Raw genomic sequence first — 59,273 nt, forward strand, 5'->3', positions numbered from 1 at the left:
GCTCCTGCCGTCTGGGCTCGGACACACACCCCAACCCCTACATCTAGCCCCTCACCCTTAGCCCCCCCCCCCACTGCTAAACTCCCATCACCCCCACTGGCATGACTTCACTGTCAAAATATGTACCAAAATAAACCTTTTCTCCTGTAAGCTCCTGCTGCCGGGGTATCTCATCTCAACAGATAGAGTAACTAACTAGGATTAAAGAATAGGAGATTACAGGGACTATCATCTCGCACCCAGAGTGGGAAGTAGACAGTGATATATAAAGTTTTCTTAGAAACATCTCTAACCCCCGCTGCCTATCGAGACCATGGGTGGATCTGTGAACTTTCAAATGAGAAGGACTTGAACCCGCGGCCTTCTAAGCATTTCAATGCACAAAGCTGTGTGCTTCCTGCCAGGCATGCTGGGCAGGTAAATCAATAGCTCGCTACCGGGAACCTGGATTTTAAAGGTAATGATGGCAGTTAGAAACACCGGCTTTGAAGATGGACCCCTGTGGGGGAAGCGAGCCGCTTGGGCACTTTAATCTACAGAGAATGGGTACGGAAAGGCGGTTCCCACCACGCAGCTTTCAGGCCTAGAACAACGTCTTCACCATCTTGTGCGTGATGTGGCTCTCGGGACTCTGGATGTCATCGTACGACTTGAGCGGACTCTCCTTCTCTTGGAAGTGGATGGGCATCCTCTTGCCCTCTACACTCAGGAGCTTCAAAGCCACGGGGCCCAAGTTCACATACTCCTGGGGGAGAGACACAAGCCGAGAGGTCACTGGCAGGGAAGCCGGATGAATGAGACTTTGCTTTCCCTGGGTGGCCCTGCTGATTGTGTGAATATGAAAGCCCCTGCGAAAGTTTAAAAGTCTAACTTGTAAGTTTATACTCCCCGTGAGTCACAGTAGACAGACCTCCCGGGGAGTGGGAGGGAAGGCTCCTGCTCTCAAAGGGAGCTGGGTTGGGTCTGATACTGGCTAGTGAAAATGTTTCCCCTCTGGGCTGCTTTGTTAAAAGGTGAAGGAGTACTAGCAGACTTTTGTATGATTCAAAAATGGAGCAGGGTGGAGATTCTGCAAGTGTTGGTTGGACTAGATAATGTAGCACCGAGGAACTTGCCCGGGAATTTGGATCTTTCCACAGGTGCTTTGGCTAGTGTCCAGGTCAACCTTAGCCCCATGTGCCAAAATTCTCGAGATGGCAGTCACCAAGAAGAACTGGAAAGTTCCTCTCTATGAAATCCTCTAGCCAGATCCAAACAGCTCATGCCCTACGTGGGAAGCTTCCTAAGCCGTGATTTACATGTTGTGTTCCTTCACCACACACATCAACAGATCTTTCTAGAATGTTCCCTGTGCCCATGGAGTGCTGGGGTGCCATGATAAACCCGTGACCGGTGAGGGACAGGATAGTGTAGCTCCTCCTACATGGTAATTGTTGATTTTTTTCTATAATCCTATAAACGCTTGCACCTTTGAGCCTTTATGTCCCGGTTCTCTGGAAATTCCCAAGTGTAAGGGATCTGGGGTGTTGCAGGGCGTTTAGTGTTTGTGTGAGTTTGGGGGCGAGGAGGCAGTGTTTTCAAAACGTCAGTTGTTGAATGTAGTTTTCAAACCACAACAAAACAGAGGGACGTTCACCCTGGGCACTGCAGCTCCTCCATCACAGCTCACAGGAATACATTTCATCAAACGGGGGGTGTGGGGGGTGGGGAGGGTGGGCACGCAGCCTGTAGCCTGTTGTCCACACTGCCAGGCATCAGCCTGATGCAGCAGGAGTCAGGGTTACAGGCTGTAAGTGGTGGTGTTTGGGACTCAGACCGAGAGCCAAACTGGAGTTGTTTTTCCTCATATTTGACTCTTAAACCTACCAGAATCAGAAATACAGAAAAACTTTAAGAAATTCTGGAAATTCCCATCACTCAGGAAGCAAAGGCAGACAGATAGCTATGAGTTCGAGACCAGCCTGGCAGGAATCTCTTAAATATGAGACTACCCTGGGCTACATAGGGAAATTCTATCTTAAGTAAACAAATATTCTTTGGATGGCAGTATTTGCGTCCTAGGTCTCCTTCTGCCAGCATGGCGGTCATTGCCGTTCTCGTCAGAACTGTGCGACTCTCGCGATGCTCACCTTGAAGTCCTGCTCGTCCTCGTGCAGTAAGTAGTGGAGGACAGAGTCTTTGATCTCGGGGGAGGAGCTGCCCTCTCTCTCTGTGTTCGTGACCTGGACGACCGGGATGCTAGCCTCGTGGCTCCCCAGCAAGAGGCTCAGCACTTCTCCACTCTCTGTTTTAGCAGGCGATTTCAAATTCTCCTCTGAGATTAAAGCGAGGGAACAAGTAGGGAACGTTTGAGCAGATTACAAATACGATGCCGTCGTTGGTCACATTTTTTTTTTTGTTGTTGTTTTTTGAGACAGGGTTTCTCTGTCCACATTTTTTTTTAAAGAACTTAGAAATATAAAACTTAGGGAGAGCCGGGCGGTGGTGGCGCACGCCTTTAATCCCAGCACTTGGGAGGCAGAGGCAGGCGGATCTCTGTGAGTTCGAGACCAGCCTGGTCTACAAGAGCTAGTTCCAGGAGAGGCTCCAAAACCACAGAGAAACCCTGTCTCGAAAAACCAAAAAAAAAAAAAAAAACTTAGGGAGAGAGAAATGACTTAGCTTAATCAAAACCACGAGAGCCAAGCATTCATGAGGCCCTAAATTCAATCCCTAGGGCTGCTACCACCAAACCCAAAATGGTTTTAGAGAAATCAGTATGGAATGTATGGAATAAATAAATAAATAAATAATACTAAAATGAAAGTAATATAAATTATATAAAAATAAGAGGGGGCCCCATTTTAGGAAATGATTCTATAGCCTGATAGCTAAGACATTAACCACATAGCCTTTTGGGAACTAATGGGTATACTGACACCCCAGCCCTCCACGTGGAGTGCAGAGGCTCTCCGTGTGGAGTGCAGAGGTTCTCCGTGTGGGGTGCAGAGCTCCCGCGTGTGGGGTGCAAAGCTCTTTCCTATGGGGTGCCTGCCTATAAAAGATGCTCAGGCTGCTGTATTGAGGCGAGGAAAAGCTCATCACAAGGAAATTGTACCGTTGTCTGTCTCTCGCAACATCAAAGATGCATCTTCAGGTGGCACTTGCTGCCCAGCGGCTTGAGTGAGATACAGTTTCCTAAAAGAACCAATAGCAGACTGTTGGCCAATGGCTGCCGTGATACCATCATCAGCATCTATTTCTCTCTAGAGTGCAGAGACGAAGCGGAAGCGGGACCTGCTCCTAAGGCTTGCCGGACCGATAAACCACTACAGTATCCTAAGGTGGTGATTTCTAGTGAGAAGCGAAATGGGTGGTGTGAGAATTCGGGGGCTCAGAAGAGGCACCCCTTGAGTTGGCCTTGGAGACAAGGGAGTTTTCCTGAGGAGAAATCCGCATGAGGTCTTGTAGAACCAGAAGTCCACCGTGGGAATGATACCAGTTGGGTACCAATGGATTTTCAGTAAGAAGGCCAGTGAGAAATGCTGAGGGCGTATAAGAAGTGCTGGGCGTGTCTAAGGGCCTGGGTTCAGTACGAGGAGGTTCAGTACGAGGAAGGGGGTGTTAAACAGAGCAGTTTAGGCTGGTCTAGAATTATGTAGCCTATGCTGGCCTTGGATTTATGGTAATCCTCTTGTGTTAGCCTCCTGGGTGCTGGGATTTACAGGTAACACTGGCTAAACTATCTTAAAAACCCCCACCAACTTTTTACAGGTATAAAGCCTATAAAATCCTTTCTAGAAATGTTCATGGCTTTGCCCTGGGTGTTCTGAGAACACCAAATGCCAGCTGCTGTGGCCCCAGGGCGAGCATCTCACCTGGGCGAGCATCTCACCTGGGTATTTTGAGATCCACAAGTCTACAGTTAAACAGCTGGTTGATAAGCACCAGATTTTCCTCTTCTAGTTGATGAATACAGCGTTCCAGTTTTTCGACTTCCTTCCTGTGAATCGAAATCTGTTTGCGGAAGAGGGGATGGGATGTTGGTACTTACTGGCTTCATCCAGCAACACAGATTTGACTCTGGAAAGGACACGGGCCTGAGGGAAGAGCTCGCATTCATGATTTATAACTGGGTTCTCCTGGTCCTTCTGTGGTTAAGGGGAAGAGTGGGGCAGTTCTCTAGGCCATAAGCAGGCCTGGTGGGTTGTTACTACAGAGCAGAACCTGCCCCTTTACTCCCTCCAGAAGCATGGCTGAACTTAAATATGAGCTAGAGGCAGAGCTAGGAAGACAAGATTCATTTAGCAATATGATGCATTGGTTAGCGAGTGGGACTTTCTCTAACAGCGATTATAAATAAGACAATGAAAACACACTGGAATAAGTGATATGTGGTGGTATTTTTTTTTAAATGCCTAAAAGTCCTTTCTACCGACCTCTCTATTAGGATTATGTTCTCTTTGGTGCCAGTTCTGAGAAATGTGTATATATGAAATATTTGCCAATTCATCTGTTGTACTAAAACCCTTACATGTGCCAGCAAACATATTACAAATGATCAAGATACGAAATTAATTCCGCAATGGGATCTCTTAGCCTTGTGGGCAAGGTGCTGACCAAAGATGAGGTGCAAGAAACCTAGATGGAAGCGGGGAAGCCAGCTCCTCTGGAATGGGAAAGACACAGATGTCGGAATAATGAGAAACTGACAGGAAGGATAACATCTGACCCACATCGTGAGGATGGAGTGGGGCTTAATGTAGATGCAAGTCGTGTCTCCTGGGGAGCAGGAACCAAGTCTACCAGGGCACAATTAAGGGAGGAGTCGGGGACCAAATGAGCAAGTAAGAAAGAGACAAACACTGCCCAAGAATCTGGTTTTCAAATATGAACAGAATTTGCCAGTTTGGTTGATGGAGTTCCCATCAGTCTTTGGGACCTTCTGCCTAGGAAGGCTGGCAGCCATGCGCATGCTGCATGCTCCGGCTTTAGAAGAGGCGTTCCTTTGTTTCCTACGCTGTGATGTAAAGATTTGGCTCGACCTCAGAGGAACCGATGAAATCACCAGTGACACTCCAATCATTCGGTGAAAGATGGGCTGATCTCCTGTAAGCCTCTTCTGGGCTTGGTGGCCAAAAGGTGTCTGCCATATGGACGGGCAGGCATGTAGGTTTAGGTATGTGGAAGGCCCTGCCAGAGCTTGAATGTCATCGAAGAAGGGGCGGAGGCTGAGGATCCTGCCTGGACTGCTTAGGAGACACTGTGACTCTAAGAAGAAGAACGGCCAGCTTATGTATCGCAGCCTGTATCTGAAGGCGGAGAGGAATATGTTCAAAACCAAGGACACTCCCATGAAACACATCTGCAGGCCGAAGGCAGGTCGGACCCACAAGAAGCTCCTGTGGGCCCAAGAGCAGGTGTGAGATCGAGGCAATGCTTCTGGGCCAAGAAAAAGACATGAAGCCCTGTCTCTGGTCCACATAGTGCCCCAACTTTGCCTTGCTAAGTCATCGCACAGATCAGTCATTAGCATAAGCAACCCTTTATCAATACAAAGAAAAAGCAACCCTTTATCAATACAAAGAAAAATATCAGAAAAAAAGGCCCATCTGAGGGAAGAACTCCTACAAGTTACTTGTCTGGGCTCAGAAGTCACTTCTCTGCCACCCCAGCAGTGAGTTATGTTATACAGGCACCAACATCTGCAGATATTCATGGAAGCAATCAGGGCATGAGAGTTAGAACTAAATATAAAATCAAGAGTGGTTGACTGGTGGGAATAACAGAGAAACCGAGTGGAAACAAACAAAAAGCGCAGAAGCTGAAACTCGCTCCTTCAGGCCAGGAGAAGCTGGCTTCTGCTTTGTCACTGAGAGTCAGTGAGAGGTGGGAATCCTGAAGCATCCGTATTTATGAAATATGTGGGTTCTGATCTGGGCAAGCTTCTGAGATGTCCTTGCGAGTTTTATGTCAACTTGACGCAAGCTAGAGTCATCAAAAAGGAGAGAGCCTAAACTGCGAAAATGCCTTCCTAAGATCAGACTGCAAGCCCGTAGAGTATTTTCTTCATTAGTGATTGATGTGGGTGGAGCCACCCCTGGGCTGGGGGTCCTGGGTTCTATAAAAAAAAAAAAAAAAAAAAAAAACAAGAAGAGCAAGCTATGAGGAGCAAGCCAGTAAGCAGCACTCCTCCATGGCCTCTGCATCAGCTCCTGCCTCCAGACATTCCTGTCCTGACGTCCTTTGATAATGAACAGCAATGTGGAAGTGTAAGCCAAACCAACCCGTCCCTCACAGACTTGCTTTGGTCGTGGGGTTTCATCACAGCCACCATAACACTAAGTGGGGCAGAAATTGGTACTGGGATCTTAGGGTACCGCTGTGACAGCCCTGACCATGTTGTTTGGGGAAGGACCGTGGAAGGACTTGGGGACTCTGAGCTGGAAAGTCGTTGAGTGTTCAGAGCTTGGTGAGCCCTTCTGTGGGAGCCTGGAAGATAAGAACGCTGAGCGCAATGCAGGCGATGTACGCCTGGCTTGTGAAGTTCCAGAGGGAAATGTACGAGCCATTTAAAGACTCTCCTGCATCTGTTGCGTATGCTGAGACTCTGGGCTCTGGTCAGCTGGAGTTGAAGAATCAGCTGTGATTAGCAAGAGACCAGAACCATAAAGTTAAAACCCTTTGCTTTACTGGGACAGTTGATGCTGGTCAGCTGGAGTTATGAATTTAGTGGTGATTAAGAAGAGACCAGGATCACTGAGAAAAAATCTTCTGGGAAGCCAACACAATATAGGACACAAAGGTGACCAAGACTCAACCCTTCCCCGAAAGACAGCTTCTAACCCAGTCGACACGCCGCCGCTGCTCTTTATCATGGCTCAGACTGCTGGTGGCTTAGAGTTGGGAAGGAAGAGAAACGGTACTTACTGTCTCAAACATTTAGGTTCATAGAAAGCCAGTGGTCGGTGTTTAGGGTCTTAGATGTTCAGAGCTGATTAACTTGATTACAAGTTCAAATGCCTTAAGTAAAGGTTTGTTTTTAAAGGATGAGAAGGACATTGTACACGGAGGAAAATATAGAACATCGGGAAGATGCCTGGCGTGGGCTGAACATGCATGGGAGGCAGCACACAGTTCTCCAGCGCTTTTCAAAGTTGGTACCAAGATAGCTCTGCAGGGGTTTAGGAGAGTTTATGACATCACTTCCCTCTTCAGAGTATGCAGTGATGTTCACATCTATTGCTAACTCCCTGGGCTTTTGAAATACTAGGGAAATGAATAATCATATTAATTCTCAGATTTCTGGGATAAGAAACATGAAAGGGTAGAAGAGGAGGAAAACCGCGTTTCCCCAAATACCTAAGAAGTGTAGAGATCAGGACAGACAGTTCAAACTATTTAAACCAGGGATCTAGGGACCTGATTCAAATGTCTACACTTGACCTTTTCTTCCGCAAGGTCTGTGTGAACCCTATGCTGCTTTGAGATCGCGAGCCTCTGACTCCCTTTGTCTTGTTTCTCTGTGTTAGGGTGGTTAAGTCATTTGGGAATTTCAATTGTCTCCATTTTCCTAATAAATACACGGAATGAAAACGCAGAACAGAAACACTGTACCAAGATGCCCTGCACCCTTCTGATGCATCTGTGCTCTGGCTTTTTTACAGAGAGAGAATGAAGTGGAAAATTCTCAGAGGTCCCATCCCTAGCAATGCTTTTCAAGTCCTTATTAGCCTTTCTCCAAAGAAATAAATCAACTTAATTGTTCTGTTTCTGGCAACTCTTGAATGCAGTGATGAACTTATAAGAAATAGTTTTCATTAATTTTTGAGTAAACTTAATCATGTCAAAATTAATATTGATCATAATGGAGAAATTAAACCTATTGGATTTCCTTGAAATGCTTTGCCCTTTATTTCTAAGCTCTGTGATTCAATTAAACTTGGCGTTTTCCCTTTTATTTCTGGTGAATTATAAGAAGAAACATGGAATGAACCCAAACATAGTGTGAGGGTTCAGCAGAAAGAGTCCAGCCATCAATACAGCCTTTTTTTTTTTTTTACCAGCCAGATAAGGAATTTTTTTAAAAAGTCATTTCCCTTAAATCTAAGATCTGTGATATCGTATGAAATCAAGAGTTGAATAGTTTTTATAATATCATGCTGTTGTACTTAACAATAGTATAATAAACATTCCCAAACACTCTATAATCATTAACCCACTTGAGTTGTAAATTATTGATTGCTTGCTTTATTTTTTTACTTACTTTTTTATTTTTGAGATAAGGTCTCATATAGAGATCTGGCCTTGAACTTGCTATACAAGCAAGAATGATCTTTAACTTCTAGATCCTCCTACTTCCATCTCAAAGTCTTGTTTAAAGTGGGAAATTCATTGTAATTATGTGGGAGTAATAGTATAACCTCATATTGACATGATTTTACAGAGGTGACTTGGCCCTGACATGCACAAGCCTCTGCTCCTAGCTCCTCCAGAGGCTGAGGTAGGGAGATGCAAATTGAAGCAATGTGTGGACTACAGAACAAGTTCAAGGGTAGCCTGGGCAATGTTGAGAAACCTTGTCTCAAATACAAAAAGGGCTGGGGCGCAGTTCGGTGGGAGTGTTGCCTAGCATGCACAAGGCTGTGGGTTCAGTCTCCAACACTGCAAAAAAAGGGGGGGGGGTTAAGGTGGAGCTAAGTGGTCAGATCCTTGCCCAGTGCACACAGGTCCTCAGTTCGGTCCCTAGTACCCTCTCACACACAGCGCATCTTGTCAACAATATCACAGAAACGGTGTGCGATTTGTCTCCTAGTGCTCTAGAACCATTAACTACTCAGACGGGAAACCCAGGAAGAGAGAAGAGGCAAAACCTTAAAAGTCACGTTTCTGTTAGTGTTTCTGGACAGTGAGGAACAAGGAGAAACCGGAATGAGGAATTTAACATCCCACAGTAGGAATGTCAACTTGAGTGCCTTTCCCAGCTCCATGACCGTCTTTACAGGCAACTAAAGATGGAGGCTCAGAGGTCGGGACCCACACGGGGCCCACACGAGGTAATGAGAAAAATGTGTGTCAGAGAATCACAGTGGCTGACTGCCAGCATGGGTTCAGTTCCCAGCACCCACATGAAGGCTCCTAACTACTTATAACTTCAATCCTATGGAATCTGCTGCCCTCTTCTGGCCTATCTATAAGCGTCAGGCACACATGTCGCCCACATTAAAAAAAAAATAAAAATAGATTTTTTTAAGTAATGAGTTTTGTTTCATATGTAACCTGTAAGCACAGGATGGATACCTGACTATGTCTAAATATAAAGAGTTTTTAGGAGCGGGAGAGTGCTTGAACTAGAGACACCTAGAGAATTCGGAGTTCAGAAACACTCGGGCCTGTTAATAAGGTGTCCAATGACTCTGTGGCCACGAGGAAGAGTCCCGGATGGTTAATAGTTACTTTTGTTGTTGCTTTGAGACCTGACTGTAAGAAGAAAAAGGGTTGATTTGGGTCATTGTTTGAAGAGACAAGTGGCTCGTGTAAGGTCACCTGCCCAGGAAAGCACGGTTGAAGGTGCTGGAAGCAGCTGGTGACATTCAGCTCGCATGTGGGGGGGTGGATTCAAGATGGATCTTCCCGCCTCACTTAGCCCAGTCTAGAAACTCTCTTCTGGATGCCCAGGCTTGTGCCTGCTAGATGATTCTAGATCCTGTCACGGTGACTGTATTAGCTATCATGGTTCCAAACCTGTCAACATGATACACAATGTGTGCCCAGCCTACGACTCCCGAAGATCATCTATCGCGTCCCTTTGAATGTCCAAACTCACTGCCAAAGGACAGAGTCTGGGTTACGTTTCAGAAGAAAGACCCTGAGTTTGTGTGGAGGAGAAGGGGGAAGAGTCTGGCTTAAGGGAAGCAAAACCAGGTAAGGCATCCCTGACAGATGGGGTGTGGTTGCTGAGGGCCTGGAGGAGGGCGTTGCAGAGAAGCCATTGGTCAGGATTTGTGGGACGCGGAGGCCTTCTGGAAGTGGATACTGAAAAACACATTCGGGACTTCCAAAGTCCTGATTTGGGTGATGGCATAACCGTGGGGTCCTTCACGGCGACAGACACAGCGTGGGACCAGAAGCAGTTTTCAGGGAAACAGGCAGCTGTTGTCAATTCAAGAGTGGGAGATGCCTGTGGTGAGCGTAGCCGGAGTCGCAGCTGGGTGAGTGCGTGGGTTTGGAGCCTGGAAATGACGTCATTTCTAATCTGCCTGCCTTTTAAGCCTGAAACACAATTATCCTCGGGCGACTCTTCCCTGGAGGTTAGGGAAGCCAGTGCTTCCTGTTTCTCTCTGTCTTGGTATGCTATGCTAGCTTGTGCTGTGAAGTGTACAGTTCAGTAAATTCCTGAGGATAACTGAGACGTAAATATCACAGCCCTTGAAATTCTGGGAATAGGGTTTTGTTTTGTTTTGTTCCCTTTAATCTAGTTGCGTGGAGGCTAGAATTCCAAGTTCAAAAACGTTCTCCACCTGAACTTCATTATCGACAGCCCCCCCCCCCCCCCACCTTGCTGGTTTACTGCTCCCCGGTTCTGCCGCCTTTGGTATGCGTTCTCAGCAACCAGGGATGTCTTCTACTGCTTCGCTGGAGACTCAGTCTGCTTTATCTTTCTAGAATTCATGTTTCTGGGATACTGTGCCTCTTACATTGGTGATGTGTCTCTCCCTGACCTGAGAGAATGAACTCCGCATCTTGTTTTATATTTGATTGTTTTGGTCTTGAAGGATCCCGTTTTATAAATAAGATGGCCCTCAGATTTTTCGATCATATATATAAAAGCCCCTTTTCAATTCTGAAATTTCCTCAGACCTTTTAGGGACTGCTTTTATTACTAGCTCTTGCTTCTGCTCTCCTTGGTTTCGCCTGGTTTTTCTCTTCCACTGCCCAGTTGTTCTTAGCGATCCTTCGGTCATATTAAGAAGGTCTAAGGTAGCAGTTCTCAACCTGCTGATCGCGAGCCCTACAGGGCTTGCCTGAGACCATCTGAAAACACATATTCCCCATGGCCATGGCCGTAGGAACGGAGACACTGTTTCTTTATCCATCTCAGGTGGGTCTGCCCGCCTGAATATCCTCCAGTTCCTGGATCTATATTAAAGGGTTGTAGCCTCAGGAAGGTTGAGAATCACTGGTGTGAGGGATGGCGGTGTTTTCTCCACCACTGCATGAACACGATTGTTTTCATCCCAAATTTCTCCTCACAGAGAGAGTAGATTCAAGGCTGAAAATAAAGGCAAGTCAGGGCAGGAGGACTATTGAGGTGTGAGAAATCAGGAGTAGCATATTTAGATTGGGTCTTCATGAATATCACAATTGGAAACAGAATCTTTGCATATAAACGCCTCATATCTATGCTAGAAACTGTGCATCGTTATGTATTTTAGCTCTGTTGTTCACATCTGTCTTTCATTGCTTTACTCGTCAATAAGATAAAATGTATTGAAAGATTAAAAAGAAAAGAAACTATCAGATGATTTCAGTCTTCTTGGGGGAAGAGCCTGCAGGACAGCTGCTTTGTTCTGTGCGAAGGAAATGGCACCGAGTCCCAGGGATGCTCGCCGTTCTTGTTTCTGCTCCTTTTCCTTTCTCTGCCACCTACAGCTCATACGGTCTCTGAGCAGAGGCTCCCCTACTTCCCAACAGACTGAGTTTTGCACTTCCCACGGAGAACACTTACAACATCTGCACCAAATGTTATCTGCCACTTAACAGCTTACTTTCACACCCGTGTGTGTGTGTGTGTGTGTGTGTGTGTAAATCTCACCTGCTAGTTCACTACACCTGGTGTCTCTGCAGATGGATTCTTTATTGTATCTCTGCAATTTTATTGCAGAGGTGCCTTAAGAGAAGCAAGAGACATCTTGAGCCACAATACAATCCACAGTTTTGTATAACTGCTTCTAAACTAAAAGTGTAAAGGAGTCTGTTTATGACTCACCCCCTCAATGAGTAAGCATATCTATATTCATAGACTTTCCTTAGCATTCATTCATTTAATAGCTATTTTCGATAAGCAAAGATTATTTTTCAAGTACTGTAGACATAGAGTTAAAAAGGTATAGCCTGCTCTGTGTATTAGGGACACAGGTCATGAACAGAGTTTCAGTGTGTTTTAGCACGAATTCAGCAATGCAAGAAAACCCTGGGGAAACTGGAGCTCTCAGGATGTCCTGGGAGCAATATAAAATGACTCACAAGGAAATTGGTCATCAAAGTCTGCATCTAAAGGAGGAGTTAGGTTTCCAGGCAGTGAGGGGAAAGATGTCCTAGAGATCGGGACAGAGTGACTGGCGTGTACACCGTGAGGAGAATGGGGCAGTTCCAGATAACAAGGACTCCTCACATCAAAGCAGTGACGGTGTAGAGCCTGCTGTAGAAGTCCTGACTGACTGTCCACACCCAGCAAACTGCCACACAGCCTGGCCCAGGGAGCAGGTCCCTGCTCAGCAGACAGATTGGAGAGGGACAGGTCCTTCAAGGAAATCTTGATCACAGGCTATACTGTGGGTTTGCGTTGGACCACAACACAATATCCTACAGATCAGAGCCCCTAGTATAGGGAAAAGTCCAGAGCACCTCCTCCAGGGCTGAAGAGCAGAGGGAGCTGGGATGTAAAGGGAACCACTGGGGTCTAAGTGCGAGCCGGCCACCGGCTTGCCAAAGGTAATGTAAGCCATTCTGCTCTGGGCATCAGGTCAGGGCAGGGGGAGGAAAGGAAGTCTCAAAGGCTGGACACAGTTCCAAAGGATGATGTGTTACCCAGGGGTGACTTAAGCTAGGAGCCGGAATAATCCTTTAGCTTTGCCCACAACCCAGCAGGAGGCAGGCTCACGAGAAACACTAGCCTGGATTCAGGACACAGTGAAGCTGTGGGTGTACAGTGTGGATTAAGTCTCCAAATTATTGCTGGTTATTATTGAGATTATTTATGGCATTTGTTGAGTAACGACATTCCTTTATGCCAGTAAAAAGTCCTTCCTTGCTTGTCTAAATGACTTCAACCTTATAATTAAAGGTCATTGCCAGTTCCAGAAAAAAAAAAAAAAAAACAGGGAGACTTATTTAGACGCCTTCTACTTACTTCATTTTTTAGCCAGTCATTCTCCCAGATCTCTCGGTAGTTGCTCGTGTCAATGAACTTCACAGCATTCTACGAGGAAAGTTTGCATGAAGGAAGAGTCATCATAGGTGACACACAACGTCAGCGCTGGTGGGACAGGGTTTGTCTCCACCTTCGTTCTGATTTCGTCTTGAACCACATCCCCAGCCTGATATTCACAGTCCTACCCACAGGACTGTTATAGCAGATGACAGTGTTTCTTGGTGAGGTGGTTTCATCTAAATATCATGTTTCAAATCCAACACTCAGCTACTAAAGGACAAACGCTCTTTTTTAAATATATTAACCATATAAACCATATGTAACCAATAGCTTACATTTATACTAGCATAAAATATCATTAATTTTTTAGACTATTTATTTTATTTTATGTGTACAGATGTTTTGTCTACATGGGTATGTGTTCCATGTGTGTGCCTGGTGCCCAAGGAGGTCAGAAGAGGGCACAGGATCCCTTGGAATTGGGGTTGTGGATGGTTGTGCACTACCATGTGGGTGCTGGGAATCAAACCCAGGTCCCCTGTAAGAGCAACAAGTGTTTTTAACAGCCGATCCATTTCTCTAGACCCTTCTGGGTTTTTCTCCCTCTAAAATATCATCTGAACAGAATCTGAAGGAGGTTCTGACTGAGATTAGTTGGCTTGTTGCTTAATTCACTAACAGTGGGGCAGTGTTTTCTAACTTTAGCTATCTATCAGAACCTAATTAAAACTGGGAAAGCCACAAGCCAGGGCAATATTTCAGAGCAATTGTGTTAGCATTTCTGTAGGTAGGACCGAGGCCCCATGGGGTGAGCACATGAATTGCTTGTCTAGTTAAAACTGCACAACATGGAACACAGGAAGGTGCAGAAGCCAGTGACTAGGCTGAAAAGTTACCAAAGCCCTCGGGTGACTAAGCCATGCTCTGAAAGAGCTCTGAACTGAGTTTGGATCCTTCCACGTTTTCTGTGCGAGTCCCTGTTCTCTATGGCACCATCCCGTTAGCAAGTCTCTACAGCTTTAAGGATTGTTGGGGGATTTAAATGTCGGATGAAAGCTTGGGGCCATCCTCGAGAAGAGCATTTGACATTACAAGTATGTTCTGTTTTATTTTGTCATGTGATGTCCACATAAGCATTTTAAAGTCATTTAAACTGTGGTCAGATCACTTCAAGATGGATTTCACCATTTCATCAGAACAGACCAACCACTGATCGGTTCCCCATAACCTCTGTCTCTGTAAATCTGCGGCTGTCAGGCAGACAGGAGAATGACACGGGAAAGCAAGGAGGCCAGCGGGGATTCATGAGCGTCACAGCTGAACTGCTGACAGGACTTCTGAAAACATCAGAAGCTTGGGATTCTGAAGAAAGAGTGGGGTTTAAACAGGAATTCCTTTTACTGATCTAGGAAATAGTTGAAAAACAAGAAACACTGTGTGTGTTTGTGTGTGTGTATTGGGAGGAAGTTAGACATTCTGTGGAAAACACAGTCATGAGAAAACAGATACTTAGAAATTTCATCTTGAAATGTGATTGATTTGTAGCCCAACTTCTTTCTTTTGTGAGACACAGCCCCCCCACCCCCACCGCAGTTGTCGTAGAATTTGGTTTGTAGAACCAGGCTGGCTTCGAACTCACAAAGATTCATCTGTTCCTTCCTCCTTTACTGGGACTAAAGATGTGACACCGTGCCTGACTTTGTAGTCAAAATTTTTAAAAGACCAATGTAGAGTATACTCTCCCAGGTTTAGATGTGTAAAGAATCGCTTTTAGACAAGTTATATTTCACTCAAAACACGTATTCTTAGTATTTCACTATAACTATAAGCTACTTTTAACATAACTGACCAGTGAGTCACTTGCTCCTACCTAAATAAGCTTGCTTAACCCTTATACGCTGTATTTAGGGTAGATGTCATGGTGTCTGCTCTATGCATTAGAAGACAGAGGTCTGGGGAAATGGAGTAATGAATCCTGTCTTGCCGTTCCTAAGTGCTGGGACAGCACAGCTAACTGCCAGCTGTGCGAACCAAGGCTTTTCTTTGTTTGGTGGAGGTGATGGTGTTTTCATGTTTGTACTGTTGTGAGTCAAACCCCGGGCTGTGCACACACAAGGCAAGTGCTCCGTCGCCAAGCTACATCCGAATCCCCATGCTTTCCTTCTGAGTCAGGGTCTGGCTATTTAGATCATGGTCCTCCTGCCTCGGCCTTCAGCGTGCTGGGCTGACAAGCATGTACCACCATGACCTCAAGCAGGCGTGTACCGCCCATGACCCTCAAACAGGTGTGTATGCCATGGCTTTCGGTGGTAAACCACATGAATGAGAAGGTGCTGTGTTCTAAGAAAACTGGCGCCGGTTGTGGTGGCGCACGCCGATAGGATTTGCTGAAGGACGCAGAGGCAGGAGGATCACGAGTTCGAGGCCAGCCTGGGCTACACATTTAAAAAAAAAAAAAGAAAACTGGCACGCACCTGTGTGGCCCATTCCTTCCTCTGGTCCAGCTGTATCAGAGTTTCTGTGATTATTCGCTTTCTTGTATCTTCTAGAGTGATTTTATACTGTTCTTTAAAAAGAGATCGCAAGCTTCAGTGGGGCCAAAACTGTGGTGTTCAGAGTCTTTACTTTCCATGGCCCTCCTCCCTCTCCACACACATCTCACCCCAAACCCAAATTCCCACGAATGTATTTTTTTCCTGAAACATTTAGTTCCTCTGATCAGAAGAAATGCTCCAACAATTTGCTAACACCTTAGTCTGAATTGTCTAAGGTTGCCAAGGTTTGTACTTTCAAAGGATTCCCTCTGCAGAGGGAGAGTTTGAAACAGCACTTGTACAGCCTCTGTCCCTTGGGTCACCGGGATTGGACGATGCTAACTTCACAGCAGGCATACAGAGACTTAATCATCTGGCTGAGTCTCATGGTGTACATCCGACTGTAACTAGATTACCAGGGTTCTGGGCATGTGGTTCCCTGTGCGAGGAGGACACAGTGAGGAGGGGGAGGGGGCTGAATGCTGAAGGCCTGTGCTGAGCATCCTACAGGGCAGGGGCGGGGAGAGGGGGCAGGACTCCTATCCTCTGGGCTGTTTGCTCTTTTTCTTTCTTCCTTCCTTCCTTCCTTCCTTTCTTTCTTTCCTTTTTTTTAAATAAAAGATTTGTTTGTGACCAGGTCTACATATTACAGCACACATGTGAAGTCAGAGGATAGCTCTGGGAGTCAGGGGACCAGGGCTACATGTTACAGCACACATGTGAAGTCAGAGGATAGCTCTGGGAGTCAGGGGACCAGGGCTACATGTTACAGCGCACATGTGAAGTCAGAGGATAGCTCTGGGAGTCAGGGGACCAGGGCTACATGTTACAGCACACATGTGAAGTCAGAGGATAGCTCTGGGAGTCAGGGGACCAGGGCTACATGTTACAGCACACATGTGAAGTCAGAGGATAGCTCTGGGAGTCAGGGGACCAGGGCTACATGTTACAGCATGCTTGTGGAGATCAGTTCCCTTCCACCTTGTTTTTGAAGCCGGGTCTCTTGTTTCTCCCACTATGCATAGGAGGCAATTCTCCTGTCTCAGCCTCTCTCCCAGGAAGAATGCTAGGATTAGAACTTCAGCTGTAATCTATTTTTCATGCTTAGCATCGGAAAGACATCATAAAACCTGGAATTGGATAACATAGTTGTTCTTTGCTATGAATTATCCAAAGTGGATAACCAAATATATTCTGAAGGTCAAGTTCCATTGCTGTATTAATGCTGAAAAAGCAACACTAACGTGCTATCTTGTTTAAACTCCAAATAGCATCCTATGGATTGCTTTTCCTTAAAAACAGAGAAGAGCGTTCAGCCCAAGGGCTACGGTGAAAATCTCGTGGTTGCCTTTTGTGGTTCAGTTGGTACTTTCTGTAGTACCATTACTACCCTTACTAACCACTCCCTGTTGAAGGCAGGGGTGTGCAGGAGTGTCCTTGGAGGAGTTTGAGACACCACAGGTAGGTTCTTGAGAGACTGTGTTTGTGCTTCAAGACTTTAGCTGTCCGATATATTGTGGTCACTTCCGAGAAGCTGATACTGGTTGGCCAACACTGCGCCTTCCTGTTGTCTCTGACTCTGCTTTGTTTCCCTATCCACCGCCTATGGGAGTCTGGGGTGTGATCATTTACTCGTTTGACTGATCCTATCTCAAGCTCACGTCCAACCCTGGTCCTCATCTGCAGTCAAGGCCGATTCTCCTGTCCTCAAAGTGTTTGTCTAGGGTCTCTGGAAGACTGCCTTCCCTGTTTCCTGCGATACTGCATCTCTAGTCCTTTGATGCAGGGGACACAGAGTCCATTGAAACTGCTAACTTTTCCTTTGGCCCTTGGTCCTCACTCAGTACCCACCCATCCCCCGCAGCACCCAACTCAAGCGCCGTCTCCCGTGTCTGCGGGCTCACAGCTGGTTTTTCTGTTTTGATAATGAACTTATCAAACGCACTTGGGGAGTGTCCTGACTTTCTGCCTGCTAAACACGGGCCTTCTATTGGATTTGAACGAACTCAGTCGCGACTGACCTGACATTTTCTCGGCGTTTTCTTTGACCGTGTTGATGTCGTTCTGTAAGGAAGCGATGAGCTGAGCGTGCTGTGCGCTTCCTACGTTCTTGTACTCCTCCCAGTACTCCTTTTCACCGAGCTTCTCGAGAAACAGTTTCTCCGCATCATTTATTTGTATGCGCATCTCTGTTGGAAAGTAAAGCAAGGCACATGCCATTTCCGTCATCCCCGGAACCGGTACCGAGCACAGTCTGCGTCCACAAAGTTAGGGGCTGATGCGAAAATGCAATCAGAAATACTAGTTGTGCAATTTTGGGATAGCTAAATGATAAAAATGATTAGATATCCCTCATGACAAATCTAAGTAAAATTAAACTTTCAGCTCTAAAGGGGATGCATGGTTTAGGAATATGTAAATGGATAATTATATATGCCTAGGAACCACAAACTTAAATCTACGCCGGTTTCATAAGGATCCCTGTTCGTTCACGTCTTCATATCTTATGATGGCTTTGTGAAATGAGTTTAATTTTCTATTTTGTGACGTATGAGTATTTGCCTGCATGTATGCCTGGTACCCGAGGAGGCCAGATGGCATCAGACCCTGTAGTTATGGATGGTTGTGGGCCTCCATGTGGGTGCTGGGAACTGAATCTGGGTCCTCTGAGAAACACGGGCAGTGCTCTTAACTGCTGAGTCAACTCTCCGTCCTGCCCCCTACAATTTCATGTATAGAGTGGCGTTTTCCAGTCATCGATGCCTCTGGGCAAAAATGATTTCAGGTCCTTTGCAGAGTATGACCCTGAACTTGTAATCCCCTGCCCCGAGGAGATTACAGGAATCCACCATGCTCAACTTTGACAGTCACTTTTATCAGTAACTGTCTGATTCAGCCATCAAAATTTCAGCTTTTGGCTTTTCTTTTGGGAAATGCTAGCACCCAACAGTCAGAGACACGTCTTCTCCCATTCTCTCACACCGTAAGACTGCGGAGTGAAAGATGAGGTCTCCCATTAAACACGCACAAACACCGAACGAGTCAAACATAACCGTCTGGGCCTGTCCCCGTGCACCTGCTAACGTGATGTTTTATTCAGTTCGTGGGCACAAGTATAATACTCCTGAGGGTCTGTATGTAGGTCGCAGTGCCCAGAGCCACGCAGAGTGAACCTCACAACGACTTAGCTCGCTCCTCACACTACCTGATTTGAAAGTCTCTTGAAGGCAACACTGTCCTAATCACCCCTGCAAATCCGGCCTTCTTACACCTGGCAATCAGCTGCTTGGCTCAGTAAATGTTTACTTACAAGATGCCCTGAATCCAGAAGTCTAAGGGGCCCTGGGCGTGGTTTGCCTATATATCTATATATAGTCATAAATCGCCGAAATGGTGCCTGTTAATGTCACTGAACAGCTATGAAAACCAGATGGGCAATTGTCCTCCCATTTGACAGATTGCTACTGTCTAAATCCCTGCTACCTTGACTCTTAAGGGGAGGATTGGTAGATGTCATTGAAGCTTTGCAGAGAGATGAATATACCAGCTGGCTCACTTTGTCTCCTGTTTCTTTCAAGTAACACACACACACACACACACACACACACACGTGCGCGTATACACAGAGGTTTTTTTTTTTTTTCCAAAGGAAAACCTGAGACCTAGTAGGCAAGAGGTCCTGGATACAGCCAGGCAGCCTTTGCCCTTTCTGTGGCTTGCTGCTATGAGGAACGCCCAGCTCAAGCTGGGTTTTCATCCTCTTGAACGTGTTCTAGTTAAGAGCTGGGGGGCAAAGACTCCTGCAATGCTCCCCAGATCTTCCTGTGCACCCGCCATCCCCAGGAAATTGTAAACAATTCAGGTTCTGCCATCCAAGTACTAACCAGGTCGAGCTCTGCTTAGCTTCCGAGATCAGACTCGACTGGGTGCATCCAGGGTGGGACGGCTGTAGTTCTCCACTGCTGATGGCTTCTGGCGGGGGCGGGAAAGGACTCGGTTTTCTTTAAGGGCTAGCCCCTGGGAGTTTGACTATGCTCTAGTGAGTATAGGGGCAACACAGGTTGAACTTGTTTTTCTTTCCTTTGTCTTCTGTCTTAGGAGGGAAAGTCACAAGGGTGTATGGAGGGACAAACCTGGGAGGACCGGGAAATGAGTGTGACCAGGGTACATGATGTGAAATTCCCAAAGAATCAATAAAAATATTATGTTGGAAAAAAAATGCAGGCGATGATTCAGCAGGCCTGGGCAGGGCCTGAGAGTCTTAGATTCTAAGAAGTTCCGTCATGAGCTACTGAGCCTGTTCCACCTCAAAACAAGGTCCTGGCATGCAGGTGGCTGTCACAGACGATCTTTCCTGAGACAGCTGCTGTGTCCCCTTCCCGCTCTTCCTTCGTCTCTGTGGCATTCCCTCTTTGGAAGCCCCACACGTCTGGCCTCCTCCCTGCACTAGTATGTCATCCAACTTGGCCCTCTTTTAGTATGTATCCTGATTGTCTTTTATGTCAACTCGACACAAACCAGAATCATTTTGGAAGTGGGAACCTCAGCTGAGAAAACTCCCCCACTGGACTGATCTGCGGGAAAAGTCTGTGGTAAGTTTTCTTGGCCAATGATTAAGGTGTCCAGCCCACTGTGGGCGGTGTCATCACTGGGGTAGTGGTCCTGAGCCAGCCATGAGGGGCAGGTCAGTGAGCGGGACCCTGTCATGGCCTCTGCTTCAGTTCCTGCCTTGAGCTGTTGTCCTGACGTCCTTCACTAATGGACCTGAGAGCCATCAGCGGTAGTGAATGCTTTCCTCCCCAAGCCGCTCTCTGTCGCCGTGTTTTGTGACAGCCATAGAAACCCGAAGACAGCATGGCACCCCTGTGCCTCGTAACTCTGTACTAACAGGCACACCTCAACTGGGGCCATTGCCAGAAAGTAATTTAGCCACCTGGGCAGTGGTCGTGAGGTCATCGCCATCTCAAGGGACCATTGTCAAAGTGGTTTTGGAAATGTCAGCGGGAAGTGTAGGATGAGAGAAATGGAATAAGAAATGTGCACATCAAAACTACACGTGTGATTTCCCAGACGGGTCACATGTTTCCAGTAGTAAGAGCATGTCTTGTGTCGTCTACTGCCTTTCCTAGAATCGCTTGCCGAATTCTCCTTTCCCAATTCCAAGCTCTCGTTCTCCAATCCAACATGGGAACTTCATTCCTTTAGATTGGGGGAGGGGCATCCATAATTATATTCTCTTTATGGTGCCCAAATCTAAAGCAAAGGTAAGGTCAATGGAGCCCTTCAGCAATGGAACTGCATAGAAAGGGAACAACCCCCTGGGAGAGCTCAGGACTCAGGACACAGTTGGGGTTGAGGAGCAGATGGATTTCACTCCTGGCCTTGCTCGTTGCCCTATTCCCCTCCTCTCATGGCGCCTGCAGGCTTCATTCCTTCCTTCTCCTGTTTCTACCCCTGGAGGGACTGGGACCGTGGTCCAGATGATGCAATTGGAAATACAGTCACACTCTTTCCACACGTGGAAGACAAAGGCATCAAGTCCCTAGCGCAAATACAGCATTCACTGGCCTTTTCCAAGTTGCTAACCCACCTTTCAGGTTTTGCTCCTGGTCTCTTTCAAACTTCCACTTTTCCTTCATGGCCTCTTCCACATCCTCCCTTATCACGGGCGGCACTCCCTCCGACTTCTCCTCGCTCAATTCTTTCAGGAGGTTCTTGACATGCCACTTCTGCTCCTCTTTCAGGCGTCTGTTCTGCCGGAGAAACCATCAGTGTAAAGACACCTGCCCGTTCTCCCAACACACAAGCGTGACTGGAGACTTGCAGAGCGGGAAGAAGCATTTAATTAACCAAAGTATACAGCGCTGCCTCTAAGAGCTTACAGGACGTGTAAGATTCCGAATCAAACAGACTCTATTATGAGTGCAATAGCTAGCAATAGGTTGCTGTAATTTTAAGAATATGCTGCCAATTTACCAGATTACTTGCACGCAGGCTCCATGAACGTTTAAACCAACTCTTGGAGCTAATGTTTCTGAACTTCCCATCAACCCTGCTCTCTCTAGTCTCTCTACCGTGTGAGAGGCTGTGTGCTGGGCACTCGTGTGATCACTAACGAAACAGAAAGAAGTCCTGCTTTTGTGGGAGCTCCATCCTCCCTCGCTTTCATCACAGATGACCCTATTTCATGCTCTTCTTGTAGGATGATGGTGGATTCAGCACATGGAACTTGACATTTGAAATAAAAACCATGGTCTTCTTGTGGGTGTCTGATCCATGCTGAGATGGCTATCCAACTGACTTAAAGTTTATTCTTGCCATGGTTGTCTTACTGTGTGCATTGAGGAATCAAATGAGCGAAGGAATCCCATTCTAACCTGCCCTAATTATCTATTATTATCAATAATTATCAGTAATTATCAATGTGAGTTGTTCACGATGAAGTCAGTGGCACCAGAAAACGGCTTGACTTCACGAGAGAACACAGGAACAGCAATATAAACAACTGCACAGGTAAATCTGGAACTTACGTAATAATACTTTTTGAAATTATTTTATTTGAAAAACTATGTAGAGCAATAATATAGACCTGCATTTCATTACCTACCAATCAATCCCAATTTATACCGTGTGTTTTCTGTGATAATATGTCTGAGGGGGGAGGACATAGAGCAACCTCTTTGTATGTTATTGAGACTGACTTGATATTAATTTAAATTAGGGTGTTAAGTAGAATCCTCAAGAACGTCACTAAGAAAATAACTAAAATGTAACAACACAATAATAGTTAGAAGGGTACACTAGAAAACGTGGAACACAAAAGAGTAATGGAAGAAGAAAAGTAAAAAGCACATGAGACAGAAAACAAAGAGCCAAAGGTGGGTGTGGGGGCTCACGCCTGTAATCCCGGTGCTTGGAAGGGAAAGGGAGGAAAGAGATGTTTCAGTCCTGACCAGCTAAGCTTCCCTACCCACGCCTGATGTAGGAGCGCAGGTACCAGCTAGCGGAGAATGCGCGCTAACCACGGAGAATGCAGAGATTGCGCACTGGCTAGCGGAGATTGCGCACACTAGCTAGCGGAGATTGCGCACTAGCCACGGAGAAAGCGCACTAGCCACGGAGATTGCAGACTAGCTAGCGGAGATTGCTCGCTAGCCACGGAGAACACACTCTTGGTTCAGGCCTTGGGTCACACCGTGTGGGCTCAAACATAGTGACAAGGCTCTTGTCACTCTCACTGTCCGCCCGTGCCTGTTCTAATTCTTGTGACAAGTACTGACTATTGTAACAACACCAGAGTCACTGTCGTATCTTCAGAAGTTTGCCAAGTTCCACAGAGCAGTGTAGAGTGTATAAGAGCTCTCATTTTACACGCAGGAAACTGAGGCTGATGCCAGCACTAGAGAGTTTGTACAGTCAGGATGCAAACTCGGGACTCCGACTTCAGATTCTCTTAAAATGTAAAGATACAGCCTTTACAAACAGAACTTGAGCCGGCTGTGGTGCACATGGGTAATGTCGGCATTTGGGAGGCTGGGGTAGGGGAATCTTGAATGGGTTAAAGGCTAGACTGGGTGGTATAGTGAGATTTTGTATGGGGAGGGCGGATAAACAAAAAGCCAAATAAAACGTTAACTGTGGAAGTTTCCAGACCATTCGAAGTCAATCGGTGAAGGAAGGACTGTCTTGGTTCTCCTTGTGGCTGTGATGTCTGAGGGCAGAACTTCAGTTTGTTACTGTTTTCTGCTTACAGATATTATTTCTGTTGTGATGGGCATAGCCAGCATTCCTGTGCTATTCATATTAATTTTATATATAAACATTTGAATTACCATGTATGTATGTATGTATGATTGTGTATGGCAAATGCCACAGAGCACATGTAGAGATCAGAGGACCATTTGTAAGATTTGGTCTCTCCATCCACCGTGTGGCTTCTGTGGATCAAACTTGGGTTGCCAAGCTTGGTAGCAGGAACCTTTACCTTCTGGCTGAGCTGGTGACCCTTAACCCAACTTTTACAGAACAATCTTTAAGTATGTCATTAGTAATTTTAACAATCGAGATTATATTATTCTAAATGCATTGGCATATGTACACTCTGGGAAAAGCTGAAACTAAGATTCGGAGACGGAAAAGCGAGAAGCAGTGTCTTGCAGTTTGGATAAATAAGAAGTCCAATGGTAAACGTGATTTCTAGGGTGTCTGTCCTCATAATCAAAGTAATGCCCAGTGCCATGGGAACGGCCATGCCTGCTTGCCTCGCGTGCATGAAGAAACCTAATAAGTGGTAAGTCAGTCAGCTCCAGCACTGAAGCTATGTTTTGTCATGACAGGCTGCTGTCCGGCCCACATGCTCAGTGCCTGCCGACGGCTCCAAGTCGTACTCACCCTGTCTTGGTACCTTTGGTTCTTGTCCCTCAGCTTCCTGATCTGAAACATGAATCTCTCCACTGCATTCTCCTTTATCTCACGCCTGAGAAGAAGCAGAGAGGTGTGGGTTAGTAGCTCAGGGAAGGGTGACGAGGCTACACTTTAATTTTAAACTAAATTATCAAATGCCTTCAAAAGCCGGGTTAGAAATTAGAATCTCCACTATGAGATACATTTTGTCAGGTTGGTTTTTCTTTTCTTTTTTCTTCTTTTGTTTTTCGAGACAAGGTTTCTCTGTGTACCTGGAGCATAGCTTACCATTCACTCTGTGTACCTGGAACAAACTTGCCAGGTTGGCCTTGAACTCACATAGATCTGCCTGCCTCTGCCTCCCAAGTGCCTGGTGGTTTGTTTGGTTTTGAGATTGGGTCTCACTGTGTAGCCCTGGCTGACCTGGAACTTGCTATGCAGACCACGTTGGCCTTGAACTCAGAAAGATCCTGCTTCTGGTTCCTGAGTGCGAGAATCTAAGGAGAGCTAGTGTTTCCTGCCTGTTTAATTCATTAATATATATTTCAGTTGAATGTTAAGCCTTTAAAAGAAACATTCTTGTTTTTGTTTCATAGATATAATTTATATTTTAATTCTCTCTAATCCAGCTTAAAGAAAATCTAGGAAAGAGGACATGGAACACATGCTTTCTAGATGTTCGCATCCAGAGATGCATGTAGAATTCTAAAAGCATTCAGACAAAACAGAAACAAAAACAAAGATCAAACAAGATTGCCTGAGGCAAGCGCGTCTTGGACCGCTGGGGTAACCCAGGCATGCCCACCAACTTAGTGTTTGTTAGTGAGTGTTCTTTTCTAAGGATTAAAGCTTCCCTGTCACAAACCATCTCTTTAGCACCCACTAAGTATTTGTGGACCATTTGTGCATGTGAAAAACAGCAGGAAGGCTCAGGTACAGGGAATTGATGGCCATTAGAAGTGCTTGTGCGTTTCCTATTTCTGGACGAGAGTAAATCTTGGACCTCTAAATCTGAGATTGAAGTAAGGCTATAAAAATCACTTCACCCAAAATTCCTGCTTTAGTTCAAAATAAAGCACACAGTTTTAAATCTTGCTTCTTAACCATTTCTTGCTTCCTTGGTCATAGGCAGGTCAAATCTCAGGACCTAAAATCTCAAGCTGTCAGATAAAGAAAGTCATACCCAGCTCTATATATTATTATATGGAAAAATTAAGAAATTGCACACAAAGGGTATGCTCAGAGAGTGCTCATAAATTCTCATTGAATCTGACATACTATCAGCACTTTCTCCAAAATCTAATTGTATTTATGATCTCGTATAGGAGAGAGAAAGCTAAGACTCCTTCCTTCCAGATGACGAGAAAATGTGAAATAAAGTTAAGAATCACACAGCGGCCTCCACAAAAGACGTCAATTTGAATACCAAGAATGCTGATTTAGCCCTGCTTTCCCATTGCCCCCCCCCCCAGCGCACGTAACTGCTTCTGCCATAGCTCACTCTTCTATAAAAGAGATTAAGAGTGGTAAGATGCCTGACTGACGTGATTGATGCCAAGACTGACAGCCTCAGTTTGATCCAAAGACCACACTCACACGCTCACGCACACACACGCACACACACACAGGCTAAATGGGTGTCTAAAGAAGGTCAAAGGGGTTGTATGCCACAGCTCATCAGTCTCAAACCATTTCTGCTGTCCTGCACTCCCTTTCAGAGACTCAGTGGCTGCCGCTTGGCCCCACACTGCCTTGGGAATCACAGAGAAGGTTTAGAACGAGACCTTCATGACCCTTGTCTTCAAGGAGTGCAACCTTGCAGATGCGGAGCCAGTAAATGCACAAACCATGTTTGCCGGTTGTGATGGATACTTTGTAGGACCAGGAGACAGAGAGTAAACAGAAGGGCTGCCATTCTACCCGACTGGAAAAAGAGCCTCTAAGTAAGGCTTTTACTTCTGATAAGAAAAGAATTTCTGTGGGGAGATGGTGGCACACGCCTTTAATCCCAGCACTCTGGAGGCAGAGGCAGGTGGATCTTTGTGAGTTCGAGACCAGCCTGGTCTACAAGAGTTAGTTCCAGGATAGACCCCAAAGCTACAGAGAAACCCTGTCTCAAAAAAACAAAATGAAACAAAACAACAACAACAACAACAAAAAAGAAAACAGAATAAAACAACAAAAAAGAATGTCTTTCCATCTCGTCTCTTGGTGTACATGTGTGTGTGGAGGGGGAGTGGGTGTTAGCACCGGAAACCACGGCCTCAATTGGGTGGTAGCAGTGCTGACCTTTAATCCGAGCACTCGGGAGGCAGAGGCTCCTGGATCTCTGTGAGTTCAAGGCTAACCTTGTCTACAGAGCTAGTCCAAGACAGTCAGGGCTACACAGAAAAACCCTGTATCAAACAACAACAACAAAACCAAAAAAGAAAAAGAAAAGGAAAGAAAGAAACCAGGACCTCATTCATATTACACAAATATTCTACGAGTGAGCTTTACCTCCAGCTTTCTAGTTCTCATTTTTATGGATTAAACCACCCAACCCAGGTCCTGCATAAAATGTGGATACACTGCCGGGCGATGGTGGCACACGCCTTTAATCCCAGCACTCGGGAGGCAGAGGCAGGCGGATCTCCGTGAGTTCCACACCAGCCTGGTCTACAGAGCTAGTTCCAGGACAGGCTCCAGAGCCACAGAGAAACCCTGTCTCGAGAAAACCAAAAAAAAAAAAAAAAAAAAAAAAAAAAGATATGGATACACTAAAAGCATTCTTTGTTCCTCTGAAATTCTAATTTAATTACTCAGCTTGTGTTTTTATTTGTCACATCCGAAAAAAGCCCACAGCTTTTACCCTCTGAGCATTTAGGAGCAAATGGCTGTGGGCTTTGTGTCCTGCTCATCCTGCGCTGAGCAACGCTGATGACTGAGGCCTAGCTGCAGTTCTTAGAGAATTCCCAACTCTTTTCCCGCGTCCCTGCCCCCTTGTGGAAGCCACGGCAATTGCAGGTCTAACTTGGACTTTGTTTTCTGCACGTCCCACCATGTCTGGTTTTTAAGGGTCCAGGGGTGTTAAAAAGCACAGTGGCATTACGTGCCAACTCCCTCCCATACTGTTAAATGTTACTGGCGTGCAGATTTCCCCTTCCGTGAAATATCACTGAAAATTTTATGTTGAGGACAAACTTATGTGCAAGGGTATTTTGCCAGCATGCATGTCTGTGTACCACTTGCGAGCCTGATGCCCATGGAGATCAGAAGGAGGGGTCAGATCTCCTGGAACCAGAGTTACAGATGGCTGTAAACCGCCATAGGGGTGCAGGACTAACACCCGGGTTCTCTGGAAGAGCAGCCAATGTTCTTAACCTCCAGAGCCGTCTCTCCAGCCCTAAGAAGAATAAATCTTTAAAGCACAAGTAGCTTTATTATATGCTTCATCCAGGGTGTTTTAAAAAATTAGTGTGCAGAAATGAACAGTTTGAAACTAAGTAAACACATCATTTTATTTACCTAACAAATCAGAAGACAAATATGAATTGTAAAACATTCCATACTTCTCTATATTGTTTTAAACGGATAATCATGCCCAAGCCTATATTAGCTACTTTCCTTGTAGAAGGCTAAGGGAAGAGCATAGGGAATATGTCAATATGAATATTGTCACTAGAAGCCATCACTTTGTGGCATCTCCAGGATCGGCTTTTCACAGAGTATCATTCCCGGGAAGCTCTTGGCCTTATTGTTTAGCGGTAGAGTCCCTGTGTGCATTAGGACCTCCTAATCAAAAGGCAGGGCTGTGGTGCAGCTGCCTTCCGTGTGTACTCACCCCTGGGAGAGAGAGCACTTGGTTCACGGCAGCCATTTCAACGCTCCGCTGAGAGCTTTGACGTTCCATCTCCTGACTGACGTGCAAGGCTGTGTCTTCATTTCCCCTCCACGAGTGTGATTTTGCACCCAGATAAGACTCAATTGTGATCATTACTCAAGAAAGAAGCTCCAAATTTACATTATATCACAGCCATACTGGCCACTGAGGACACACGAAATTCAGAGTTCAGTGTTTGTTGAAGAAGAACCAAGCAGGAATCACCTTCCGGCGTTTTCCTTCATCTCAGCTCTGTTTTAACTGCCTGCTCCGTAAGGAGACAAACTGACAAACGACCTAGTCAAATAATTTTAGGAAATCTAGGTATATAGGAGAAAATAAGAACCATTCCTTGAGATGATAGCTACATAGATATAGATTGCAGAATCTCATAGTCTTGTTTTTCTTGGATAACATTTTTGAGGTCCAGCTTCTCAGAAACCACGAATCGCTGTCTACTGAGTGCTTCGCACTCTGTTATGACAGGAGACAGAATGAGAAATACAAGATGCTGCCAGGGCAGGCCCTTGCTCAGATGGTCAAAGCAGGTGATGTGGCCACTTGCCATGTGACGAAAGTTCTGTTTCAGGGAACACCCAGAATAAGTAATCCGTCACCAGCAGAGCGTGGGCCAGCAAGCTTTTGGCAGTTTTAGTCCATGGGGTTATTTATTTCATTTTTAACAAATTACAGAGAACGCAGGCAGGGGAATAGTCACTTTATGTCTATTGCTAGCATTTCTCCCCATGTAAACCTCTGCCAACGAGGGAGATACTGGCCTCTGTCCACCCCAACGAGAGCGAGATATGACCGGGTGTCATCCCACACCAGAGAGCATGTGTAAGATCAGGTTGTGTTCACAGAGCCTGACTCTTTCACACTGCTTATGGGAGAAGGAAGATCTCAGTTACAGCGAGAAATGCATGAGGACCATGCCTCGTCTTGATGTAAGGGTCCCTCACGTCAGGAGTCTGACAGCTCGTCCCAGGGGCTGCTTCTTTGTTAGAAGTCTGACCCTGTACTCTCTGCCTTCTACACAGAATGAGAACCCAGCAGAGTGTTTCTGTAGAAGAGGGCTTTTCCCTGATTGCGGATAAGACAATTCTCTTCATCCGCTCGGCTCACCAGCATCACAGCCCCCACCTTCAACCCTGGATCCCTCCAGTGAATTGGTGCCCTTTCCTGCTGTCACTGCTGCTGGCACTGGCCCTTACACCACCAGAGCCTGCCCTCTGTCCTTCCTTCTGGCGTCTGCCATTTCCTGAGAGCCACCCACCCGCCTTTTCACGCCTGGCCGTCTTCGCAGCAGCCCTATGCTTCCACTCTCTCCGTAGCTGTCTTCTTCCAGAGGGAGACTCGCACGACTTTTACAAGCCCCGTGACTAGGTCGAGTCCTTCTCTCCCCCTCTTCACAGCGGGGAGCGTGTGCGCCTGCTCACTGCTGTGCTCTGGGCCGAGCATTTGTCGTACGTGTTTGTTGAGTGGAAGCTCGAATGATTTCATTCTTATCTGGAAATTTACTGACAGTTTCCCACGAGTTCCCTAAAAGTTACACATCAGAACACCTGCCCAGTGCCAGAACTCGGCATTCGCAAGCTCTCGAGAGGCTGTTTGTGGAAATAAAACATTTCCAGCTCCTGGGAGCGGGACGTGATGAAAGGTTCTCATTCTTCAAAATAATTCTTAAGCCAGGAGTTGTGGCACTTGTCTGTAATTCCAGAACTTAAGAGACCGAGGCAGGAAAGGTGTCACAAGTTCAAGGACAGAGACTTTGCCTCAAAAAAAAAAAAAAAAAAACCAAAAAACCAAAAAAACTGGTAGCCAGTGACTGAGGAATGACAGTCAAGGTTGTCATCTTGCTAACACACACACACACACACACACACACACATTTCTCTAAATTGCAACACAATGGAGGAGCCAAAACCACATGGAAGAGAGCCATTTCATAGATACTGCTGGTCTGTGCGCACAGCCCAGCAGTCTAACGTCTCCAATCACATCCCGACTTCCTAGGCGGTGCTTATCTGTGCAGGCCCCACGTGCAGTTAATTGAGCTCTACCAGCGACCGTATCTGCATGGGGCCCTTTTCAGATTCAGGCTCAGAATACAGACTCACTGGTAGTCCATAAGGGCTTCACTCATCGGCAGCTTCGCATCTTTTGGGGGTCCATCTTGCGCCTCCTTTTTGCTTCCTTTCGCCGAGCTGTCCATGGCTCCCGTTGACCACTACAAATATACCTGAATAGGAAACAGACATAAGAAAAGTGAACCAGCTCCATCTTGGCCCCTCTACCTGCACTGACTCTCGGAAACCACCACCGGGGCTATCCTGTCCTGGCCGCTGCTTGTCCCCACATCTAGCATCATCCACAAGGCTGGGGCACTATCAAGCGGCATTTCCCATCATTCTTCTTAATGACTAAAGGCCTGAGTTTCCTGTGGTCTTCATTTCTCCACAGTGTTCGGCCATGTGCTCTGTGTATAGTAGCAACTCAATAAATGTCTAAAAAACAATCCCACGGAAGAGTTGAAAGATTGAACGAGTCAGGGGTCAGGGGACTGGACAAGGTGTCATCTCTTCTTGACATGACAGACTCACTGCGGCCACCACGGATGGGGTTGTCTGCAAAGGTCAAGCTGGTCAACACTCTAGCGTGGGCGATGGAGAGGCTCGTGACTGCTCACCCCGGCTAAGCAGCGAGCACATTAAAGTTGGGAGCAGGTAGTGAGAGGTCAGGGGTGGGTCAGGGAGAAGACGTGAGTGAAATATGGTCAAAGCACATTGCATGTAGTATATATTTTTAAAAAAGTTTTTTTTTTTTTTTTTTTAGAATCAAGGTGTAAGGACTTGAAAGAGATGTATTTGGTCAAGGTTGTCGCTAAACAAATCATAAATAAAAGCACACTTTGAAATACTTTTTAAACACCTAAGAGATTTACAAATGCAAACAGCTATAATGATGCTGCTCCATTAACTTTTCATAAGCTATAAACTGCCTTTCTATGAAATATTTAAATTATTAATAATATATTGTTCTTTATTCTTCTCTCATATATTACACCCCGACCACATTTCCCCTTTCCTCTCCTCTCCTCTCCTCTCCTCTCCTCTCTTCTCCTCTCCTCCTGTCCCCTCCCCTCCCGTCCCCTCCCCTCCTGTCCCCTCCCCTCTCCTCTCCTCTCCTCTCCATCCCTCCCTCCACCTCACCTCCCCTCTCTTCCCCTCCCCTCCCCTCTCCTCTCCTCTCCTTTTTCTCCTCTCCGTCCCTCCCTCCACCTCCCTTCTCCCCCATATCTATTCCTCCTTCATTTCCCTTCAGAAAAGAGCAGACCTCCCAGGGCTATCAACCAAACACAGCACAGCAAGTTACAATAGGACCAGGCACATCCCCTCATACTGAGGCTGGCAAGGCAACCCAGTAGGAAGAAAAAGGTCTCAAAAGCAGGCAAAAGAATCAGAGACAGTCCCCACTCCCTCTTTATATGAAATCATTAAATTATTGATAATATTTTTTTTAAAAGGAAAACCATTACTTGCTGATACTGGAATGAAGCAGGATACTTCATGGGTTTGACTTAGGTCTCGAAGCACTCTTCAGAATGTAGCTTTTCCCTGAAAGATTTTCATCTGATTTCACTGTTCTCCTAAGATCAAGGGCCCATCCTTGTTACCAAGGCTTCTGTAGTTTGCCCTGGTGGGAAACTCTTTACGGTGAGCCTGTGATACTTCTTGGGCATTGCTCTTTCTCTTCCTGTGATAGACACGACTCTTGTTGAATACATGCTTGGGCTGGGGGAACAATCGGGCAGATGTATGTTTTAACCCTAGACCTCATTCATCACCTACTTCTTGTGTGATCTTCAGAAGGTTACTGTTTTGGCTCTGCAGATCCCTCAGCCCGCACACTGTTGAGAGTGCTGGGGACCTCGTTCAAAGGGCTCTGGTGAGCTAGATAAACATCTGTATAGATAAATACATCTGGACTTGCATAGTGTCTCACACGCAGGAGCCTTAACAAGCTACATGTCTCTCTTCAGGTACAGATATACATTACACATCACATGGCCTGGCTTCTCTACTGATCTGGACCATCGGATCTGCAGTCCATGTAGATCTCCACAGTGGGAAACCCTTTGGAATGGAAACATGCCTTTCTCTATAGCCTTGCTGCTGGTGCACCCAGACCTCTCACGATGCTTTCTTTGTATCTCAGAGTTTTCTAGACAAGTACACATCCAGGTCCAAAAAAAAAAAAAATTCATTAACACTGGCAGTGTCTTTTTTTTTCCTTTTGAGACTCTGTATACTTAGCTAATCTGGAACCTGTGGGAATCCTCCTGCCTCAGCCCCTTGGGTGCTGAGATGACAAGTGTGAGCCACCTATCACCCCTGCCTTCTTTAATATGACAGCCATTTGCAACAATTCAGTAAGCTTCCACATGAAAAATTATATACCATCATGGTTCACAGGAAACCATCAGCTAAGAAAAATCTGTTCTCTTTGTTTCCAATGCCACCCTGAATTTTTATATCATTTTCTACTTTAGAATACAAATTTTTGTCTTTATACAAAAAAGCATGCTAACGTTTCATTTTAAAGCAGTGATTTACTATTCAATTCTTTTCTCAATCTGTCTTATTTAAAAGTTGAAACAAGCGTCAAGAATGATCTCTTTCTTCACGAGTCATACGGAGAAGATCAAGTGTTCGCGTCCCCTCCAGCATTTCCCATCTGGTGCCGGAGAAAACACGACCTCATCTTGTTCAATTACCTCAGTTACATGGCTGTTATGTTTTAAACCCTCTGAATGCGTAATTAGTTATTTAGCCGCAGCTCGCCACAGAGGAGTTTAATAAAATATGAGGGACAATGTCAAGCCACTAAAGCATGAATGATTCATGCCTAAACAGTACTGTATGCTGTCATTGTTGTGAGGGATTTCAAGAAAATTAGAGAGACAATGGGGCTGCTAATGACGGTGCCTCACAAGGGACTTCTGCATCTGATGATGTCCTGCAAGCCGTGGAGGTTTGCATGAACACGGTCGCTGACCTTTTCAGGATTGCTGCCACAGCAAAGAAGACAGACTAGTCACATGGTCGATGTGATCTCCAGGAAGGCTTCACCCAGTGTAGTTCCTCACAAATGGACGTCTGGTCTGTTATGGTGACTGCAGATGTGTATTTAATGCCTGCTTTGTGGATAGAGCGTTCCCTGGTAGTTAAGTGTACAACACAGAAGCAAGTTGGAAACTCAGAGCGATGGGGGGAGCACACAGTGCAGCTGACCTTACGCAAAACAAGGAGCTGTCTGAGAGACACTCCCAGGGCATTCAAGGGCTGCTCTTGCTGACAGTCATCCAGGGAGTGATGCCTCTCGCGCATTCATGTGTGTGTGCTCTTGCTTGCCTGGTGGGGTTTGGGCCGTCTGGATCACAAAGACTCGGGTCTCTAGACTCTCCTGAGCTTGGGATTTCCTCTGTGACTATTGCTTTTCTTGTCAGGAAGCATTTCAAAACAGCATTTCTCCCAGGTGTTTCTCAGTGAAAGATGAAGCTTATGTAGTAAAAGCAGAAACGCAATTAGCTCCTAACAGACTGCTATCCCAAAGGGCTTTGACTTTGTAGAATCACCCCTAGACACAGAGCGTATTCCTGTCGGTACAGTCTCAGGGGTGGGGCTGAACCCCTGGGGACACCTTTCTGGACATGTGAAATGGCTCCTGATCTTGCTCTGCTAGTTTTTCAAAAACATGGGTTGAAATGAAAGATATGGACCTAACATTGTTAGCTATGACCAAGTCTACTGGGGGAGAAAACATGTGATCAAAAGATATTGGTTAAATATGACAATTGCCATAATGTTTAATTTGCAAAGAAAGTGACGGGTGAGCAGAAATGACAGGGTTTTCTTTGTCGTTGCTATAACTTTCTTACACAGTTTCTTCTCCCTTCCATTTCCACAGCTAAATCTTACTGGTCTCCCTCCTTTGGCTCTTTCCCTTCCAACGGTAAACTTGCCAACAAGAATGAAAATGTACATTTCACCATCACCTCTTTCAAATCTCTAAGCTTCTGTAAACTCAAAAGTAGCAGCACTAACAGTAGCAAGAAACGCAGTACTTCCTTCCAGGAGCCTGGTTACAGACAGAGCAATCAAGAAGCCACAGAACTCATTGTAACATTGGCTGCGAGGCAATACACACATTTAAAAATATTCATAGTACTCCTATAACTAAAGTCCTTGGGAATTCAAAAATGCCTGGAGGTCCAGAAGCTAGCTGCGTCCTGGAAGTTCAGGAAACGCTGGTGTGAATGAGTGGCCTTCGATCATCCATTACTTTCTTCCTTTACCAATGGCCTTTCTTCACTGATAGCAGTGTGTGTGCTCTAAGTTTGTAAAGTAAATTTGCTTAAGTATCTTTTTTAAAAATTAGTATTTTGCATGTGTCTGCGTATGTGGGAGCTTGTGCATGTGTACATGTGGGGGGGCCGGAGTCTGACGGTGGATGTCTTGTTCAGTTCCTCTCTGCCTTATCTATTGAGGCCGGGTGTTCCTCTTGAACACACAGCTCACTAATCCAGCTAGTCGGCTAGCCGGTGTGTTCTGGGATCTGCCTTGGCCTTCCAGACACTAGGAGCAGAGGCAAGTTACCATGCCTGCCTGCCCAGCATTTATCTGGGTGCTGGGGACCCGAACCCTGGTCTTCATGCTCACACTGCAGACGTCACCCGCCGAGCCATCTCTCCATCCCAGCAAAAGTCCTTGGAGTACAAATGTTCACATATGCCAGAGATACGTTTTGACATAAAAAGCTTTATTCTCTCTCGCCAGAATGCATTGTGAACAGACTAGATGCGCTTCAGCATTTTAAAAAAGGAACTACTTAAATCCTGTTAGAAGTGGTAATACCACCTAAAAGTTGCCTTATAAAACTTGATGCGTCTTTTCAAGTCGACTATCTGGGCATAGTTACAAATATCATGAAAATGCCAAGTCTACTCGCTTTAGAAAAGTACCATTAAAACCGTTTGTTCAGATCCAAGTAAGACATCTGGATGACTGACTCGATCACGGACCTTTTGGTGGCTGATGCCGTGTGTAGTCTTTCCTTCTTACCTTGCAGGCAATAAAAGTCAGGACCTCACCTGTGCTAAGCAAGGTCCCAGGCCCCACCCCCGCCAGCATCTACTTTCCTTAGGGCTAATATTTAGTCGCTGGCACACTTTTGAACTGAAGTCCCCAGATTCTTCTAGATCTTAAACTTCAGCATGATCTGATCCAGGACTCCTGGAAACAGATTGAGAGAAGCAGGCAACCTGACCTCTACACGGCAGTGCTCATTTTCCTCCCAAGGCTTTCTGTCCCTCGATTTTAATGTCCCCAGAGAAAAAGAATATCAAATGAGCAAATAATATTTTATAAACCTGCAAACATAACCAGGAAGAGAATTCTATGAGGATAATGAAAACACACACACACACTACTTTTATGGTAGCCAAAATAAGGAACTTAAGCTGGGGTCAGGGCTTGGAGTGGCATGCAAGGAGACCCGTGGGCAAGAGTCATGTATTCTGGTGAATGTCCAGATGGAGCAGATTCTTTTTTTTTCCTTTACAGAAATCTTTCCCCTCCCTCCTCTCCCCCCTTTTCTTTTCCTCCTCCTCCTCCCCTTCCTCCCCTTCTTCTTCCTTTTCCTCTTCTTCCTCCTCCTTCTCCCTCCTCCCTTCCTCCTTCCCTCTTCCTCTTCCTTCTCCTCTTCTTCTTTTTCTTCTTTCTTAGACGGGGGTATCCTTCCCTATCCCCTCACTACTTCAACTCAAATCAGAACGGGATTGTGGGGTAAAGAAGACATTGAAGAAACAAACAAAATACTTGTCTTAGTTGAAGCTGTCAACTTGATACAGCCCTGAGCCACCCAAGAGGGGAGTCTCCTTGAGGGATTGATTATACAGGTCATATTGGTCTGTGGAGGGTTATCTTGCTAATTGATGCTCACTATGGGTGGCCTCGTTCTCTTTGCAGGTAGTTCTGGGCTATACAAAACAAAACAAAAAACTAGCTAACATAACCCCGTGAGCCTTTCTCCATGGTTCCCGCTGTGACCTCCTCTATGATGCACAGTAACCTCTAAACTGAAACACACCTTTTTGCTCCCCTAATGAAACCAGAACAGTGACATTAAAATCTAGGACGTTCATTAAATGAAGAAATCACGTGTTCTCTTTTGAAGGCTGTGGTAGCCTCAGAGAAAAGAACTAAAATCTCTGCGTTACCTGTGAGGGCTACTCCACAAGCACACTGACCACAGGGCACGGTCCTACTGTGCTGGATCAGGCACTGTCCTTGGGGAAGGATCCCAAGGGTGTGTAAGGTCACTCAACAGCATTCTGCAGCTTGGGAACACACTAGGAGAAGGAAGGTGAAGTGGAACCCCCATCTCTCCACTAAATTTTTCAACTTCAGCCCAGTTTCTGGTCCTGTCTGACCCCCAGCGTCTTTCTCCATTTTTTCAATCTCTTTTCAGAATTAAGAGGTCTCAGATGTTTCGATGGAATTGTGATAAACTGCCACACAAAAGGGAGGCATGGCCGCAGTCGTTTTATTCCTTGAGGTTAAGATTCTAAGACATCGAGGGGATGCCTAATTTTCGGGATAGTGCCGGTTCCTATGATGCTGTCTAACCCCCACCCGTCCCCGCCCCCCACCCCATACCCACATACCAGAAACAAAATTTAGTATAAATTAGTCAAAGAAGGGACGAACAACAGTACTGGAATAGAACAATTGTCACATGTGACAAACATTATTTAAAATGTACACATTACTTATTTCTGGCATTTGTCATTTAATATTTTCCCACCCGAAACTGCCGCTACTGGGATAAAGGCGAACTACTGTATCAGAGGGCTAAGCATCTACTGAGTTAGCGACTATGTGAAGACCTGGAGGTTACAAACCTTGAAGTTTAGGATGGCCCAAACCAGGCTGGTCTCCCTGTCTTCAGGGTGGTGGAAGAGGGGGAGCTTAGGAGAATCCCTCTCAACAGTTCCTAACCGCCCAGGAACAACGTCCCGAGGGAAAAACCAGAGGGCGCGACCCCCAAGCCCATCTCGTGTCACCGCAAACCAACAGGAGGGGGTGTCGGGTGTGGTGGGGGAGGATTCCTAGGGAGTCTTTGTGGACAGAGGAAGAAGCTCGAGGTCACGCAGGAATGTCAGCTTTCTCCCGACATCCTTTCCACCGCTTTTGGGTGTGAGTCCCGGGCTCCCGGCTGGTGGTTTGAACGGCTGGCGGTTCTCACTCAAGTTCAAACAGCTCAAAGCACTCTCTAGTCCACCTCCCTGACCTCTCCCCGGCCGCTGGTGCGTTCTCAGTTTCCATAGCAACTGGCATCCTCACCCGCTCGCCCACGCCAGGTTCCGCACCAGCGGTGGCTCGCGCGCGCCACCTGGCGGCTGTATGAGGAAGAACACGGGCGAGGGGCTGCAGAGATGTCACTTCTGTGATTTCCAAACCACTCCGGGAGTGTAGGAAGGGGCAGCGCTCCAGCGATACAGGTGCTGGGGGCTCGTCCCTGTGCTTTTCTGTCTGCTTTTGTCAGGTTAGGTTTAACTCCAGGTAGAATGGCTGACACCTGGAGCAAGTACCCACTGGACAACGTGAGGCACTGAAGTCTTTGATTCTGTCTTCCTTCTCGGTTTCCTTATAGCTTCCATAATGCAATATAGACCTATCTGTAAAGCAGTTTTCAAGGTAGGAACAGAACCAAACGAACGTTGTACCCGCAGTACAACATTTTAAGTTCCTCTTGCGCAAACCCGTCTCTCTCATCCTGAAGGCAGTCTCTGCGGGCGCCCTAATTTTTCTCCCATTACATTCCAGTAATTAATTGTCTTTCCGGCCTGGTAAGTCGAAGCCAGGCTCCTTTAGGCTTTCTACTCTCTTCCAAGTGATCTAGTTGGCCTAAAGAAATAGATTAAAACATCGGTTATCATTTTTAAAAGTTAATGCTGTGTTATTATATTGGGGGCCCATTGAAAGACCGGATCTGAGGGCGTTAGTAAAAAACAGCTGTGGTTAAGTGGGGTTTTCTCATCACTAAAAATATAGAATTATCCAAGGCAGGCATGGGGGCACTTACCTGGAATTGCATCACTCTGAAAGGCTGAGTCAGGAGTTCAAGGGAAGCCTGGGCTGCAAAGGGAGATCCTGTTGTAAAAACAAAACCAACCCCCAAAATACCAAAAGTCATTCAAAAATTAAATAGCTTGAAATAACTAGAATTTCCCTTTCCTTCTGCCAGTTATACACGTTTTCTGAGATTTGCATATCTGATAAAGGTATTTTATTTATTTGTTCATTTATTTTCTTTTTCTTTTTTCCTATTTGAGACAGGATTTCACTGTAGCTTTTGGAGCCTGTCCTGGAACTAGCTCTTGTTGACCAGGCTGGCCTCGAACTCACAGAGATCCGCCTGCCTCTGCCCCTCGAGTGCTGGGATTAAAGGCGCGTGCCACCACTGCCTGGCTCACTTATTTTCTTGAGATAGGGTCTCACTGTACAGTTCTGCCTGGCCTGGAACTCTCTATGCAGGTCAGGCTGGCCTGGCACCCGCAGAGATCCGCTTGCCTCTTGGCCTCCGGGTTAAAGGCCTCACCACCAAGCCAGGCTGGTAAGTATTTTAGTTAGCCATTTTCCCCTTTGCAGACAGCAGGCAGCGGTAGGGGGTAAACTTATTAAATAGACCGCAGCAGTAGCCGACAAAGAGCTACCCCACAAAGGGCTCCAAACACGGAGCCTCTCTCGGTTTCTGGACTTCTCCAGCGCATTGACTTCCTTCCCTCTACAACTCCGAGACTTGCTTCTTGTGCGAGAGCCTGGGCCCGTCATCAAAAATGTGCTCCACCCTGTCATTTACCCTCTGCTCAGTTTTCCTAGCAGTGCTTGCCAGTTGGTGGTCAGATAGAGACGCCAGATAAAAACCATTTGCCCAGTTTCCTCATTTGACCTTGTTTTTGTTGCTAGACTTGCTGTGTCGACAGCTGAGGTGGGAAAAGGATGTGTGGGAGAAAAAGCCAGATAAACAGTTTTTGGTAAGACCACAGGGATCCTATTTTGGATGAACAATTATTAAACATCTTAATACAGTAAAAAAAAAAGTCAGTCTTTTGACTATTGAAGTTTTTAAGAACCGAGAATATCTTTGCTGTTGCATCCTTTCTTGGGATTGACTTTTATTTTATGGACATGAATGTTGTGGCCTGCCCGTATGTCTGTGCACACCTGGTGCCCACATCATCCGGAAGAGGGCACTGGATTCCCTGGAACTGGAGTTTAAGACTGTTAGCTTCCCCTGTCTGTCTGTCTGTCTGTCTCTCTCTCTCCCTCTCTCTCTCTCTCTCTCTCTCTCTTAAAGATTTATTTATTATGTACACAGTGTTCAGCCTCCATGTATGCCTGCAAGCCAGAAGAGGGCACCAGATCTCAGTACAGAAGGTTGTGAGCCACCATGTGGTTGCTGGGAATTGAACTCAGGACCTCTGGAAGAGCAGTCCGTGCTCTTAACCTCTGAGCCATCTCTCCAGCCACTGGCTGTCTCTCTTAACATACTTTTTGGAAGTTTGTCTTTCCTCTCTCAGCGGGCAGCCATGATGGGGCAAGTCTGGGGCAGGACTTACTTCTTTTGGAGCTGCTGTCTGTCTTTCCTGCTGCATTCTCAGACAATATACAAATTATTAAAAATGGGTTAAATTAATATAAGAGTTAGCCAATAAGAAAGTAGAACTAATGAGCCAAGAAGTGTTTTAATTAATACAATTTCAGTTCCGGGAGGCTGGGACAAACAAGCAGGCCCCACTTCTACACTCAGACATTGTGTTACTATGTCTCTGAGTGAATTCTGAAGCTCTTCCTCTGGAATAGAGTCCACTTTTGTTTTTTTCTCAAGATTTTTTCTTTTTCTTTTTTCTTTCTTTTTTTTGTGTGTTTTGTTTTGTTTTGTTTTTGTTTTGAGAGACAGGGTTTCTCTGTGTATCCTCAGCTGTCCTGGAACTTGCTCTGTAGACCAGGCTGATGGCTACCTCCCGGCTATCAAGAATCTTTTTTATTTTTTTTTAAATGTTTGAATAGTTTATTTAGCTTTACTTTATGTGCATTGGTGCAGGGTGTCAGACCCCTTGGAACTGAAGTTACAGACAGGCATGAGCTGCCATGTGGATACTGGGCATTGAACTTGGGTCCTCTGGAAGAGCCCAGAGTGCTGTTAACCGCTGAGCCATCTCTCCAGCCCCTATTGAGTTTCTTTCACTTCCCTTCATCGTGTGGCGTTAGCTTCTAATCTACCAATTTATTGACAAGCGTCCCGCTATGACCGCTTTGGAAAGCAATATGGTAGTCCTCTGTAATGACAAACACAGTGTCTGGAACAGAGACACTGCACCTACACAGGTTCTTAGGAAAACCAAAATACGTATTCTTAGCAGCCTCCTTTCTAATACCCCAAATTGAAGAGCTCACACATCCCCCGCAGGTGGCCATGTAAAGTCCCAGTGCACAGCCACACAATAGAACACCACGCAGGCGTGGAAACGGAGCAGCCATACTGGCAAAACCATGAACAGCCCTGAGGAAGCATTCATCTAAGTGAAGAGTCCAAGCAGGATGGAAAGGATCATAGGGAAGTCTAGGAAACCTGAAAGCCACCCAGGTTGCCTAGCCCTGATGGGTGGATGTATTAGCTACCTTTCTGTGGCTGTGACAAGACAGGTGACAAGTTTCTGCACACTTGGAGAACTCTAGAAGAGAGAGAGGCAAGCAGGCTACGGTAGAAAACCCGTCTCAAGGGCAGAGAGTGTGGCAGATACAAAGGCCCAGAGGTGAGAAGGCTCAGCCGTTAGTGGAGCTCTCTAAGGTAGCCGGAAGAAGGAGGTTTATTTGGGTTTACAGTTCTGGAGGTTTGGAGACCACAAGGGTGGAATGAAGGCACTGCAGCAGGAACGGGGAGCTGGGGGCTCACATCTTGAACTACAAGAATAAATCAGAGAGATTATGATACGATAACTCTTTAACAGGGTCACCCCTCCTAAACCTCCCGAAGAGCCTGAGGACCAGGTATTCAGATGCCTGAGACTATGAGGGGCATTTTTTCAGTGGGTGAGGGGATTGATTATGGCAGGGGACCAGGTAATGAAACTAAGGGATGAAAATAGGGATGAAAACAATTCTCTACATTTTGATTGTGACGCTTTTGTTAGCACCAATTGATGTGTGCGTGTGTGTGTGTGCGTGTGTGTGCGTGCGTGTGTGTGTGCGTATGTGTGTGCTTGAGTGTGTCTGTGTGCGTGTGTGTGTGCGTGCGTGCGTGTGTATCTGCGTGTGTGCGTGTGTGTCTGCGTGTGTGCGTGTGTGTGTGCATGTGTGTGTGTCTGTGTGTGTGCGTGTGTGTGTGTCTGTGTGTGTGCGTGTGTGTGTGCGAGTGTGTGTGCGTGTGTGTGTGCGTGTGTGTGTGTGCATGTGTGTGTGTGTCTGTGTGTGCGTGTGTGTGTGTGTGCGTGTGTGTGCATGTGTGTGTGCGTGTGTGTGTCTGTGTGTGAGTGTGTGTGTGTGTGAGTGTGTGTGTGCGTGTGTGTGTGTCTTACTATATATAAACTATACTTCAGTAAGGTTAATTTTTACAAACCAGTGTCAAATTCTTTGATCCATCATATCAGGAGATGGACCTTCTTTTTTTTTTCATTTTTTATTGATTTTTATTGAGCTCTACATTTTTCTCTGCTCCCTTCTCTGCCTCTTCCCTCCCCACTTCAACCCTCCCCCAAAGTCCCTATGCTCCCAATTTACTCAGGAGATCTTGTCTTTTTCTACTTTCTACTTCCCGTGTAGATTAGATTTATGTAAGTCTCTCTTGGTGTCCTCATTTTTGTCTAAATTCTCTGGGATTGTGGTTTGTAGACTGGTTTTCTTTGCTTTATGTTTAAAAACCACCTATGAGTGAGTCCATCTGATAATTGTCTTTCTGGGTCTGGGTTACCTCATTCAAAATGATGTTTTCTAGCTCCATCCATTTTCCTGCAAAATTCAAGATATCATTATTTTTTTCTGCTGTGTAGTATTCCATTGTGTAAATGTACCACATTTTCCTTATCCATTCTTCAGTCGAGGGGCATTTAGGTTGTTTCCAGGTTCTGGCTATGACAAACAAAGCTGCTGTGAACATAGTTGAGCACATGTCCTTGTGGCATGATTGAGCATCCTTTGGATATATACCCAAAAGTGGTATTGCTGGGTCTTGAGGAAGGTTGTTTCCTAATTTTCTGAGAAATTGCCACACTGACATCCAAAGAGGTTGTGCCAGCTTGCATTCCCACCAGCAATGTAGAAGTGTTCCCTTTTCCCCCACAACCTCTCCAGCATAAGTTGTCAGCAGTGTTTTTGATCTTGGCCATTCTTACAGGTGTAAGATGGAATCTCAGAGTTATTTTGATTTGCATTTCTCTGATGACTAAGGATGTTGAACAATTCCTTAAGTGTCTTTCAGACATTTTAGATTCTTCTGTTGAGAGTTCTCTGTTTAGGTCTGTACTCCATTTTTTTAATTGGATTATGTGTTCTTTTGGTGTACAATTTTTTGAGTTCTTTGTATATTTTGGACATCAGACCTCTGTCTGATGTGGGGTTAGAGGATTCTGGTTGGTTTACGATTTATGGTTGCTTCTACTGTGAGCGTGCGACAGAATGATTCTCCATCAGTTCTGAGACCTGGTCCTGGAAGATGACGCAGAGTGTTCTGGTTCTCTTGGGATTCTTGCTCTGGAGGGAGTAAACTTTCACACACTTCCGTCTCTTATGGGATAGCCTTGCCAGTCCAATCATAGCCACTTTCTAGCCCACAGAATGCCAGACACATGAGCGAAGTCACGCTGGACCCTCCCCTCCAGCCTACTCATCAGCCAGGTAGCGCTGAAGTGATCTCAGGTTGTGCCATTGGGAAGACAAGCTCACCAGCTAGGAACTATGGGATCAAGGAGATGTAGTAAGTCATTGTTTCAAACCATTTAGCTTTAATAGTGTATCAGTTACCTATTACTGTAGAAAACCACTCTGGGCACTGACTCATTGACTCATTTATTACCTCACGGTTTCTGTGGATGAGGAGTCTGGCAGCAATTCCAGCTTAGCTTACTCCTGACCTCATGGGGTCAGATAGTGGGCAGGTTCTGCTTTTGTCTGGAGAACTTTGGGTCTAGGTGGAAAACACAAGAATCAAGTTTCTGCACACTTGGAGAACTCTAGAAGAGAGAGGGGCAAGCAGGCTGCTGTGGAAAACCCATCTCAAGGGCTGGGAGTAAGCCTAGAGCAAATGATTCATCAGTTTGGGGTTCTGGTTGGAGGGTCTGGGGCAGAGAGTGTGGTGAATGCAAAGGCCGACAGGCGAGAAGGCTGAACCTCTCTCTAGTGGAGCTAAAGGCGTCCACTATGGCGGGACAGTAGGGTTCCAGAGAGGAGAGGGGACTGAGATGGAATGGCCGAGAGGCAAGCAGGGACCATCACACCCGGCCCTGTAAGCCATGAGAGCGAGCTTGCTGTGGTGGCAGAACGCTGGCTTAGAGGACGGCGGGAGGGTCAGGGTGAGGCTGGGTTCCACGATGAACTTCACTAACCCCAGTTCCGATCTCTGTTTGCCAAAGGGACTTTCCTTTGGATCCAGTCTCTGGTCCAAGGAGCGTGTCTCGCTCAGGCGCTGTTCCTTGAAAGGTCGCAGTGCCTGGAAAATCATGACGTCATCTCTCTGGCTCCACCTGGGAGCTTGCCTAATGGGTTGAGGTTTCTGCGGCTCAGGTGAGATGCCTACTCCCACACGGGGGCGTAGCCTGTGAAACCGCTGTCATCACAACATCAGCACACATAGGAGAAGAATTAGGACCTTTTAATAGCTCTACCTCACATCTGGGGAATGAGGCAGGCGCAATTATAACTCTTTTTTTTTTTTTTGGTTTTTAGAGACAGGGTTTCTCCATGGCTTTGGAGCCTGTCCTGGAACTAGCTCTTGTAGACCAGGCTGGTCTCGAACTCACAGAGATCCGCCTGCCTCTGCCTCCCGAGTGCTGGGATTAAAGGCGTGCGCCACCATCGCCCGGCTGCAATTATAACTCTTATCTTTGAAGCAGCGAATTGGTTTGCAGACAGGGGCATAAAAAGGCATTTTTAGAAACGTCTGCCCGTATTAGCAAAGCCGATGTAGTGCAGTACATTTTGAAATAAGAGGGCAAGGGAGGTTGTGGATTGCTCCTTCCACTTCGCGTGGGTTTGAGTACATATTTTACCTTTCACCTAACATTCTCGCTGAGACCACAGCCAAAGATCCAGAGTATATGTGACGCCATTGAAACGAGATGCCCGGAAAGGCAACTCTCTGTAGACTTCAGCCTTGGAGCCTCCAGCAGGGCCTCTACATGGAGAGGAACCACCCAGGCACCTCCAAGAGCTGCGGAAAGGTGGGGAAGAGCAAAGGCTTATGGGTCCCGAGGTCTGAGGTCCTTCAAGCTCCTCTATCAGCAGGACGGCCTGTATTGTCGAGCAGCCATGTTGAGGAGATGCCCCCATAACGGCGTGGTCGACAGTGCAAAGAACGGTTCATCTTCACGTGTAAAGTGAGTTCGCTAAGGGTTTGCCGACCGAATTTCTCCGAAGTTGCTGCCCTCCTTGCCCCCACTCACCAAGTTCCCATTTTATACAGTTCCAAGTCGCAGAAGTTGAGATGCAAACCAGAGTCTGGGTCACCACCTGGCGTTAAAATAGTAACAGTAGCTACAGACAGAGACGGTGTGAGCTACCGACAAAACCGTCGGGGAAAGCTACGCTCACTCCATCCTTGCCCTATGCTAGGACTCTGTTGGCCTTGCCGAACCTGAAAGGCGTGGCTTATTTTATTGCACGTGTTAGAGAACAGCCAAAACGGCCGCTTGCTGCAAGCTAGAGTTCCGCTGGCTAGGATATGGAGAACACTTTAATAGGTAGGCTTTGTCTTTATTGCCTCCTCCTTAGGACGGTTCCCAGGGTCTGGTTTGACTGACCAAAGCCGGGAGCCTCCCACTTATTCTTCCCTTCTCAAGTCTCTTCCTGGTAATAGACTAGAGTCAAACTCAACAGGGTCCTCTACCCCGCCTACGCCAAGCCCGTTCCCTACTATCGCTGGATAGTGGATAGGGACAGTGGGAACTTCGTTCATGCCTTCATGTGCATCACTAACTAGTTGACAAGGCATTTGGCTGCCTTAAGAGAGTCCCGCCATTTACTCGTGCTTCATGGAATTTCTTCACTTCGACATTCAGAGCACTGGGCAGAAATCACATGGTCTCAATACCCACCGCGGGCCTTCCCGACCCACTTGGTTTTCTTGAATCCAGTTCTTTCTCCGCGATGTGCCAGAGACTCCGTCCTTTTTTAAGTGCTAAAGTGGCTTCCCACTCAGCCTGTAGCAGAGGGTTCCCATGCTGGTCAGCTCTCAGGCATCAGGCCCACTGGTGCGGTGGAAAGTCACCCTGACTGGCTTTCCCTAGAGGCGTATCCTCAAATTGGAATTCTTGCGCAAGTAGGCTTTTAGTTGGGAGAATGGGGAAATGAGAAAGACAGAGACGTGAGAGTCTGTGGATGAACAAGTTATCTAGAGATGGGAAAATGGGGTTGGTTTCTCTGGGGCTCTGGGACACAGCTCAGCAGTCATTGGCTGGGGGCTGCTCCTCAGGGCTCTGACAGAGCGACACTTGGAGCTTGCAGGGGTCAGCTATATCCTTGTGCCCTGTGGGCCAGGGAGATCTGAACCGAGCCCTTGGCTTGTATGGTGAATGCAGAGAAAATTTGTGCAGGGCACAAGGAAGCCTACCACACCTCCCAGAATGCACTTCTCCTTTCTGCAGCTCTCCTTGCCTAAAACAAACAAAAACAAAACAAAGAGATATTTATGTGTAAGGTTAGCTCATTTTAGGTAGCATATTAAAATAATGGGTTTCTTTATGCTATTTCGTATACCCACACAATGTATACACATATACACTGCACCTTTCTCGTATCTGCACCCCTCAATGTTCTCCTTGTCCCTATTCTCAGTTCTCGCTGGTTTCCTTTCTCCCTTCATATAAGAACTATTTTTGTTTCTTCGATTTTTGGAACAAGGTCTCAAGTAACATAGGCTATTATTGAACTTATCGTGGAGCTGGGAGTGACGTTGAACTCTTAATCATCCTGCCTCTACCTCTCAGGTGCTGAGATTATAGAACAAGAGAGTGTCACTGTGCCCAGCACTGCCTTCGGGTCCCACAATTTACCGTGCCACCATGAGCTCAAATCCTGGCAGAAAGACCCCTCGTTCCTGAATGACTCCAAATGTACCTGGTGCCCAGTTGCTGAGCAACCCCTGCATCCTGGGTAGCAGTGGGCGACCCCACCCACGTATTACATCTCGAAATGAACCCCTAGTCTTCCTAGCAGCAGCCACGAAGTTGTGGTGCCGGAAAGAGGCGCTGGACAGTTTGAGAGCGGCCAGGGCAGAGGGGTAGTGAAATTACAGGGACATCACAGTGAGGGGAAACCGAGAAAAGGCTGTAAGGAGCCAGAGAAGGGAGCATGAAAAATTCCTTAAGTGCCCTCAAGTCTTCCAGGCACAGGGTGGGGGAGGGTGGGGGCGCAAACATCCTGCTAACTGAGCCCGTAAAGAGACTAGCGCTAGAGGGCGCTCCTCGCCGCCGCCGCTCCCCACAGCCTGCTGCTGCTACTCACTGCTGTCAAACCCCCAGGTAAACGAAAACTCTTGGAGAAAAGCATTGGAAGTCTCCTTGTCTGCAGGTGATTTCTATCACTCAAAACAAAACAGAGCAAACCCTCCCAGCGTGCCTTCCCTCCCGACCCACTCGGCATCACCCGAGCTACCTACTGTAAGCAGGCAAGGAAGACCACACAAGGTTAAGTTTTTTGGGTCTAACGTACAACAACAACGGAAGAGACAGTCGAGGACAGACAGCTGCCTGAATGAGTTCGAGCGGCCTTTTTAATACCAGTGTTTTTCTAGCCCAAGAACAATCACCATGTCGTGCTTGAGCCAGAGACAATGAAGTCTCTAATAGCAAGCAGGCTCAGCTTGGCGTCATTAGGGAAGGCTTCCAGTGTCTCTCTGGATAACCACGGACAGGTGGGGTGAGTGAGGATGGCGTCATGGAGACGAGACCTTTTTCTGTGAGCACCAGGGCTTTCCTGGCATGCCCAAAGTAAGAGCAAGAAGCACGAAGGAAGCAAGAAGGGGTTGGGGGTGGGGACTCTGGCCGGGAGGCAGGAGTCCGGAGACAGTGTGGGGAACAAACTTATGACGTGTGTGGCAGTTTTGGTATGGGGCCACTAGACTGGTCAGGGGGGCAGGACCCACTTTGGTGAGTGAATTATAGAAGAAACTGTTCTTTTGTTTGGTTTTGCTTTTTTGAGGTGGGGATCTCTCTTTCTAGCCCCGGCTATCCCAGAACACCCTATGTAGACCAGGGTGGCTTCTTACTCACGGAGATCCATCTGCCTCTGTTTCCAGAGTACAGTTACTAAAGGTGTGCACCACCACACCCCACTAACTTATTATGTTATTAACTGCATGTTAATAATGAGATCATACATGAATGACCGCTGTGACCATCACAGGGCTTCGCTGAAGTTAGCAATGGTTGTGCTTCCTTTAAAACTGTGCATTAAAACACCTCCTTTCAAATATTTCATCTTTCCAAATCATATTTTTAATTAGTGTGTGTATGTGTGTGTGTGTGTGTGTTGTCTGTGCATGTGGAGGTCAGAGGGACAACATTTGGTCATTGGTTCTCCTGGGGATCAAATTCAGGCCACTAGGCTTGGAGGTAAGTATTGTTACCCACTGGATCATCTTAACAGCCCATGAATATTCTAGATTTTTCTTGTAGTGTTAGATTTCATAGTTTTTACATGTGTCAAGACACACATGATTATTACATGTGCGAAGGAAACTGCTGTGGGACGTTTGTACACTGTATGAAGATGAGTTGCTGTGATTGGGCGGACTGTGCAAATGCGGATTCCACCTCCATGGTGCAAACTGGGCTTGGAACCATTTTGGTAGCTGGAGGCCCTGACATCTCCGGTGTTGTGCTTGCCAGCCGGGACAGGAATAGTTCCGTCGTATGATCCGCCATCTTTTTTCTTTTCCTTCCTTCCTTCCTTCCGTCCTTCCTGTTTCAACAAGGTTGTACTAAGGAACATGGGAGAAGTGTGCTAGTATGTTAGTATTACCCCAGCAAAACAACACAGGGCAGTTTAAAACAGCAGAAAGATAAAGTTTCCCAGTGCTGGAGGCCGGGTGTCCTGGGTCTGGCTTCGCGCAGGCTTGCTGAGGACTCTGGTCCTGGAGTGTAGGTGACCGGCTTCACCTATGTCCTTGCACGACCTTCCTTCTCTGCAGACGAGGGCCTGCCTACAAATCACATTTGCACTGGGGGCGGGAGCGCGGGAGTGCGCGCAAACAATTATGGGACACAAAGATGACTAACTTTGCTGCCTGTTCCTCGAGATGGAAAGATAGAAAAGTTGTTTGTGGAACAGTCGAGAAGATCATTTCTAATATACTCCGTCAGTCATTCTTGTTGATAATTACAGCAAAGCGCGGACAGGAAAATCCAGAGTATGAACAGGTTTTGCGACAGTGAATCTACGGGTGGAGGAAAGTCATTTCTGGGGGTTAAAGCATTTATGTGTCTGTATTTCCATCCATCATTTACAAATTCGTGATACACGCGCTTTGAAGGGCTCCATCACTTTGGCAGTGAAAACAAAAAAATATTACGTAAAACTGGGTTTGCCTTAAATCTAGTGTGCAATACGTATTATATTTATTAGCTGGAAATGTTTTCTTTTCCTGAAGATTTGCTTTCATTGTATGTTTTTATCTTTATTGCCCGTGTGTGTGTGTGTATGCTTGTCAGCAGTGCCCTTGGATGCTGAAGAGGGAGTCTGAGACCCAGCAAATGGTGTTGCAGACAGTTGTGAGCTGTCTGGCTGCAGGGGATCAAACGGGGTTCTCTGCATGAGCATGGGGGGGGGCAGGATCTGAATCACTAAGCCACCTCTCTCCAGCCCCGATGTTTTTTTTTTTCTTTTCCTTCTTAAGAAATTGCTAATACATATTTTTACTGCTCACTCCACCCAGGGGTTTTTTAGAGCATAGGCATCAAGGTCATGGTACATGGGCCTCCTGAGAAATTTGATGCCGTAGAGACTTATTTGGTTAATTATTTGTCTTTTAAAAATACAGTATTTGGGGAGATGGATGCAGATGAGGCCACCTCCCCTCCCCCACTGCCCCCAGACTTTTGGGTCTTTGAGGGCCACAATCAACCAGGAGCCAGCCTGGTACCTCTGGGGCCATGCAATCAGGTACCATCATACCTCTCACGAGGGTGTGAGAGCAGGAGAGCCGGCCCCGCCCCCTCCTCTTGTCTGCCCCTCCGCAGTCAGGAGAGAGGGCTGCGCACCTTGCCTGGGCAAAACAGTAGATCTGGCCTTGGTGATAGAGTGAGGGGGAGCCTGAGACTCAGAGAACTGGCCCAGCTCCTTGTTGTAGGCTGCACTGGGTGAGATAGCCCAGGCAGTGCTGGGAGCTCACCTGGGGAATGAGGATGAGGGGGAAAAACTAGTGAGCTGGCAAACCCAGCTACCACCAGGGCTGTAAGCTGACCCACCCCGGCATCTACCGACTCTGTCAACTGTTGGAGCATGTGCAGGGTCTCCATGACAGAGGGCAACAGGATATTCCAGAGGAGCCCCACTGAGAGCCCATTATGGGTGGTGTAGCAGAAGCCGCAGGCCTCAGACAGGACTAGTGACTCACAGCCACAAACACTTAAAAGTAAAGATGGATGGACTAAAGGGTGAACCGTGTGACTCACCAGGTCTCACCACAGCTTCCAGGACAAGATTCTCCTCCTCCTCCTCCTTTTCTTTATTTTGTTAGGTTTTTGGTTTTTCTTTTAAATTTGGTGTTGTTTTGTGGGGAGGTTGCAAGGGAAGAGGGTGGATTTGAGGGAACAGGGAGATAAGTGGGATTGGGATGCATGATGTGAAATCCTCAAAGAATCAGCAAAGGTTAAAACAAAAGAAAAAACAGTATTCTTATTAAGTCTTTGAGAACTTATATGCATTCAATATATTTTGATCACATTCACAGGCCACCGCCCTCAGTCCTCCCTTTAGCTTCTCCCAGAGCCATCCTTGCTTGCAGAGGACCTGGGATGAAATTGAAGAGAATAGGACAAACCCGGCCCATTACGTTGAACTTAGACGTTAAATAAGGGCAGTGCACCCGGGAAGGGTGAGGAACTGTGTTATAGTATGGAGTCTGCATGTGGTCCTTTACCTGGACATGCAGAGGTAGTTTGTTTCGTGTATTCCTGTAGGAGCAGGGTTGCCCTGCCTCTGTAGAATCCCTTGCAGAGCTGGGGCGCAGGTGTTCGTCCCCCTGTGTACGGGTCCCTCAAGGGGGTGGTGGTTCCTGTCAGTAGCATGGGTTCTGGGCTTGCCTCTGTGCCTGGTGACTGGGTGACAGGTGACTGGGTACCAGGTCTGTCTCTGTGATGTTGACTCCAGATTTCCACTTCACAGAACCCTGTGCAGTTCTGAGTATTCTGAGGGCCAGGTCTCAGAGTAGTCCAGGGACACATGCTCTGGGTTCCCTCAGTCAGCTGCCCAGAGAGGGACACTTGCTTCCAGGGCCACCTGGTGCTGACTCAGCAGGGGTCTTCTAACAATGGTTTCCTGCCTCCTTCAAGAAGAGGGGCTATCTTCACTCTCCCTGGCAGGGCAGTTACCCATGAGGTTTTCCGCCTCCCCATCTCTTTCCCTCTCCTCTAAATGATTTGTTGTGGTACAGATTGCTTACACTGGGGGTGAGCATTGCTCAGTGAGGGCTGAACCCTTGGAATGGAGTCTTCACTCCCCCTCCTGTTGCGTGTTCCACAGTTTCCTTTCTTTCTCTGTAACTGAAACTGGTGTTTTCCTGCTAAGACCCATCTCCGAGGATGGCTGCTGCCCAGCTGTTCTGTTATTCCCTGGAGATCCTAGCAGTCTGTACCCGGCTGCCACCTGCCCCCATCTTCCTCCTCTTTTTTGATGTTGTTCTTGGAAAGATTAAGCCACCGAAAACCATCTAGCGTGAAACACGTTTTATTTTTTATTTTATATTTTAGATAATCGTTAACTCCTTTAAAAAAAATACCAAAAACATCTATTTTCTTTAATTGGCTTCATTTTGAGGGCTCAGTTCTCAAGCCTTTTCCTCCCCGTTGGAGTTTTGTCCAGTACCGTGACAGACGTGTGACAAATGTTGGTGCTGTCATTGCTGAAAACTCCACTCCTCAAATCCAAATATTTGCAGAGCTTATCTGCGTCTCAGAACTGACAGGTGCTTGCTATAGCAGTGTCCTGGAATATATACATACTGGGAAGGGTTTTTTTTTTTTTTTTCTGACATCCCTCAGAGATATACTGGTGAACTTAGGCCTCTTTCTTTTCTTTCTTTCTTTCTTTTTTTAAAGATTTATTTATTATGTATACAACATTCTGCCTCGATGTATTCCTGCACGCCAGAGGAGGGCATCAGTACAGATGGTTGGGAGCCACCATGTGGTTGCTGGGACTTGAACTCAGGACCTCTGGAAGAGCAGCCAGTGCTCTTAACCTCTGAGCCATCTCTCTAGCCCCCTTAGGCCTCTTTTTTAAGTGACTGCTCAAGTCACTCAAGACATGGTGAATCACATGTTCATGTGTCAATTGTCTGGAGCTCTGTTGTCGCCAGGGCACCACAGTCTGTACTATTCATAGACTTACGAACGCTCGTCACCTGTGAATGAGACCCGGGGCACTGAATTGAAAACTGAGCAAGATCCAGTGTCGCTGCCCTGATTCTGGGGAAGAGCTCCGAAGCCGACCATCTAAGTCTTAAGTCCCCTGAAAGCTGATCCAAGACTAGGTCTGAAAGCAGCTTATACAGGATATGATCCCAGGAAGCCCAAGTGAGAAAGTGGACATGAGAGGGTGGGCTGGTGAGTGGGGACTGCTGTGAAAAACTAGAATTCCACCTCATTACTGACACTCCGAGAGGTTGTTTGGACAGACTTCAGGATTGCCCCCGTTGTGGGACAGGGAAGTTGGAGGATCCTCAGCTTCCTGTCTTCATAGGTTTGAAAGATGCCCCTGAGAAATTTGGCTTCCCCTACAGTTTGTGGCCTGAAGAAAGTCTCTCACAGACACACAAAGAGATGCCAGCCACTGAGAATGAGAAGTGTAGACAGGGACCACTCACTGCAGACATAGAACACCTGACAGGTTGTCAAGGTGACGTCCAACATCAGCATCATCTACCAACAGAGAGTGGAGGATCTTTGACGTGATTGGCTACCGCAGCTGGGTACTGATGATGTCGGGATATGGTAAAGTAACGGGCTACAAATTCCGAAGGGAAGATGCCCCTTTCTTATTAACTCCAAATGAAGTAAATCAGTGAGGTGCACCAGCCTGGTCAATTCAGTTTGACTGTTTGATATTCTGTAGACAGCTAGTGTCCAGAGGATTATCTTTCTCTAGGCTCTCATAACCAGTATCACCAGAAACTGGTTAGGAAGACAAATTCTTGGTCCTCCACTGGTCACCACTCTGAGGGCAGGACTCGGAAACCCATGACAAGCCCTCCCGATAACCCTGATACGAATTCAAGTTTGAGGACCATGGATATCAATAAACTATTGTCCTGAGAAATATAACTCTTATGCCAATTTGAGGGGGGCATAAACAGACTGGGTATAGAGAGTACATTCATGTTTCTGTCCTAGTCGGGTATGAATGTTTCAAATTCTTTATGTCCAATCTGTAACCTGAGAAGCTTAAACTAATGATATAGTGATGTTTAAAATTAAATAAATAAAAGCAATAGAATACCTTAAAAACAAAGCACATTCGAGACACTCAGTGTTAAAAGACACACAGGCCTGGCCTATGGAAACACAAAGTCCCTCACTCAAGATGATAGCCAAACACCCTATTCTTTTTCTTGGCCAACTGTGGCTTCCCACATACACTGTGGAACTTCGTAATTTTAAACTGTTCCGTTTGAGAAATATTGTTGCAGAGGACCAGGATCCCTCTGTGATATGTTCTGAGACATCGGGCAGACTTAATCATGACTTACCTGATGGCAGAGACCCCGAAGCTGTCCCGGGGGTCAAAAATCTCATCCTGTATCCAAGACCTCTGCATCGTCGAACCTGAACTTACATAATTCTAATTCCTTTCTTTCTTTTGTTTTTAAACATGGAGGGTTTATTTTTAAAAGACTGATTTTTATTTTATGAGTGTTTGCCTGTATACCATGTTCATGCCGTATGCCCATGGAGGTCAGAAAAGGGCACTGGATCCTCCTGAACCGGAGTTATAGACAGTTGCGAGCTGCCACGTGGGCGATGGGAATCGAATCCAGCTTCTCTGGAAGAGCAGCCAGTGCTCTTAACCACCAAGCCATCTCTCCAGCCCCAGCTCTGAATCTCATCTTCGGAGGTTACTGAGAGGGCCAGATGAAAGTCCGTATGTGGACCTACTTTATAAACTGCTAAGTCCTGTTTAGCGGAAAGGATTATGGTGGGAGAAACTCTACGCAGGTAGAATCCCTTTGGAGGTGGTGCCATGGATAGGTAGAGACGGAGGATGCAGCTAGTTAAATGCTTCCTGGCTTCTCCCTTCTCTTAGAGGGAGGAGGATGAGAATTTCCTTTCTAATGAAAAGCCTGTTTACCAGGATGAGTCACCTTAAATAAAATGATGCCCGAGCAGAGGCGAGTTAGCTTCTTGAGTCATTACAGCTTGTGAAAGAAGTGCCAATGTAGTTCTCGCTAAAAAGATAATTAGTTTCTCTTAACAACTTACTGCCCACGAAAGAATAATGAGAGCCAATTTTGGAATATGTTGATTTAGCATTTTTAGCTGATTACATATTCAGAAATTTGTAATGTAACATTCTGTGGCTTTTTCCCATCTTGGATAAGGATTCTAAGAGAGATTTGTCTACCACAAACTTGCTAGAGCAGTACCCAACAGAATGCTTTGTGTGGTCGCGGTTTCCTGTCATGGAAGTGGTGATGATTCCTTGTGGGATGTTTGAAAGATTATCTATTGGGAATGTCAGATATGGCTGGTGGAGTTAGACGGTAGTCAGAGGTAAGCCTGCCTTGTTTCCAAAGGCTGGTAGAAGGTCAGACGATGTCTGAAAACTGCCGTCCTAAGGATAGATATTTGCAGAGAAGTCTCAATGTCCACATGGAAGGTGGCTGTGTGCAGGCTCCAACATCTTTGTCACTTTGTATTTCCTGAGAGCATTCATCCAATCTGACACGATGAGGTTTCATTAGAACTCTCTGAGGAGCCATCAACTGAGACCTGGCATGGATTTGCTTATGACTCGTATTTGAGAGAAGGGGCATCAACATTTCTGAGTCCCAGCAGTTGGCGAGGCAGCCTTGGAGTAAGCGTGATCATTCATTCACTCCTGTGAAGAAGCTAGATACCCACAACTTCCTCCCTCCCTATCATTGTGGAGCTCAGTGAACAAACAGGCCTCCGAGAGGCCGAGGAAGAGTCGGGCGGTTGGGAATACAAGAGAAAAGGTCAAGAGGCATGGAAGACAGTGGCGTTCCAAGCAGAGAGCTCCCCACATACAATGGCTCATTCTGAAGACTGAAGAAGCCTACATTAGCTGTAGAATAACAGTCACCCTGGGGGTGGGGGCGGGTGAGACAAGCTGGTGCCAGGACTTGGAAGACATTGTCAGCCTGGGCCTTCTCCTCCTCGCCAATGCCAGCTATACTTTTCAAACAGCTTCATGGAACCCTGGGTGGAGCGATGGTGGTGGATTCCAGAGGGCTTTGTCTCAGGTCTACACAGTGTGTCTAAGGGGTGAAAGGGAAAACACCTGGGCTCCACCTTTCACCCTGTTAGGAACAGCTTTGCTTGTATTGAGTTTAGACACTGAGGGCATACATAAGATAGTGTCAGGAGATGGGACTTTCTGCTTAGAAAATGATCGAAAACTACCAAGGGTCTGGGGTAGGGGTGTTCCACCTGTCAACACTGTGAACGATGTTGCCATCTACAATGTTCATATTTGGGAACCGCGCAACTGATCTGCAAAAATAATCATGCCTGCATGTGCGTGCATGCTCTCTCTCTCTCTCTCTCTCTCTCTCTCTCTCTCTCTCACACACACACACACACACACACACACGTTTTATGCTGAACCTCACAGCTATACTGGGCTGCATGTGACCAGCGGGACTGTGGGCTGGTTGCCCTTCTGGGGTAAGGGGCAGCTTGGAGAGACTCCTGAGGAACCATGGAGGATGGATTCAGATGGCAGCTGTGTTGCCCTGACCCTTCTTCCTAAGACTCCAGGCAGAGCCTGCTTCCAGGTGAGTGGAAAGCTCACCCATGGTCATCTCACTCACTTTTATAAATTATCCAGGGGACAAGAGGAAGACAGACAGGCGGTAGTGGTGCACACCTTTAATCCCAGCACTCGGGAGGCAGAGGCAGGCAGATCTCTGTGAGTTCAAGGCGAGCCTGGTCTATGGAATGAGTTCCAGGACAGCTGGAACTGTTACACAGAGAAACCCTGTCTTAAAAACAAAAAGCAAAAAAATAAAACAAAAAAAAAATAAGAGAAAGGCCAAAAATCTGCTGCTTTATCCTGAGTAGGAAAATGAGCAAAGTTTAGAAATGGCTAAAATGCGCTATTGACGATTCTCACCAACCACCACATGGTTGGGATCGTTACTCAGTGCAAACCATCTTTACTCAGTGCAAACCTTCGCAGCCTGGGCTATTAATCCTGTGTCTGTGAGTTCTGTGAGTTCTACACACTCAGGGGATACCATCCCAGTGTCATCGTCTCTCAGAAAATGACCAGAAACCAGACGTTAGGCAATCTTTGGTAGACTGTGTGTCATTTTCAATGATACCTGCTCCTTTTAATGTATCTCTCCTCTCCTCCCTTCCCTCCCCTAAACGCCCAGTCTACAGTGTTATCTGTCCAGCCCGGGCTCCTGTTGAACTCACAGGCAGAGCCTCTACCCGAGTGCCATTCTGATCCCATTCATACCCTGGCCATCCGCATTAGCGAGGACTCAGAATGTCCTGTTAAGAGGCCACGGGAGCAATGGAACTATTAGTGTTTCAACTACATCATGAACAGCATGAGTGTCGGCTCTAAGTCACCGAGACTCCGTCTGCACTCACCCTCGCTTAGACAAACTATAAATATGTTCTTGGTTGGCGGCGTGATAGCATGCGGCTTCCTTTCTTCCGAATTCAGAGGTCCCTTCAGGGTTTCCCATGGTTCCTCGGCTTGTTTACTCTGAATGTGGTCGATGGAGCTTCAGCCTGACTGACCACGCATCCTGCAGCCGACACGGAGATGGGCTGGGGTTCTGTGGAGTTTGCACATATCTTGAATACTTCTGAGTGTGACTTGAAGCAATGCCCTGAGGCCCAGACTGGAGTCAAACCTCAAAGTTTTCATCAGTATTTTCCTTGGGGCACTTCCCTCAAGTCTAAGTTATAAAACGCTATCACTTTAACCAAAGAGACAACTCCACAATTTTGGCAACTTGCAGACAATGTTTGTGGTTGCTGCAAATTATTTTTACCCCAGTGACAAAAGTGGCACAGATAATATTGCCCACAAGAAAGGTAGGAAAACATAAAACAAGAACAACAGTGAAAAATGAGGCATAAAATAGGGGGGAAAAAAGTAAGTGTAGTCTGTGGTTTTAAACACCAAAGCACACTTCTATCTTGTCTCGGGGAAATTTCAGAGGTTATTAATACAGAAGATTGAAGCCGACATCAGCTACTTGATTTAGACTCTAATTTGATTGTTGAATATCATTGTGTAATGTGTCTGAGGACCTCTGGTCCCTCTAGGCCTCAACATACTTCCCAAACTTTAAAGTTTGGGAAAACTTTAAACTGACCATACTTCCCATTTATTAATTATTCATTAATTATCCATTCTGTTAATTTAATTCTCCATTCATTCAACTAGTATATATATATAATGTATATAATTATGTATAACATTAGTAGAATAAGTACATGTCAGAAACTGTTATAGACGGGGAGCGTCCAGATGATGGAAGAGAATCCTTTTGTCTCTATGGGGCTTATATTCTAGTTTTAATGTTTTCGAATTGAGTGAGTCCTGAGGGTGTCCCGACAGGGGCAGCTGAGATGGTTAAGATGTCTGTAAGAGCAACTAAAATTCTCCAATGGAGGCACAAGGAGGCCAGGCTAGGTGTCTGAGCCAGTGCAGCAACTTCACCTAGCCCCTCTATGTTCTTGGGGCCCATAAAAGTCATTGCCATCTCCGTATCGGGTGCGTGGGAAATCACTGCCACCTTGATTCCCATCTCCCCTCTACACTCCCCTGCTTCTCAGTGCGTTCCCCCTCGTGGTGATTCTTCTGTCTGCCAGATGGTTTGGTCCATCTTTGGCAGTCTTCATTCCTTCCTCTTTAGACACCCTCCCTGGGGTCCCCCCATCTCTGCTTGTCTAGCTCTCTCTCAGCCGAGCCTCCTTTAGTGTCTGGATTGGTGCTTCGGTGTGGAGGTCAAATGTGAGGGAAGCTGCAACAGTTTCTAGACACCCAGATCCAGGGGCAAGAGGCTGAGGTCCATCTAGTTTGGTGGAAGATAGCAGCAGAAGGTGAAGGGTTCAGGGTTTCAGCGTAGGCTCTTCATGCTGAGGAAAGGGCTGAATATCTCAGGGGAGAGAACAGTTAGAAGAGACCAGTATCACAGAAGCACAACCCAGAGAGGGTTGGGAAAAGGGGGACACATAGGTAAAACACTCACTCCACAACTCCCTGATCTGGTGGTCTGCTTAGCTCCGAGACCACAGACAAGATGACTCGAAAGCCGAGGTTGTAGGCTAGGGGCTAGTCCAGTGGTAGAACACTTAGCATGTGCAATACCTTATGTTTGAACCCCAGCACCATATAAAGAAGTACTGATTTGGGGAAACTGATCAAAGTGTAAATCCCAGTTCTGCTCCTTGCTAGCCTGTGACCTCTTCGGTTCTTTATCTCCTCGTCTATAAATAGGTCAATGAATTTGCTATAACTGTGAGAACTCTTCAAACGCAGCAGATCAACACATCCTCGCACATCTAGGGCTCTCGTGATCTCCAGCGGCTGTGTGGTAAGTGATCCGCCTCAGCCCCGATGGACTTAGTCCTGGTGCCAACAGCAGCGTCTAGAGAAGTCATTTTGTACTCTAACCAGTGCTGAGAAAATCAGAAGTACCTGGAAACAGTTATCAACAGCTTGCTCTTTTCCCTATTTCCATGGCTCTCCCATTCCAGTGTGCCCTGGAATCACCTGCAAGGCTGTAGAAACCCAACTGCATGGCTTCATGTTAGACTTGGGCTTTGGAATGCCGTGGCTGAGCCCGTGGTCACCTTTTCTAACAAGTTCCCGCTGATGCTGCGTTAGGAAGGGGCTTCCTTTTGGCGGTAAATGTCCCTCAAGCCAGGTGTCCACACAAAGCTAAGATTTGTTACCTTGGCGAAGGCCGGTCCGGGCAGTTTGGTGAAAGCTCCCTGGGTCATCCGTGGGCCCTACATTGTTTATAGGTACATAAAGTTACGTGTGAATAAAATAATAACGTGAAACTAGAGGCAAGGCTATCTGTGGGATCACGGCAGAGCGATGGGCAGGAGGAGAAGGTGGGTGGGAAGGTGCGGGAAGGAATACGCTCGATGTCTGTTACAGGCTTGTATGAAAGTGCCTTCTGTAACTCCAATAAAGGAAAATCTTTAATTGTGGTGACTCACAGTTCAGACGCAAGGCAGCGTGCAGGCAGACATGGTGCTGGAAAAGGAGCGTAGGGGTCTTACATCTTGATCCCACAGGCAACAGGAAGTGGTCTGTCTCAACGGCCTGGCTTGAGCATATATGAAACCTCAAAGCCCCTTCACAGTGACGCATTTCCTCCAACAAGGCCACACTTCCCTGCAGTGCCCCTCCCTTTGGGGGGCATTTTCTTCCAGACCACCATGTCTAATGAATACACACACACAGACACACACACACAGACAGACACACACAAAACCTTAAAAGTGGAACATTCTTCCTGGAAGTCAAAAATAGCTCTCCTTCTTGACTTGGAGTTTACCGATGTAAAGGACAAAACAGTCCAACACCTAAAGGAGCGGTTTTTCTGTAAACAAGGAAGCAGGATT

At 46.5% G+C, this 59,273-nt stretch overlaps 1 protein-coding gene across 1 annotated transcript; it reads right to left on the reverse strand.

Moving 5' to 3' along the window:
* Positions 1-561: 561 nt before the first annotated feature.
* Ccdc83 (coiled-coil domain containing 83) lies at positions 562-30,146 on the reverse strand. Its single transcript, XM_041659601.1, has 10 exons — positions 30,052-30,146; positions 24,058-24,142; positions 21,257-21,419; positions 17,688-17,855; positions 15,607-15,698; positions 13,112-13,180; positions 3,875-3,996; positions 3,098-3,177; positions 2,130-2,314; positions 562-745 (listed from the first exon to the last, which is right to left on the reverse strand). Exons 1-10 carry the CDS (start codon positions 30,144-30,146, stop codon positions 584-586), a joined length of 1,221 nt encoding a protein of 406 aa, XP_041515535.1. The 3' UTR covers positions 562-583.
* Positions 30,147-59,273: the final 29,127 nt, after the last annotated feature.

Source organism: Microtus oregoni, unplaced genomic scaffold (genome assembly GCF_018167655.1).
Source record: "Microtus oregoni isolate MIOR12 unplaced genomic scaffold, Mior012 000000F_ref0000247, whole genome shotgun sequence".
Lineage (NCBI taxonomy): Eukaryota > Metazoa > Chordata > Mammalia > Rodentia > Cricetidae > Microtus > Microtus oregoni.

What these genes read in the sequence shown, in the direction of transcription:
- Ccdc83 (XM_041659601.1), bottom strand. Translation starts at nt 30,146, where the DNA reads ATGGACAGCTCGGCGAAAGGAAGCAAAAAGGAGGCGCAAGATGGACCC. An exon ending in GAAGCCCTTATGGACTACCA is followed by an intron (nt 24,143 to 30,051) that starts GTGAGTCTGTAT and finishes GCTTCTTCTCAG; the next exon opens with GCGTGAGATAAAGGAGAATG. An exon ending in AGGACGAGCAGGACTTCAAG is followed by an intron (nt 746 to 2,129) that starts GTGAGCATCGCG and finishes TCTCTCCCCCAG; the next exon opens with GAGTATGTGAACTTGGGCCC.